Source organism: Hemiscyllium ocellatum, chromosome 6 (genome assembly GCF_020745735.1).
Source record: "Hemiscyllium ocellatum isolate sHemOce1 chromosome 6, sHemOce1.pat.X.cur, whole genome shotgun sequence".
NCBI classification, from domain to species: domain Eukaryota; kingdom Metazoa; phylum Chordata; class Chondrichthyes; order Orectolobiformes; family Hemiscylliidae; genus Hemiscyllium; species Hemiscyllium ocellatum.
In genome coordinates this window covers 69,258,138-69,330,226 of record NC_083406.1, presented here as the reverse complement: position 1 = coordinate 69,330,226, position 72,089 = coordinate 69,258,138, and the positions used below count along the sequence as shown (strand labels likewise).

Below are 72,089 nucleotides of genomic sequence, written 5' to 3'. Positions count from 1 at the left end.
GGTTAGGCAGCATCTCAGGAATAGAGAATTCGACGTTTCGAGCATAAGCCCTTCATCATCTGTAATAGCTATCAATAGCTGAAGGCACTGACCCCTCCAAAGGCTATGGGCCCTGATAATATTTCAGCAATAGTGCTGAAGACTTGTGCTCTTGCCATGCCTGTAGCCAAGCAGTTCCAGTAAAGGTAAAATGTTGACATCCAATTGGCAATGTGGAAAATTGCCCAGTAGTGTTAACAGTATGATGGAAGGTATCATCAACAGTGTAGTCAAGTGGCACTTACTCAATGGTAACCGATTCACTGATGCATATTTTGGGTTCTTCCAGGCCCACTCAGTTCCTGAGCTCATTACAGACTTGTTTCAAGCAAGGACAAAAGATCTAAATCCAAGTGGGGAGTGAGTATGACTGTAGCCGACATCAAGTCAATATTTAAAAGAGTGCAGTATGAAAGAGCACAAGCAAAACTGAAGTCAATCAGAATCCGAGGTAAATATCTCCATTGTTTGGACTTGTATCCAATAGAAAAGAAGATGGTTGTGGTTGTTGGAGCTCAAACATTTCAGCCACAGTCAACAAGCACGGCACTAGAAAAGCACAGCCGGTCAGGCAGCACTTGGCACCACACATTTTGACTCTGATGTCCAGCATCTGCAGTCCTCACTCTTTCCTAATTTCATCCTCAGAACATCACAGCAGGCATTCATCAGGATTGAGTCCAGAACCCAACTGTCTCAAAAAGGAGAGAATCCAAACCATTATCCTTTGACATTCAATGCTTTCCTATTCATGAATCCTCCATGATCAAGTCCAGGGGATTATCATTGACCAGAATTTGAACTGGATTGGCCACATAAATACAGTGGCTACAAGTGCAAGTCAGAGGTTAGGACCACTTTGGCAAGTAGTTACTCCCGAATCATCAAAGCCTATCTACCAAGAATATAAGGCATTGTAATGGAATATTCTGCATTTGTGCGGATGAGTGTAGTTGCAACAATACTCAAGAAGTGCAAAACCATTCAGGAAAACCCCTTCAACAGTCACTCCCTCTTATCTACTAAGCAGCAGAATATTTTTAAAGCTAAATTAAACTGTGAGATTGATAAGACCGCAAATACATTGCCAATTTTAAGAAGTGTTGTCAGGCTTAGCTAAATTGAAAACAGAATATCACATCAGCCAACAGGAGAATCAATCTGTTTATATGTGATGAGCAAAGTGGCTCACCCTCTCTTGAACAAAGTTAAGAAGAATTTAAGAAGATAAGGAAAGGAGTAATTTTATAGGTTACAATGGCAAGTAGATGGTGTTCAGATGCAGTTACAATTTGAGAAGAATCTCAAACCCGTGAATTAGGTCAGTCAACCAAATGTGGGTCAGGTTAAATTCACCCAATGGCCTCAGCAGATGAAAATCTAGCAAAACTAGCCAAGAGTGCCCTATTCACTAAGCTGCATCTTAATAATGGACCTGGGTACTTTCTTCCAGCTGAAAATTCAAAGATGTTAACTATTTTTAATACACCTTATCTTTCAGATTCCCGCATATTGGTAGGACTTAACAGGGCAATATGCCACATGGATTTTATTAATACTTGGATATACAAATGAAGAGCACGACCAAAGAGTCAGAACAGTGAGGAAAGTCTTACAGGATGCAAATCACTCAATAGAATCTGCTCAATGCTTAGTATTCTTGACTTCGCATTATCAGGTAACAGTTCACAGTTTACAAAAGGATAGTTTAAAACATTCACAGGTGAATATGTTCTCAATTAAGATACTGATTCATCTTTCTATACTCAAGGAAATAGAGAAGCTAAGCTACAAATTCAAACCATGAAAGCTTCATTGTAGAAAAATCTTTTGATTTTCCACTTTATGCTACTGACTTTCAATACAAAGAATGTATTATCAATATTAATCACTGACAACAGAACTTCTATCTTTCTTTTAAATGTTGAAACCTCACATTACTGAGAATGACCACAAGGGTGAAACAACTTCAGGAGGAGCAAAGGGTCAAACAGGTGTGACCATTTAGGAAAACATGTAAAACATAAGAGTTACCAGAGTTACAGCCTAGGTAGAGAATGTGTCAATAGAATTAGAATTAAATTTTATTGTCATGTGTACTCAAGCACGAAAATGCAGAAATTCAAAGCAAAACAACTTGTAACAGGATGATTTAAAATGGGGATTTATACTGCCTTTCTCAATTATTATCTGCTTCATAAATACTGCTATTCTGATGCTATTGCTCTTTTATATAGTAACCTTTTCTGAAGTCATCAGTTTACATGTACTAATGGGATTAAGGGAGGTAACTGTTAGGCTGATTGGTCGCACCAATTCTTCATTATTCAAAAACAAAAACAGAAATAGCTGGAGAACCAAGAAGGTCTGGTAGTTTCTATAGAACATAGAACATTTCAGCAAAGTACAGGCCCTTTGGACCTCAATAATGTGCCAACCTGTGGAACCAATCTGAAGCCCATCTATCCAACATTATTCCATTTTCATCCGTATGTTTATCCAATGACCATTTAAATGCCCTTAAAGTTGGCGAGTCTATTACTGTTACAGACAGTATGCTCCATATCCATATTACTCTCTGTGTAAAGAAAGTACCTCTAGCATCTGTCCTATATCTATCAATCTGTGGAGAGAAAGCAGAGGCAGTGGCCCCTTTGAAAACTCAGTATTCACATATTGTGGAATATGGTCAGGGCTGCATTACCAGATAGCTGATCTGCATCCTTACAATGTTGCCTAAAGGTATGTATTTTTCAGCTTTCTTATTTGATTCAAATCTGCCTTCTCTTTATCAAAACCTTTTTCAAATCTTTGCAATTAAAATAAATATTCCGTACGCATTTCCACAAATACCACCCACATTTTTTGCATATTAATTTGTTGTTTCTATATTAAAATGTTGTAGTTTACTTCCATCAATATCAATTAGATATATTTTTCAATATGTTTGGAATACTCAAAAAAAAGTTTAAAATTAATTTACAGGATGTCGGCATCAATAGCTTAAACATTTACTGCTTGTCTGTAATTGCCCTTGAGAAGATGTTGATGAGCGGCCCTTTTTAACCATTGTAGTCTATGTAATGCTACAATACTGTAAAGAAAGGAGTTTCAGAATTTTGTATCCATGGCAATGAAGAAACAGATATAGCTCCAAGTCAGGGTGACACATGGCTTGCAGAGGAACTTTCAGGTGTTGGTGCATCCATGCATCTGCTGTCCTTATCCTTCTAGAAGTTTTGGAAGGCACTGCCTTGGTGCTGTACGCCTTGTAGATTGTACCTATCGGTCTAACTATGTATTAGTAATGGAGAGAGTGAATATTTATGATGGTTGATGCTGTGTTAATCAAGTGGCCTGCTTTGTCCTCAAGACCATCTAAGGTCATATCCACGGTAACCTACATCTAAAATGAAACCACTGAAGAAAAAGACAGCTGGTACTGATAAAAAGAATGATATGCCGATTGTGACTTTAGATTTCAAATTTAAAAGCTGCATTATCAGCAACATGCTAGATGTATGATCAACAGCAAGATCATGAGATTAAATTTTTTTTAAGCAAATGTTTTGCAATTTTTTACATTAGTTGCAAAGATGATTGGTTTCTAGAGAAACTGAAGCTCTAGACAGATGTACGTATTTTGTGACATTGCTTCGTGGTAAGTTTTCTCTCTGTTTATATATAGCCCAGTTTACTGTCAATAATTAAAACTGAATGATGCAATATCTACTTTAATAACAAGTGTTTATAATAGTTCACGTCTGTCAATTACAGACACTTTTCTTCTACAACTGCCTTTTCTTTTGAGATTCCATGATAGTTCAAAGAAGCAAATACTTCCTTCTGTGGGTTGTTACAATGCATCTTATGGATGGTACACATTGCTGCGACTGTGTGTCTATGCTGAAAGGAAATCAATGTTAAGTGCAATGGGTGGGATGCAATCAAGTGGGATGACATCAATCAACGATGTCATCCGTTGTGATTGTTGTTGGAACTGCACTCATCATCACACGTGCCACAGTATTCCAATGCAGTTCTATCTTGTGCCTTATCAATGGTGGCTAGGTAATGGGGAGACAGATGAGTTGCTTGCCATAGAATTCCCAATCTGTATCCTGCTCTTATAACCCTAGTATTTGTATGGCTAGACTAGTTTAGTTTTACGTCAGTCGTGCCCCCCAGGTTGTAGATAGTGAGAGAATTCAGTATTGGTAATGCCATTGAATGTTCAAGAGGCAATTGTTGGATTCTGTCTTGTCACAGTTATTGTTTGCTATTTGCATGGTGTGAATGTTACCTTGCCATACCTTCATCAAATAAGCTTTTTTTCTGAGAATGTAGCTTGCCAGGCATCATTCTGATATTGTTCAAATCTTACTGCACATAGACATGGACTGTTTCAGTATCTTTGGAGTCCTGAATGATATTAAACATTGTGCAATCATCAGTGAAAGTCTCACTTCTGACCTTATGAAGGTTATTGTTGAAGCATCTGAAGGTGGTTGGCCTCGGACACTACCCTGAGGACCTCCTGCAGAGAGGTCCTAGAGCTAATATAGCAGACCTTCAATAACCACTCCCTTTGTGCTAGGTATGACACTAACCAACAAAGAACTTCTTCCCTTCAATTCTCACAGTAAACACACTCCATGTGTTTCAACCATACAACCCTCAACTGTCAGGGTCACGAATGCTCCCATAGATGACAGATTTCTATCACTGTGTCCCTGGACATTCTCAATCAGTGGCAGGAATGTGCCTCACTTTTCCGCAGGTCAAGAGACAATCCAATTACTACTTTGACATTCAATGGTGTTATCATCACTGAAGTTCCCTACTATCAATATCCCGGGGGATGCCATTGATCAGAAACTGATCTGAACTAGCCATAAAACTTCTGTTTTATAAATGCAAAATACTGGCTCCAAGGCACAAGATGAGTGCCTGTGCACAAATTGGCCAGGCAGCAGCAGTACACTGTAAAGTGAGTGAGTTGAGGGATATATGGACAGTATGGGAATAGTGAAGCAAGCTTATGGGGCTAAATGGCTTAGTCCAGCTACAATTATTTATGTCCCTAAATATTTAGAACTATGAAAGTTTTCTATGAAACTTTCTAAACACACTACCTGGGCAAACACCTTTCCTGTATCTACCCTGTTGACCCCTGTAAGAATATTCTAAGTTTGAAATGCCATCTTTTGTCAGGACAGCTGCAGAGGCCATGATTTAGGCATGGACAACAGCGAACACATAACACGCGAAGCTCCTGACAAGCACTCAGCACACAGTTTCTCAGGAGGTAAACCATTTTATTTCATGTGTTCCACATTTCAAGTAGAGGTCTACTTTGTACCTCTGCCTCCTCACTCACATGTAGTATCCATTTTCTGTTTGCTGTTAACTAATTATGATGGTGAATATTGATTAATTTAAATCTAATGTGATGCCCATGTCATATATTTTGAATGAAGAGTCACTTTGTAAGGTTTGTTTTCTTCTCTTCCTAGGGCAGTTTAAGGCAACTGCATTTGCTCATATGCAGCTTTAGCTGAGAGAGGTTTTCAATTTAGTACAATTAAGTACTGTATTCCCCATGATGTTAATCTTTATATCACATGTTCAGTAGATAACTTTTTTCCTGACTGAGTTACTACATTTTTTCACAGACTTAGTGGTTGTATACGTTACTTTTCAAGAAAGATACTTGGTTCTATTTGCACAATTTAATCCTTTTGATAAACTTCACATGACACCAAAATTAGAGCTGAAGAAGGATACCACAGAGAACAACAGGATCTTGATTAGATGGGCCAATGGTCCAAGGAACAACAGATAGAGTTTAATTTAGATACACGTGAGGTGCTGCATTTTGAAAAGGCAAATCCGGCAGGACTTACACATGTAATGGTACGGTCATAGGGAGTATTGCTGAACAAAGAAACTTCACAGCACAGTTCCTTGAAAGTTGAGTTTCAGGTAGATAGGATAGTGAAGAAAGCATTTGATATGCTTTCCTTGATTGGTCAGAGCATCAAGTATAGGAGTTAGGAGGTCATGTTGCAGCTGTACAGGACATTGATTAGGCCACTTTTGGAATATTCTGTGCAATTCTGGTCTCCCTCCTATAGAAAGGATGTTGTGAAACTTGAAAGGGTTCAAAAAGAATTTACAAGGATGCCTCCAGGGTAGGAGGATTTGAGCTATAGACAGTGGCTAAATAGGCTGGGGCTATTTTCCCTGGAGCATGGGAGGCTGAGGGGTGGTCTTATAGAGGTTTACGAAATCATGAGGGGCATGGATAGGATAAATGGACAAGGTCTTTTCTCTGGGGTGGAGGAGTCCTGAACTAGAGGGCATAAGTTTAGGATGAGCGGAAAAAAAATTAAAAGGAATCTAAAGGCAACTTTTTCACACAGACTGTGGTGCGCGTATGGAATGAGCTGCCGGAGGAAGTGGTAGAGGCTAGTACAATTACAGCATTTAAAAGGCATCTGGATGGGTATATGAATGGGAAGGTTTAGAAAGTTATGGGCCAAGTGCTGGCAAATGGGACTATATTAGGTTAGGATATCTGGTCGGCATGGACAGGTTGGACTGAAGGACTTGTTTCCATGCTGTTCATCTCTATGATCATTACAAAAGAATACAGCAAATAAAAGCAGCTCTTGGGCATTATGACTCTCTATTCAAAATGCATAAAAAGGGCATCGGATCATATCTGAATCAAGCTCAATTGTTAAGTTTCCAAACATTTAATTCCAATTAGTATCTACCTATCCTAGCAAAACTAACTTATTTATCTATATGTCCAACACTACCTTTCTTAAATGATAAAAGCTTATAAAATCACGAGGGGCATGGATAGGGTAAATAGCCAAGGTCTTTTTTCCCCTGGGTAGGGGACTGAAATCTGATTTTACTCACAATAATCTTCCAGCCTTTTGGTAATCTAGAATTTATCTACCTCTGTCTTACAAACTATTTAGAGGCTCTGCATCCACTATGTGTTCAGAAAGAGAATTCCAAAGCATCCTAAACCCCAGGAGAAAAAGAAAGTTTCCCATTTGTTTTAAATGGATACCTCCTTATTTTTAAATGGTGGCCACTAATTCTAGATTCTCCCACGACGATATTTCTTTGAATATCCCACCAGGTCAAGTCCCCTTGGATTATATGTATCAGTTTAATCATTCTGGACTCTTCTAAACTCCTGAGGATGCAGGTCAAGCCTACTTCGCCTTTCTTCACAAGGTAATCCATGCATTCCTGGTACTGGTTTATAAACCTTCTCTGCACATTTTCCCAATACATTAACATTCTTCTGTAAGTATGGTGACCAGTACTGCACATAGCACGCTGATACCGGACGGTGGTTCTACAGTGGATATTAAAGTATAAACTCAACACTGTTTACATAAAAATACAAGTTTATTTTACATGCATAGAGGAAATACGTGTATTCTAGTCAGCCCCTGCTGAGCTCTCCATCTTCATTCTTCACAAATAACAAGTTTGTACAGCTTTAATACAATTACTTAGCCCATTTTGGCTAGACATTTCTTGCATCATACTGCTATAAAGTCGGAAGGTCTTACTGTAATGTTCAAGGTCCTGGTGAGACCACATCTGGAGAACTGAGACTAATTTTGGTCAGGTAGGATTCTTAAGGGGCTTGATTGGGCAAATGTTGAAACATTTCTCCTCTTAGGAGAGTGTAGGACCAGAAGGCATAGTCTCAGAATAAAGGGGTGTCAATTTAATGAATTTCATCTTTCAAGAGGTTTGAGAATCTTTGGAGCTCCTTGCCACAGAGAGCTGTGGGGGCAGAGTCCTCATGTATATCTAAGGAGGAGATAGATTCCTAATCAATAGGGGAATCAAAGGTTATGGGGAAAGGGCAGGAAAGTGAATGCGAGGAATGTTGGATCAGCGATGAACCTACTGAATGATGGAACAGGCTCAAGGGGCGAACGGCCTAATTCTGTTCCTGTTTGCTACTGTCTTACACAATTTATTTTTGGTGGACACACTCCCCAACATGTCCCAGATCACATACGTGCACATATCAGATCATATTCCTTTAATTGCTGAGTACTGCGATTTCTAGCAGAAGTGTTGCAATATTCCCCCAACAGTCCTTCTACCAATGCTCATTCTAACTACAGCCTTGAAAATGTGACCTTTCATGTTTACTCTAGCGAACAAATAGTTTATTAACCCAAACACACTAATGCTATCCTTTAACCTTTACATTCTGAATTTGTAGTTTGGCACATTTGCCCCACTTCACCCTGATCAACATATTTATTTTTACAAGCTCACCTGTACCACTAGCAGCAACACATTTGCAGCTGTGATCTCCAGCATCTGCAGACCTCATTTTTTACTCGGATAATACAACATTACAAGGAAACTAATCTACATTCTGAAGTCTTTTACTTAGAGAAATACATGGTATGAATAGACAATATGCATGTGATATCAGAGAGAGTCTGACTGATTGACTATGTACACCAAATGAATACTATCTTCATAACAAATTAACTTGGAGGGCATAAGTAAAAATAATTTTGTTTTATTACTGTCACATGTACCAAGGTACAGTGAAAATGCTGTCTTACATGCTTTACAGGCAGATCATACTATACAAGTGCATCGGGGTAACAGAACAGAGACTAGATACAATGTTACAGCTACTGAGAAGATGCAGAGAGACCAACATGAATATTGAAGATATCCAATCAAATGTCTGTTAACAGTGGGGAAGAAGTTCTTGAATCTGTTTGCACTTGTACACAAACTTTTATATCTTCTGTGGAAGATAGAGTATAACTGGAATGGAAGGGATATTTGATTAGGTTTGTTGCTTTCCAAATGTACCAGGAAGCATAGATGGAGTCAATGGATGGGTTTGCATTATGGACTGGTACTGTTAAATTAGATGGTAAATGGAAAATATCTCCACTTGAAAAATGAAGAACTGCTATAGTACTGTTTTATTTGAAGTACTACATATATAGTAGTTAATTTGTATTAAAACACCAAGTATTGTAATCAAGAATGCAATTCCACATTATAAAGCTGCCATAGACCCAGAGGATTGCTCTCTCACCAGAGAGACAACTGGTGGTAATCAGAGGGTCATCACACCTCAGACAAAGGGCAGGGTTAAGAAGGTGGGACCTTCATGCTAACCTCCGCTGTTGCACGAATTGCTCTGCACTACAAACCATTGTTCAGCCAATGACAGTTTGTATGTGTGTGTTTGGGGGGGGGGGTTACCTCAGTTGACTAGATGGCTGGTTTGTGATGCAGAGTGATGCCATCAACACAGATTCATTTCTCACACTGGCTGAGGTCACCATGAAGATCCCATCTTCTCAATCTTGCTCATCACATGAGATGCTGAAGAAAGTGAGGACTGCAGATGCTGGAGATCAGTGTCACAAAGTGTGGTGCTGGAAAAGCACAGCCAGTCACACAGTATCCAAGGAGCAGGAGAATTAATGTTTCAAGCATAAGCCCTTCATCAGGAATGAGATGTAGTGACCCTCAGGTTAAACCATCACCAGGTGTCTCACTCTAATGAGAGGGGAGCTCTATGGTCTTCTGGAACTTGAGATATTATTTTTACCTTCTACACTCTAACAGCTAAAAACTGAACAACGTTACCAAACTGCACATTACTAGTTTCAAATTGTTATTGTGTAATGAACAGTAAAGTTGCTGAGCTAAAATTCTGTGCATAGCCTGCCAGTTACATCCTAGTGTCACATCACTACGACTGAATCTTGGAATACCACTAGATATTTCAGTTGCAAGTGTTGTGTTGGCTGTCTAGTCAGGGTCAACTATTGGGACCATCCCTTAAATATGCTATGACAATGGTGAAATAGGCAGAGATCTAAAAAGAAATTCATATACATACTACGACTCAAAGTCAGGATCTCAAGATCAAAAGATGTCATATTGGATTCAAAAGATTAACTCAATTTTTCTTATCACAGATGTTGGCAGACTTGCTAAGTTTCTTCAATACTGCTTTTATTCATCAGACGGACAGCTTTCTAACCTCTACAACAGTCAAGTTTATCTCTTTTTAATGGGTACACCATGCTCTATATCTGGGAAACTACAACCACACATGAGTAATGATCCTGTTTAGATACCACTTCAGCACTTTACTTCCGCTGAATTCAGAAGTCAGTGAATCATCATGTAATGGTTCTGACATAATTCCTAAGAGACAAACAGAAGCGTATCAGAAGGATGGCACATAGGAATCCGCTTATTCTAGTTCCTACTTATGCTAGAACAATTTAATAAAAAAAATAATAAAAGGAGCCACAAAATAAGTGCAGAGGTATCTAGAAGACATGATGTACAGTTATTAACAACAGTTTCATCCCATTACATCATCCAGATTCACTTTCAAGGCTTTGATACATTTTAAAAACATTTTTATTAAGCACTTTTACTTTAGATTTATATTAAATAGGGATCCATTCAAATAAAAGCAGAGTAATCATCAAAACAATTAAATCTCCTGGAAACCTTTCTTAATCCATAAGTCATCATCTTATTTCACATAAATTGTCACTACATTGTGCTTTGTCATAGTTAACTTTTAACAGTTAAGCTGAGCATTTTTAGGATTTGGGTAAGATTTTAATTCCATAATAATGTCTCAAAAACATAAAATAATCAAGGGAAAAGGGGGAGATGATATAAATACAATAACGCACTGTAGCAAAAACGTACTAGAGAAGCTAACAGGACTGAAAGCCAATAAGTCCTCTGGACCTGATGAGATGCATCCTAGGATATTAAAGTAGCTATAGAGACAGTGGATGCATGGTAGCAATCTTCCAAGAATTCATAACACCCTTAGTTAAAAAGCAGGCCTGTTGTTGGGACAATATCAGGGTCTATTATAAACGATGTAACAGTACAGCATTTAAAAATGCATGAGTTAATCAAGCACAGTCAGCATGGCTTCACAAAGGAGAAATCAAATCTGGAAATTTTCTGGAATTTTCAAAGAGGTAATAAGCAAAATAGATGATAGAACCAGTAGTTGTAATATGTTTTGATTTCCAGAAGACATTTGAAAAGATACCACGCATTATGCTACTTAAGAAGAACCCATGTTGTTTCACATAATACACTGGCACAAATAGAGGATTGGCTAACTAATAGAAGAAGAGTGCTGGGATTGGGGGGGAGAGGGGGGGCGCATTTTCAAGGTGCCAACCTGTAACTTGCGGAGTACCACAATAATCATTGCTGAAGTCGCATTTATTTACTGTGTATGTTAAATAACTTGTAGGAGGAAAATGAAAGCACTGTATTTAAATTTGCAGATGACAATAAGAGGTAGGTAGACAACTTCTTAAAATTACAGCATCTGCCCACAGATATACTCAGTTAAATGAGTAGCAGAAACTTGGCAGATGGAATATAATGTCACAACATGTAAGGTTTTGCACTTTGGCAGGAAGAATGGAGGAACTTAATATTAGCTAAATGGAGAAAGACTGCAGCACAGCATTATTTAGGAGTCTTCATGCATAAACCATAAAAAGCTCGCATACAGGTTCAGCTAATGTTAACTTTATTCAAAAGGGAATGGAGTATAAAAGTAGGGATATTTTGTTAAAACTGTACAAGGCACTTGTCAGACCACACTTAGAATACGGTGTGCAGTTCTGCACTCCTTTTCTGAGGAAAGCTATACTGGCATTGGAGGTAATGCAGAGAAAGTTCACTCAGTTATGGTGTCCTGGGTATGGAGAGATTGCTTTCTGAGAGGTTGAGTCAGTTGGTGCTATACTCACTGAAATTTAGAAGAATGAGAGGCGACCTGACTGAAACATAAGATTCTCAAGGATGTTGACAAGGTAGACGCTGAGAGGTTGTTTCTCCTTGTCAGAAAATTTAAGACCAGATGACATAATCTCAAAGTTAGGGGTTGCCAGTTATAACAGAGAAGGAATTTCTTCTCCTGGAGTGTAGTGAAATTGTGAAATTCCTTACCATTGACAACTGCCAAGGCAGGGTCATTAAGTATATTCAAGGCTGAGATTGAAAGTTTTTTAATCAGCAAGGGTATCAAGGGTTACAGGGAAAAGATACGTGAGTGGATTTGAGGACTATCTAATCAGCCATGATCTCATTGAATGGCAGAGCAGACTCAACAGCCTGAATTGTCTACCTCTGCTATTACATTTTATGGTCCTGAAGTTCTTCATATTATAAATAATTGCGCAGAACAAATAAAACTTCCAACAGAGGGATTATTTACTTCAACTTCACTTAAAATAAATTCAACATTGTATTATGTTTTAATAAATCTATTTTTGGAATGCAATACTTACAAAATTGTATTACCTTTATGTTTATATGTGTTTACGAATCATTTGTGGATAATCCTGTATGCATTACACAGTTGTAAACTAGCATAAGGAAGCACCAATTTAAAATAAACCACTTTTAAATCTACATTGCAAATAATTAAAAGAAAGACTTTGGCTTTGTTAACAGGTTAACGGGGTTGGTTACCTTGAGGCTATTAAGACTGCAAACAGATTTCCATGAGCTTTCAAAGTTACAATAGGAAAGGACCTAAAGAAATTTGTCCAGTGTTCAAAAACACCCACTGCTGCAGTTTACACTATTACCCAATGTACGATATCCAAATATCTGCACTTTCTTGAAAGATGAAATGCTATTTAATGCATTTCTAACGTCTGGTAATACTCAGTTTTACAACAAGATCACGAAGACCTTAGTGGCATTTTGTATCGCACTTGTTTCCAGAATTTTGAGTTTAATGATGGTGATTCTTTTTCCCATTCACTGCTTGTCCATTTAATAGTTCCTTTCTTTTGTATAATATGTCTAAGTGATTCTGGAAGGTCACTGTAATTATCGTGATAATCCAACTCAATCAGAATAACTTCTATTTGATTAGATATCAATGCATCATGCAATCCAACTTGCTGTTCAAACATGGTGCATAGTTGTTTATCAACGGATTTTGCCATCAAAATAATCAGTCTTCTACTGTCTTTGATGTTTGATTTTACTTTTTCAATGTAATCTAAAAAGAACAAAAAAATGGAGAAAACATAAAATGAACAAATCAAGACAGCTGAAAAAGTGCATTCTGGGATGCCAATGCTACACCTAGCTTTTTGCCTCCCACAATAATGGTGATCAGATTGCATAGGTTGGGAAGACATTAATTGCAAGGGCTAAGCGGACACCACTGCATTGCAGATAAAATATAGGCAGTCACCAGACTATAGAAAGAAATCCATTGATCTTTCCCTTGCTGCATTCCCCTTCACACACTATTCCATAACCAAATTTAAAATCTCATCCTTAAAGACTTGCAGGTAACCATTATCCATCTTATAAATACGATGGCTACAAGAGGAGGTCAGATACTGGTTATTCTGCAGTGAGTGAATCACATTCCGCCTTACCAAAGTCATTCTGCACCCTGCAAGATACAAGTCATGGAATACACTCCATTAGCCTGAATGACTGCCAATCCAACAACACAAAATATCCAATACCATCTAAGAAGAAGCAACCTCTCTGATAAGCGTGCCACCTTATACATTTGTTCCTTTTCCATTAGGTGCATGGCAGGAGCAGTGCTACAAGATTCATCACAATATCTCAACATTAATTTCTTTGGTGATACCTTCCAAACCTGAATTTGTTATGACTTAGAAGCACCAGGGTAGCTGGCACTTGCCAATCACCTCCAAGCCCACCTCTGAAATGACACATTATCCTGATATGCAAGTATTCTGTGATCACGAGCTCAAATTCCTGGAGTTCCTTACCAAACAGCTGTTCAGGCCAGCCTAAACCAAACAGGTCACAGCAAGTAAAAATGCAAGGTCCACATGACTCTTCACAAGGCCAACTGGGGATTGATGATTAATTACTCACCTTATTAGCAATGCCTATACTCAACAGAGCAACTTAGTTCTAAGTCTGGATGCTGTATGGGTGAGCGTGTGTCTCATGGATGAGACAAGTTTGAAGTGTCAGCAGGTGAGTTACTTGTCACTGAGATCCCAGCCTCTGACATAACCTAAAAAAAAATGCTCTCTCATATTTTATTTTCATCTAAAAGAAAGTGAGCACTGCAGATGCTGGAAATCAGAGTAGGACTAATAAATTAAAGAGCATTTATTTCAATGCAAGGGGCCTAACCGGGAAGGCAGATGAACTCAGGGCATGGTTAGGAACATGGGACTGGGATATCATAGCAATTATGGAAACATGGCTCAGGGATGGGCAGGACTGGCAGCTTAATGTTCCAGGATACAAATGCTACAGGAAGGATAGAAAGGGAGGTGAGAGAGGAGGGGGAGTAGCATTACAGCTGTGCTGAGGGAGGATATTCCCGGAAATACATCCAGGGAAGTTATTTGGGTGGAACTGAGAAATAAGAAAGGGATGATCATCTTATTGGGATTGTATTATAGACCCCCAAATAGTCAGAGGGAAATTGAGAAACAAACTTGTAAGGAGATCTCAGTTATCTGTAAGAATAATAGGGTAGTTATGGTATGGGATTTTAACTTTCCAAACATCGACTGGGACTGTCATAGTGTGAAAGGTTTAGATGGAGAGGCACTTGTTAAGTGTATACAAGACAATTTTCTGATTCAGTATATGGATGTATCTACTAGAGAAAAACTTGACCTACTCTTGGGGAATAAGGCAGGGCAGGTGAGTGAGGTGTCAGTGGGGGAGCACTTTGGGGCCAGCGACCATAATTCTATACGTTTCAAAATAGTGATAGAAAAGGATAGACCAGATCTGAAAGTTGAGTTCTAAATTGGAGAAAGGCCAATTTTGACAGTATTAGGCAAGAACTTTCGAAAGCTGATTGGAAGCAGATATTCGCAGATAAAGGGATGGCTGGAAAATGGGAAGCCTTCAGAAATGAGATAACAAGAATCCAGAGAAAGTATATTCCTGTCAGGGTGAAAGGGAAGGCTGTTAGGTAGCACGAATGCTGAATGACTAAAGAAATAGAGGGTTTGGTTAAGAAAATGAAGGAAGCATATGTCAGGTATAGACGGGATAGATCAAGTGAATCCTTAGAAGAGTATAAAGGAAGTAGGAGTATACTTAAGAGGGAAATCAGGAGGGCAAAATGGGGACATGAGAGCGCTTTGGCAAATAGAATTTAGGGGCATTCAAAGGGTTTTTACAAATAAAGGACAAAAGGGTAATTAGGGAGAGAATAGGGCTACTGAAAGACGGACTGTGTGTGGAGCAACAGAAAATGGGGGCGATACTAAATGAATATTTTGCATCAGTATTTACTGTGGAAAAGGATATGGAAGATATAGACTGTAGGGAAATAGATGGTGACATCTTGCAAAATGTCCAGATTACAGAGGAGGAAGTGCTGGATGTCTTGAAATGGTTAAAGATGGATAAATCCCCAGGACCTGATCAGGTGTACCCGAGAACTCTGTGGAAAGCTAAAGAAGTGATTGCTGGCCTCTTGCCAAGATATGTGCATCATCGATAGTCACAGGTGAGGTGCAGGAAGACTGGAGGTTGGCAAACGTGGTGCCACTGTTTAAGAAGGGCGAGAAAGACAAGCCAGGGAACTATAGACCAGTGAGCCTGACCTCAGTGGTGGGCAAATTGTTGGAGGGAATCCTGAGGGACAGGATATACTTGTATTTGGAAAGGCAAGGACTGATTAGGGATAGTCAACATGGCTTTGTGCACAGGAAATCATGTCTCACAAACTTGATTGAGTTTTTTGAAGAAGTAACAAAGAAGATTGTTGAGGGCAGAGCAGTAGATGTGATCTATATGGACTTCAGTAAGGCGTTCGATAAGGTTCCCCTGGGAGACTGATTAGCAAGGTTAGATCTCATGGAATTCAGGGAGAACTAGCCATTTGAATACAGAACTGGCTCAAAGGTAGAAGACAGAGGGGGTAGTGGAGGGTTGTTTTTCAGACTGGAGGCCTGTGACCAGTGGAGTGCCACAAGGATCAGTGCAGGGTCGTCTACTTTTTGTCATTTACATAAATGATTTGGATGCGAGCATGAGGTACAGTTAGTAAGGTTGCAGATGACACCAAAATTGGAGGTGTAGTGGACAGCAAAGAGGGTTACCTCAGATTACAACAGGATCTGGACCAGATGGGCCAATGGGCTGAAAAGTGGTAGATGGAGTTTAATTCAGATAAATGTGAGGTGCTGCATCTTGGGAAAACAAATCTTAGCAGGACTTATACACTTAATGGTAAGGTCTTGGGGAGTGTTGCTGAACAAAGAGACCTTGTAGTGCAGGTTCATAGCTCCTTGAAAGAGAAGTTCACAGGTAAATAGGATAGTGAAGAAAGCGTTTGGTATGCTTTCCTTTATTGGGGTTAGAGTATTGAGTACGGGAGTTGGGAGGTCATGTTGCGGCTATACAGGACATTTGTTAGCCCACTATTGGAATACTGCGTGCAATTCTGGTCTCCTTCCTATCGGAAAGATGTTGTGAAACTTGAAAGGGTTCAGAAAAGATTTACAAGGATGTTGCCAGGGTTGGAGGATTTGAGCTACAGGGAGAGGTTGAACAGGCTGGGGCTGTTTTCCCTGTAGCATCGGAGGCTGTGGGGTGACCTTATAGAGGTTTACAAAATTATGAGGGGCATGGATAGGATAAATAGGCAAAGTCTTTTCCCTGTGGTCGGGGAGTCCAGAACTAGAGGGCATAGGTTTAGGGTGAGAGGGGAAAGATATAGAAGAAACCTAAGGGGCAACATTTTCATGCAGAGGGTAGTACTGTATGGAATGAGCTGCCATAGGAAATGGTGGAGGCTGGTACAATTGCAACATTCAAGAGGCATTTGGATGGGTATATGAATAGGAAGGGTTTGGAGGGATATGGTCCGAGTGCTGGCAGATGGGACTAGATTGGGTTGGGATATCTGGTCGGCATGGATGGGTTGGACCGAAGGGTCTGTTTCCATGCAGTACATCTCTATGACTCTACAACTGGTCATCCCCCAGAATAGAAGTACAGCTAATGTTAACAATATTGTTTCTTTTTTACCCCCAAACATGTGTCTGGTATTGGTTCATCAAAGTAATTGTAGCTCAACCTACATTGCTGCTGCCTTCCACCTGTTGCAGGTACTTTGACCGAAGGAAGTGGACGATTTTGACTCAGCAGTAATAAGGGAAGAGCAACTTAGTTCTAAGTCTGGATACTGTGTGGGTGAACGTGTGTCTCATGGATGAGACAGGTTTGAAGTGTCACTTGTCACCAGGATCTCAGCCTCTGACATACCCTTGTTGTCACAGTGTTGAAATTGCTTGTCCAGGTTAGTTATGAGTCATTGATAATTCTGAGTGTGTTGATAGTGAAAGCATTCAGTGATTGTCATTGAATATCAAAAAGGAGATGGTTGGATGTTCTCTTAGCGGAGATGATTATTGATTAGCACTTCAGTGACAAATAATATTTATGCTGATGTTGTCCAGATCTTGCTGCATATGAATATCGAATGCTTCCATTTCTAAGCAAATAAAAATGGCACTGAACAATCATTAGTGACCATGCGAAATTCTGACCTCTTGACGGAAGTGAGGTTATTGACAAAGCCGCTGAAGATGGTTAGGCCTAGGACACTAACCTAAGCATTGCCCGCAGTAATACCCTGGGACTGTGATGACTGAACTCCAAAAACCAAAGTCATCTTTTGTGTTCGGCATGACTCTAAATAGTGGGGAATTTCCCCCAATTTCTATTGAATTCAGTTTGACTAGGACACTTGATTTAATATACCTGGTTAAATATTATGTTAATGGCAATGGCTCTGACTCTGACTCTCACTCCACTCTGGAGTTAAGCTCTGCTGTCAATGTTTGGACCAAAGTTATAATGAGATTAGGAGCTGAATGTCTTGGCCAAATAGAAGTTGAGTTTGTTTCTTGACAGTGTCGTTGACTACCCCTTTCCATCATTTTGAAGATGTTCAAGAGTAGACTCATAGGGTATTAAATTGGCTAAGTTGGTTTTCTTGTGGCCAGAACATAACTGGACAATTTCCACTATTGCTGGACGGTGTCAATGTTATGGCTGAAATGAAACAGCTTGGCTAGTGGCATGGCTGGTTCTGGAACAGAAGTCTTCAGTACCATATAGTTCTGAAGAAATCATATTAGACTCAAAACGTTAACTCTGTTTTTCTCTCTACAGAGGTCTTGCTGAGTTTCTCCAGCAGTCTGCAAGTTTGTTTCAGTACTATTGCTGGAATTATGTCAGAACCTATGACCTTTGTTGCAACTAGTGCCAGCCATTTTTTGATCTCATACGGAGTGATTGGAATTAGCTGAAAGAGTCCTATATATTTCCTTTCTTTGCAAATGTGAGAATTGAGGACCACTGAGCCTTATGAGTCACACTTCATCACTCTCACCTTCTCCAGGTAGATCATCTCTTCCAGGTATAAACAATTTATATCCACACTGGCATTCCAAAACTTGAGGAAGTAAATCCATAACAAAGACAAGGATATTGGTACAGTATGATGAACACGAGCTTTGTGGATAGATGATATAAGCATCGTAACTCTTACCATCTGCAAAAGAACAAAGCATTAGTATAATTTAACAGAATGTAACATTCATTTGGAAAATGTTTCACTCAATTTTCTCAAAGCTTTAATTAATTTGAATGTGCACCTACCATGTTGAGAGTATTTTGCAGGAAAGGTATCACGGTACCAGAGCACAATAGTAATCTTGAAAAACTTGTAAATGCATCCGCTGATGAATAAAACAGAGGCAAAGATGCCAAATACAACTACTATCTCCTTTGTGAAATCTGGAGCTGAACATACACAAAACATACTTTTATTTAGAAATTCCTAATAAGGATATGCATTTGCACCATTCTAGGAGTATTATTACAAAAAAAATTAATTAATTAATTTCACCCCATCATCATGCAAAGTGCAGAGAAAAACAACAATTGTGCCAATTTAATAGGCCAACAAACTTATATCTTTGCTGTGACATTTGAAGATTTATTCAATGCTTTTTAATCCATCAGAAATAGATATTGTAAAGCTGTTTCATTTCCAGTCATGACTAAAACAGAATTTTCACTGTAAGATATACAGGATTGGTATATTATTACAAGGAGAATTAAGTATAAAAGAAAGGATATAATGTTTCAATTATACAGGGTACTGCAGCTGCAGTAGTAGGTACAGTATTGGTCAACCTATTAAAGGAAGGATGTGAACATATGGGAAGTAGTTCAGGGAAGGTTTACCAGACTAATGCCGAGATTGACAGAGTTGTTTAATCGAGGAAAGTTGAAGAGGCTGGGCTTCTCCTGCTGGAGTTTCGAAGAGTAAAAGATTTTTGGCAGGGTACATGTGAAGAGGATGTTTCCTCTTATGATGGGAGAAACCTAGAACTAGAGGTCTATGTTAAAAATAAGGAGGCACTCATTTAAAATTAGAGATGAGGCAATTTTGTTTTGCCCCAGAGGGTCATGAGTCTTTGAAGCCATCTTCCTGAAATGGCAGTGAAAGCACAGTCTTTGAATACTTTAAAGGCAGAACTGGACAAACATTAGTACAGCATGGAAACAGGCTTTTTGGTTCAACTTGTCCATGCTGAACAGAAATCCTAAATTAATCTAGTCCCATTTGCCAGCATTTGGCCCATATCCCTCTTAACCTTTCATTTTCATGAACCCATTCTGATGCCTTTTCAATGTTGGAATTGTACCATCCTCCACCACTTCCTCTGGCAGCTCATTCTATACACCCACAATCCTTTGCATGAAAAAGTTGCCACTTAGGTCCCTTTTAAGTCTTTCCCCTCTCACACTAAATCTCTGCTCTCTGATTTTGGTCTCCCATACCCTGAGAAAGAGACCGTAGCTATTTACCCTATCTATGCCTCAGGATTTTATAAACTCTAAAGGTCACTTCTCAGCCTCCAACGTTCCAGGAAAAATAGCCCCAGCCTATTCAGCCTCTCCCTATAGTTCAAACTCTCCAACCCCAGCAGCATCCTATGAATCTTTTCTGCACCCTTTCAAAGTTTAACAATATCTTTCCTAGAGCAGGGAGACCAGAATTAGAAACAGTATTCCAAAAGTGGCCTAACCAATTTCCTGTATAGATGTAACATGACATCACAATTCCTATACTCAATGCACTGACCAATAAAGGCAAGTGTACCAAACACCACCTTCACTACCCTGTGTGGGATCGTGTTCAAAATTGGTCAGTGACGAAAATAGCCTCTTTTATTCAGCAATCACAGGACAAGTTTGAGGCAGCAACACAGTTCTTACAAGCACCCCTTTATACTGTACACCGTTCTTATTAAAATTCCATTACTATGGTGTTACATTTTTATCTATAGTATAAAAAGGTTTGAAGAACTTCTGTCCTGGGAGACAGGAGATGAGTTAAAACATTTGCTAAGTGCTGGCTGTCACCTATGATGAGATTAAGGGTGCCTATCCGGTCTGCTTTCATAATTAAGAGGCGTTTAAGTTAGTAAATGTTTGCTAAAAATACTAGACCTATATGCTCTAAATAAGTTATAAAATTTACCTGTACCTAATAAAAGAATAAAGGACATTAAACTAATTACCTCAGCTGTGTTGTGAGATTTATTTACTATTTGCTGGTGTGAGTTTCATTCATTCACGCAATTTTACATAAGCATTGCTTTGACAGTTTATTAAAGGGATAACAGCCCAGTTAAAAAGGTATTTAACAAGTACATATCAGATTAACTCAATATGCTTCAAGACGTAATCAGTGATTTTAATGCTAATAATGAAAACAGAATTTCAGGGTACAACAGGGTTAGGCAGAAATGCATTTAAATTATGCCTTTAACAATCTAGGGCATGTCATGGAAGCATCAGGAGAAAGAAATAACAGACACTGTGCCAGAGCAATCCGGAGGTCCAAATAAAGATTTAATCAAAGTGGTGTTTTTATCAAAGATTTTAAAGATGATATAATGATTGAGGGCAGGAATTTCAGTAAGAGGAGCCAAGACATTTAAAATACAAACACTAATTGTAGCAATAAGCAATCCAGAGGAATGGAGATATTAAGTGGCTTGGTCACCTTTGGAGCATGTTACACGTCCCTTTCAGTGGCATCAGATAAACACACACAATCAGTTTATATCCCACAGTTGTTAAGGCCTTTTTCTTCGAAAATGTTCGCTGAGTAACTCACTTGCACTAGTCCAACATTATCAAAAAAGTGATAATCACAAATAATTTTACAGTTAGGGTAGCTGACAGACAAATCTGATTATTGTATCATGGTTGCCAACTATAAATCAATCTTCGATATTGATTAGTAAAAAAGCAAGGCAAGTTCATCAATAAAAAAATCATACATGCAAGTTACCAGAAGTCCTGTATCAGGAGCAGAAAGATCCCAAAGACTGAAGACAATTGCCATTTCTATAATGTTATAATGAATTACTTGCCTGATTTTCTAAATTGAACTGTTGCTATTTGATACCCCAAACCATTTCTGGCAACACATGTAAGTGCTTCATTATAATACTCTTCCTTGAAATTAGGAAGAACTATGTTTGAGATATGATAGTTGCCTTGGTCTTTGTTCTTGTGACTAGAAATAAAAAGTACATGCATTAGCCAAACAAAATAAGTTGTTGTTAGTATGTTTTCATGAAAATTATACGCTCATGTAAATCCTGATAAAATAACAACTGCATACCTATATTCAACTTGATAGTCACTGAAATAGTCTTCAATAAACGTATTATTTATTAGCCAATAAACTAATGTTATGGAAGGATCACAATATCCCGTATACGCTGTGCAAGATAAGTTCAATTTTGATCCTGCACAAACAAAACACAAAACATTCTTATTCACCACAATGAAAAGTTGGAACTGCATCAATGTCAAAAGCATCTTGACCTGAACAAAGTTAGACAAAATTATCTCAGAGAAAAATCTACATTCTATTAAAGAGAGGAAATTTCAACTCATGAATAGAATAAAGTTTGGAATTTTAATGAGGAAGAAATTGAAATATGGTTACAGGTTATAACACTAACATTTGCATACATCTCCTTTACATAAAATGTTGATCATCTGCTCCACAGAGTAGCTCAGGAAGATACATATACATACGATATACAAAGATGTATGCAGTTGGAGGCTTTCCAGAAATCAAATGAAATGTTATATTGTAATTGTGGACAAAGTAATCGCGCTCTTGCCTTCATAATTTGCTCTTAGCTATAGCTGTAAGCATGTTTGTTTTCAAGGTACCCATAAATCTCTTGACCGTAGTTGGTAAGCAAGGGCGTTTAATACTTTAATGAGTCCAGCCCAGGTTGTTTGCCCATTTACTGAATGTAGCACTGCTGAACGGGGATCCATCAATAGCTCTCACTTTATGAAGGATTCAAGCAAGTTAGAAACCTGGTGGAGCTACATATTTACTGCTTTCATTGAAACAGACATAACTATTTCCATCACATCTGCTCTAGTCATTTGTGACAACCGGCAGGTCTTCACTAGTGGGCAAATCTGCAGGTTCAATTCTAACTTCATAAGAACATAAGAACTAGGAGCAGAAATTGACAATTCGGCCCTTTGAGCCTGCTCTATCATTTAATACACTCATGGTTGATCTCATCTTCGCCTCAACATCACTTTCATATCTGATCTCCATAAGAGCATGGTGGCTCAGTGGTTAGCACTGCTGCCTCACAGCGCCAGAGACCCGGTTCAATTCCCGCCTCAAGCGATTGACTGTGTGGAGTTTGCACATTCTCCCGGGTGCTCTGGTTTCCTTCCACAGTCCAAAAAAAAATGTGCAGGTGAGGTGAATTAGCCATGCTAAATTGCCCGTAGTGTTAGGCGTAGGGGAATAGGTCTGGGTGGGTTGCATTTCGGCTGGTCAGTGTGGACTTGTTGGGCCGAAAGGCCTGTTTCCACACTAAGCAATCTAATCTAATCTAACCCCGTTGCTAATCTGTCTGTCTAAATTTATTCAGTGTCCCAGCTTCCACTGCATGGTGGGGTACGGAGTCTCACAAATTTATATCCCTTTGAGAGAATCAATTTCTCCTCATCTGTTTTAAATCTGCTCCTCCTTATCTTCAAACTATGACCTCTCATTTCCCCATATGTAAAAACATCCTTTCTACATCTACTTTGTCAATCCCTTTAACATCTTACATACCTCAATTAGATCTCTTCTCAATTTTCTAAACTCTAGACAGTATCGGCCTAAACTGCTCAATCTCTCTTCATAAAACATACCCCTTATCTCTGTAATATATGGACTGAACCTCACAACTTTAACCCATTCTCCTAGAAATAGCTCAGACTTTAGGAGATGATCACAAAGATTTGACATAGCGATTGTTTGACATCAAACACTTGATTTTGTACCATTGGTTTTGATATTTCCTGGTGATCTCTATGTGCTAAATCAACAACCTGTCCCCTCAAACAGACAATAGACAATAGATGCAGGAGTAGGCCATTCAGCCCTTCAAGCCTGCACCGCCATTCAATATGATCATGGCTGATCATTCCTAATTAGTATCCGCTTCCTGCCTTATCTCCATAACCCTTGATTCCACGATCTTTGAGAGCTCTATCCAACTCTTTCTTAAATGAATCCAGAGACTGGGCCTCCACTGCCCTCTGGGGCAGAGCATTCCACACAGCCACCAGTCTCTGGGTGAAGAAGTTTCTCCTCATCTCTGTCCTAAATGGTCTACCCCGTATTTTAAGCTGTGTCCTCTGGTTTGGCACTCACCCATCAGCGGAAACATGTTTCCTGCTGCCAGAGTGTCCAATCCTTTCATAATCTTATATGTCTCAATCAGATCCCCTCTCAGTCTTCTAAACTCAAGGGTATACAAGCCCAGTCGCTTCAGTCTTTCAGTGTAAGGTAATCCCTCCATTCCAGGAATTGACCTTGTGAACCTACGCTGCACTCCCTCAATAGCCAGAATGTCTTTCCTCAAATTTGGAGACCAGAACTGCACACAGTACTCCAGGTGTGGTCTCAGTTTTATGATTTCACAGCTGTCTTACACAGTTGTAACATTAAGTCTTATTTTCTTGATTGGATATCAGCCAGTGTTGCAGCTTGGGCACCACATTTAGAGTTAGATTGTTAAGATGTTGTTTGGCAACCTTTTCCTCATGGCTACTAAAACTGGCTATTGGCAACAGATGTCGAAAAGACAATTTCACTGAGTTCATGATTTGGAGATGCTGGTGTTGGACTCAGGTATACAAAGTTAAAAATCACACAACATCAGTATGCTTCCAATTAAACCTGTTGGACTGTAACCTGGTGTGTGATTTTTCACTGAGTTCAGTTTGCCTAGCCAATATTCAGCATACAGCAGGCACAGCCGACTCCCTCTGCTGCCTGCGTGTGGTAGTCTGAGGCAAAGAAGTACAATGCAATTTTTAAAAAAATACAGTTGCAGTTGGTAATGTTTGTAATCAACTGGGGTGGGGTGCTGGAGAATGTGCCTTCACAAGGAGGAAGAGCTGTCATCAATTTGTAGGGTATAAGCTGTGTTATATGCTGCTTTAAAGGATTTCAGACCAATATGTGGTTTTTTTTTGTTCGAAGTCTGGTTTCAATGCGAGTGCTTCATTTACTGTCAGTTGGTGGTACTCTTTGAGAGGGCTGCTTCCCCAAAGGAAATTCAACATGTTATAGCACGGCATGCAATTTGACTTACATTGGTCTCAACATCCCAGAAACAATCCTCATGGCATTTGTTCATTGTATCAACTATATGTTAATCATGGAAGAATACAATAACTTCATATGAACTCCTGTTAAAGTAAATTTTCCACCTTAAAAACATGCAATCCAATGCTGCGAATAAAGTGATGGAATGCAAAAACCATGTTCCTGATCCAAACAGAAGAACACAAAAAAATGCAATGTATCTTGAATCCCAGACATTTAATTCACGAGGGTCTGAGACATGATATGTGGCTGTGATAACTGAGGTATTCACCAATTTTTTTTAGTGAACAATTTCCTGACATTCTAGAAAATAGTTGTGATTACAATGATGGAAATAAAAAAGCCAAGTTTTTAGGTACTCAACAATTAGCATCATCTCACAAATATTCACCCCCTCCATCAGCACCGCTAGTAAGTGTGTACCATCTACAAGATGCACTGTAGAAATTCAATAAAGCTCCTCAGATAGCATCTTCCAAATACACAACCACTACCATTTATAATAACACACTATCCTGACTTTGATATGTATTGCCATTTCTTTGATTATGCTGGGTCAAAATTCTGCAACTCTCTCAGTAACAGCATTGTTGGTCTATCTACAGCAAATGAATTGCAGCAATTCAATAAGGCGACTCATAGCCACCTTCTCAACAGTGACTAGAGATGGGCAATGAATAATCAACCAGACAGCAATGCCCACACCCCATGCATGAATAGAAAAACATCAATTCAAGCTACCTGGCAAAGTTATTGGAAGAGATGTTGCACAGCACCTCCAAACATTACCTTAAAAAACATTAATTTCTTCAACTCTGATCAATCAGGGTACAGGACACCAACATGCACCTAAAACACTTTGCTCTATCAAACTAAAAGAATGAACATCTACTGTTTTGCCAGTCATGGGAAAATCTTTTGACAAGTCATCCCCAGAGTTTTCCTGATAATCATCCACTCCTGGACTATGGTCATGATCAGCAGGAATTTTAAGTTATAGACTATTATAAGAATAAGTATTCAATCCATGCTTTCTCTAGGAGTAGGAGAAAGGCATGAGGAAGAAGTTAGATGAGGAGTAGATAGCCATGATGTGTGACAAAAAAGTAGCTTTGTCTATTTCTCAAAAAGTACTTACCAGGTTCAAGCTCAATTGTACCATTTTTTGGTTGTATAATATTTGGGCCAATACCAGCTTTACAGCCTGTAGAAACAACAACATCCTTTTAGCAAAACGATCAAGGAAAATTTGGTACAACTATGCTCGATTGGTAATCAGCATATATAAGCAGCAGCAAAAAGCTTTATTTTACACTTTGTGGACATAAATGAAAAATACATCTTTCAATATTCCACTATGCTATAACAAGAATATCAGAAAGGTATGAACTGGTGATAAATAGCTAATCTATTGCACTAGATGGTGTTATTGTTTTTGTTAAACAAATAGTCTGGAGTCCATCATTTGTCATCCAATGATTAACTTCCTTTTTAACAGGTTTCAAAAGCATTTGTGATCCATTAAATTGTTTGGGCTTTCTAGAATTTTAAATATTTGTGAAAGAGATCAGACAGCTTTTCTCACATAAGAACATGCACGTTTTTGTTCTGATTTAGCAATCATTTGTGACCTTCAATAAAGAACAAATGAAACGCTGAAGTATCTAGTCTTGGGAGGAAAAAAAATGTAGTTGTTAGTGTTGCCATCTTTGCAATTTCCTAGCAGAGCAACTTTTAGAGGCATACCAAAGGTATGTGTAGGATTTGAAGGGTGCCGTCATGCTGATGTAGTTGGCAGTCATGCAAAAATGCTGTTGTGTGCAACTGATGCTTAGTCTGTTAATGCTTATAATTTGCTTTGCAAGTAATCAAGATTAATTCTAAAAGAATGAGAAGCTAAAAATATTTGAAAGTTTACAGCCAATATACCATCAAATCATAACAACATAATACTTTCACTCAGAAATTCCACATGACTTATCCAAGACAAGCAGATATTGCCTTGGAACACAAACTTACCTTTAATATCAAAATCAATGGTTCTTGCTGTTCTGTACTGTAAACCATCATGCACAAACTGCAGTTCACAGACGTAGATTCCTCCATCCGATGGCTGCACATTTGTTATAGTGAGGTACTGGTCATTTTTATAGAACTTATATTTTTCTCCATTTGAAAGAGGTTTACAATCCTAAAAATAAAGTCATTCACAATTACAATGATACAGTCAAAGCTCACAAATCCAGATGCCCTGGGGGTGACAGACACACTGTGTGGACAAACGGCAGGCCAAAATGTGTGCCTCCCTTTTGTTAATCTCGAATTGATCTGAAATCCTAGTCATTAAGTGATTGTTCTTGTTAGGGTGGATATTGTTTCCCTTTAAAAATAACACAGCAGGAATTGTAAAATGCACTTGCACTGAGAAAGGCTTAGCAGAAGTCATCTGAACAATTTATATAAACAACTCATATTTGTAAAGTATCTTTAAAGCAATGAAACATTCCGAGTGCTTCACAAGCCTATTAAGTATGTGACTGAGTTACGTAAGCAGTTATTAGGTCAGATGATCAAAAGCTTAAACAAAGTGCTCGGTTTTCAGGGATTCATTGAAGTAGGACAGAGAGGCAGAGAGTTGAAGGGAGGCAAGTCCCAGAACTCGGGGCTCTCACATCTGAAGGCTCAGCCACCCAAAATTTAAGAAATTATAAAGAAGCCAAAATCTGAGGAGTGCAGAAGTTTCAGAGGACTGCAGATCAAGAGTAGATCACAGAGAGTGGGCGGCTAAAAGCTATGAATGGATTTGAGAAGCAGGATGAGAATTTTCAACTTAAGATGTGTTTGACCGGTAGCTAATGCACAGATGAAATAGGAGAATGGAAATGTGACCCGCTGAGAGTTAAAATGCAATAGCAGATTTTTTGATGACTACATGTTTGATTTAAGCCTAGATCTAAGAAAGGCTTGAATAAAGGTTTCAATAGCAGATGAACTCAGAAGAGTGAAGTCAGGCAATATTCAGGTGCTAGAAATTTAAGGCAAAACAACACCCACAAGCAAAGGTGTGACAATGAAACGTTTTTTGTTAATGCAAGCAGAGGGGGAAATCAATACTTTGGCACAACGAAGTTGCACAGACAGCAACACAGCAAGCAGGCAGGCCAGTTCCAATTCTATAGCAACAACTGTGCCACAATAAATTCCATGACCTCACCAGCTCTCATAAGATGAAAAAGGGACCAAGCATGTCTTTCAAGTAGACGGTGAACTTCTTTTTCCCATTGTTGTGTATACATGTTTTACAGTTCACCACAATGGTCCACAGGCTGAAATTGTTTTTGTAACTTCCAATAATCCACCCAACGCCTCCGTCATTTCTTTTTCTGCGTTCACGCCACTAATACTCTCGTGTAATATGGAATGGTTTAGTTCATTCTCCCTTTATTATATGGTGTTCATGTCATTACCTAGGCTTGACTGCTATCCACATCAACCAAAGTCAATATCAACAGAGAAAGATTGGCCACAAAGAAATGATGCCCCAAACCTCAACCCACTCACGCAGAAGGAGCCTTGGAGTTCTTGGGTGGAGAAACTATAAAAGATGGGGAAGAAAGAACCATTACATCAGCTGAAGGTCAGTTAGAATAGTCTTCACCTCACTCGCATCCAGTTGAGACCCCAAAAGTCCACAAAACATTCAGTGGCATGTACTTACAACACAGGCCCTTGGCTATTTATGGATTTTAAATTTTAGACTAGATGGACTTTGGAAATTGTGCTGTCTATTCTTTAACAATAACTGAACTGCAGGATGGTCAATCAGTGATTGCACCAACACAAAGCTCAAATGGCTGGTCCTTGCTGGAATACTTCAGAGGAATGGTTGAGAAGGTGCTGCCACACAGCACACATCATGGCTTGTATTGTGATATAGTGGTGAGTACTGCTGCCTTGCAGCACTAAGGATGCAGGTTCGATTTCAGCCTTGGGCAACTGTACGGAGTTTGCACATTCTTCCTGTACAAAGACTGCTCCAGTTTCCTCCCACAACCACTGCACTGAAAGAGGGGTGAAGAGATAAAGGGAAGCTGAAGGAGAAGACAATGCAGATGAACTAGCAATATGAAAAGAACATTTTGCAGCACTAGGAGCTGCTTTTAATGCTTTCCCTATTGTACAAAAATCATTCCTGCAAAGTTTTCCAAGTACTCCTCTGCAGACATTAATAAATAGGCCTCACATTCCGCCTAATGGAAGTGGCTGCAAAGGGAACTAAGAGATGTAGGCTACCATTGAAGGATGAAGCAAAGGGGTTTAACTCAGGGGCTCCTATTACTTCAGCTTTTCTTCTGTGAAACACATCTCATTGCGTAACGACCCCCTTTTTGGATATTTATGTGGTCTCTCACCTTTCTTAGATTAGATTACTAACAGTGTAGAAACAGATCCTTCGGCCCAACAAGTCCACACCGACCCGCCGAAACGTAACCCACCCAGACCCATTCCCCTACATTTACCCCTTCACCTAACACTATGGGTAATTTAGCCTGGCCAATTCACCTAACTGCACATTTTTGGATTGTGGAAAGAAACTGGAGCACCCGGAGGAACATGCAAACTCCACACAGAGAGTCGCCTGAGGCAGGAATTGAACTCAGGTCTCTGGCGCTGTGAGGTAGCAGTGCTAACCACTGTGCCACCGTGCCGCCCATAAACCTTTGATTGGGATTACTGCTCACTTGTTTCAGTCCTCATTTAAAATTGTGGCTGTAACAGGCTGCTCCTTTTTGAGGTATTTTAGGTGTTGGATGTAATTTCCTCAAATTCGAGGAGCAACAATTACTATTTTATATGCTTTTGCATTTTTTTCTCCCAAGTTCCAAAACAGTCAAAAAACAGCACTTTAAAAAGGGAGAAGGACAGACAAAAGGCAGCACACGGTCAGTGAGAGAGAAGGAGAAAGAGATAAACCCACACTGCTAACTGACACAGCAGTGAATCTGCGCAGGTATTGACTTTGGTGTTTGAATTCATGCATCTCTGGACATCTGACTGCGTCTAGGAAATATTTAAAAATTCACAGCTGACCTTGGAGGAACCTGTATGGAAGAGGTCACAGTACAGAAACAGATAAATGCATAGTCTTTAAGTGTAGCCTTGTTGTAAATCTACAATAGTGTGTAGAGTGGGTTCTTTCTTGATTACATGTTTTATTGAGATCTGTCTCTTGATTAAATTTTTAAAAATATAAGCCATAAGTATAAAGTTAGCCTGGAGCAGTGTTTTAACACGGCACTATTTTCTGAGTCTGTAGGTTGTGAAGGAGTAAAAATGGCCTTCAATAGAGTGATATGCTCTTCTTGTTGGGATGTGGGAGTTTAGACTTGTCTGCAATAAAAGTCTTTCATATCCTATCAGATTGAATGGATCTGTTGAGTGACATTTAGAGGCAATGAGTGATTTACAAGAGCAAGGGAATGTGATTGATGGAAGTTACAGGATGGGAGAAAAGCTGCAGATACAGTCAGGCAGATGGGTTAATTCCAGGAAAAGTAGGAGAGGTAGGCAGGTACTGCAGGAGTTTTCTGTGTCTAGATTAGAGTGGTGCTGGAAAAGCACAGCAGGTCAGGCAGCAATGAGGAGCAGGAAAATTGATGTTTTGGGCAAAAGCCCTTCATCAGGGATGAAGGCAGGGAGCCTCCAGGTTGGAGAGATAAATGGGAGGTGGGTGGGGCTGGGGAGAAAGTAGCAAAGAGCACAATAGGTGGATGGGGTTGGGGATGAAGGTGATAGGTCAGAGAGGAGGGTGGAACGGATATGTGGGAAGGAAGATTGGCAGGTAGGATAGGTCATGAGGATGGTATTGAGCTGGAAGGTTGGAAATGGGGTAAGGTGGGGGGGGTGGGGGGGGGGAGAGGAATTGAGGGAACTGGTGAAGTTCACATTGATGCCCTGGGGTTGAAGTGCTCCGAGGTGGAAGATAAGGCATTCTTCCTCCAGGCGTCGAGTGGTGAGGGAGCAGTGGTGGAGGAGGCCCAGGACTTGCCGTCCTCGGCAGAGTGGGATTGGGAGTTGAAATATTGGGCCACGGGGCGGTGGGGAAATTTCAGTTATCTGTAAGAATAATACGGTGGTTATTGGAAGGGATTTTAATTTTCCAAATACAGACTAGGACTACCATAGTATTAGTGGTTTAGTTAGAGAGCAACCATAAATCTATTAGTATCAAAACAGTGACAGAAAAGGATTGACCAGATCTAAAAATTGAAGTTCTAAATTGGAGAAAGGCTAATTTTGATGGAATTAGGTAAAAACTTTCAAGAGCTGATTGGGGGCAGATGTTCACAGGTCAAGGGATGGCTGAAAAATGGAAAGCCTTCAGAAGTGAAATAACGAGAGTCCAGAGACAGTATATTCCTGTTAGGGTGAAAGAAAAGGCTGGTAGGTGTAAGGAACGCTGGATGATGAGAGAAATTGAGGTTTTGGTTAAAAATAAGAAGGAAGCATATGTCAGGTATAGACAGCAGAGATTGAGTGAATCCTTAGAAGAGTATAAAGACAGTTGGAGTATACTTAAGAGGGAAATCAGGAGGGCAAAAAAGGGACAGGTCAGAGTTTGCCAAACAGGGTTAAGGAAAAAGCAAAGGGATTCTACAAATACATTAAGGATGATAGGATAACTCGAGAGAGAGAATAGGGTCTCTTAAAGATCAGCAAGGCCACCTATGTGTGGAAGGGAAGATACTAAGCTAGTATTTTGCATCAGTGTTTACTGTGGAGAAGGATATGGAAGATAGAGAACATGAGGAAATAAATAGTGATATCTTGGAAAATGTCCATATTACAGCAGAGGTGGTGCTGGATGTCTTGAAATGCATAAAGGTAGATAAATCCCCAGGACCTAGTCAGGTGTATCCTAAAACTCTGTGGCAAGTTAGGGAAATGATCGCTGGGCCCCCTGCTGAGATATTTGTATCATCAATTGTCACAAGTGAGGTACCAGAAGACTGGAGGTTGGCTAATGTGGTAACATTATCTAAGAAAGGTGGTAAGGAAAAGTCAGGGAACTACAGACTAGTGAGTCTGACACTGGTGATAGGCACTTTTCTGGAGGGAATCCGGAGGGACAGGATTTACATGTATTTGGAAAGGCAAGAACTGATTAGGGATAGTCAGCATGGCTTTGTGCATGGGAAATCAAGTTTCACAAACTTGGTTGAGTTTTTCGAAGAAGTAACAAAGAAGATTGTTGAGGGCAGAGCAGTAGTTGAGATCTATTCATTCGACAAGTTTAGATCTCATGGAATACAGGGAGAACTAACCATTTAGATACAGAACTGGTTCAATGTTGGAAGATAAAGGGTGGTGGCGGAGGGTTGCTTTTCAGACTGTGACCAGTGGAGTGCCACAAGGATCGGTAATGGGACCATTGCTTTTTGTCATTTATATAAATGGTTTAGATGTGAGTTTAAGAGGTGTAGTTAACAAGTTTGCAGATGACATCAAAATTGGAGGCGTTGTGGACAGCGAAGAAGGTTACCTCAAATTACAAAGGGATCTTGATCAGACAGGCCAATGAGCTGAGGAGTGGCAGATGGAGCTTAATTTAGATAAATGCAAGATGCTGCATTTTGACAAAGCAAATCAGAGCAGGACTTATACACTGAATAGTAAGGCCCTGGGGGTATTGCTGAATAAAAAGTGACCTTGGAGTGCAGGTTCATAGTTCCTTGGAAGTGGAGTTGCAGCTAGATAGGATAGTGAAGGCGGCGTTTGGTATGTTTCCCTTTGAGTATAGGAGTTGGTAGGTCATGTTGCAACTGCACAGGACATTGGTTCGGCCACTTTTGGAATACTGCATGCAATTCTGGTTTTCCTCCTATTGGAAGGATGTTGTGAAACTCGAAAGGGTTCAGAAAAAATTTACAAGGATGTTGCCAGAGTTGGAAGATTTGAGCTATAGGGAGAGGTTGAATAGACTGAGGCCGTTTTTCCTGGATCATCAGAGGCTGAGGGGTGACCTTATAGAGGTTTACAAAATCATGAGGGGCATGGATAGGATCAACAGACAAAGTCTTTTCACTGGGGTGGGGGTGTCCAGAACTAGAGGGCACAGGTTTCGGATGAGAGAGGAAAGATATAAAACGGACCTAAGGGGCAAAGTTTCATTCAAAGGGTGGTACGTGTATGGAACGAGCTGACAAAGCAAGTGGTGGGGGCTGGTACAATTGCAGCATCATAAGGCATCTAGATAGGTATATGAATAAGAAGGGTTAAGGGATAGTACATAGAAAAGTACAGCACAGAACAGGCCCTTGGCCCACAATGTTGTGTCGAGATTTAATCCTAATGTAAAATATAATAACTTGACCTACACACCCCTCAACTCACTGCTATCCCGGTGCATGTCCAGCAGTCGCTTAAATGTCCCCAATCACTCTGCTTCCACTGCCACTGCTGGCAACACATTCCATGCATTCACAACTCTCTGCGTAAAGAACCTACCTCTGATGTCTCCTTTATACCTTTCCCCTAATATCTTAAAACTATGACCCCTCGTACCTGTCAATCCTGCCCGGGGGAAGAGTCTCTGGCTATTGACTCTATCCATTCCTCTCACTAACTTGTATACCTCGATCAGGTCTCCTCACTTCCTCCTTCTCTCCAGAGAGAAAAGTCTGAGCTTTTTCAACCTTTCTTCATAAGGCAAGCCCTCCAGTCCAGGCAGCATCCTGGTAAACCTTCTTTGCACCCCTCTCCAAAGCCTCTGTACCTTTCCTATAATAGGGCGACTAGAACTGGACACAATATTCCAAGTGTGGTCTCAGCAGGGACTTGTAGAGCTGTAGCAAAACCTCACGGCTCTTAAACTCAATTCCCCCTGTTAACGAAAGCCAAAACACCGTATGCTTTCTTAACAACCCTATCCACTTGGGTAGCAACTTTGAGGGATATATGTACTTGTACACCCAGATCCCTCTGTTCCTCCACACTTTCAAGAATCCTGTCTTTTAATCCTATATTCATCATTCAAGTTCGACCTTCCGAAATGCATCACTTCACATTTATCCAGATTGAACTCCATCTGCCATTTCTCAGCCCAGCTCTGCATCCTGTGTATGTCACGCTGCAGCCTGCAATAGCCCTCGATACTATCGACGGCACCTCCAATCTTTGTCTCATCTGCAAATTTACTAACCTAACCCTCCATCTCCTCATCCAAGTCATTTACAAAAACTACAAAGAGCAGAGGCCCAAGAATAGGGTATGGGCCAAGTGCTGGCAGGCTGACAAGTGGCAGATGGAGTTTAATTTAAATCAATGTGAAGTGCTGCATTTTGGGAAAGCAAATCTTAGTAGGACTTATACACTTAATGGTAAGATCCTCGGGAGTGTTGCTGAACAAAGAGACGTGGGACTTCAGGTTCATAGCTCCTTGAAAGTGGAATCGCAGGTTGATAGGATAGTGAAGGAGGCATTTGGTATGCTTTCCTTCATTGGTCACAGGATTGAGTACAGGAGTGGGAAGTCATGTAGTGGTTGCACAGGACATTAGTTAGGCCACTGTTGGAATATTGTGCGCAATTCTGGTCTCCTTCCTACTGGAAAGATGTTGTGAAACTTGAAAGGATTCAGAAAAGATTTACAAGGATGTTGCCAGGGTTGGAGGATTTGAGCCATAGGGAGACATTGAATAGGCTAGGACTGTTTTCCCTGGAGCGTTGAAGGATGACAGGTGACCTTATAGAGGTTTACAAAATCATGAGGGGCATGGATAGGGTAAATGGGCAAGGTCTTTTCCCTGGGGTGGGGGAGACCATAACTAGAAGGCATAGGTTTAGAGTGAGAGGGGAAAGATATAAAAGAGACCTAAGGGGCAACTTTTTCACACAGAGGGTGGTACGTGTATGGAATGAGCTGCCAGCGCAAGTAGTGGAGGCTGGTACAATTGCAACATTTAAAAGGCATCTGGATGGGTATATGAATAGGAAGGGTTTGGAGGGCTATGGGCTGTGTGCTGACAGGTGAGACTGGATTGGATTGGAAATATCCGGTTGGTACAGAGGAGTTGGACACACATACCAATTATCACAATCGGTTCAGAGTTTGACTAACAGCTTTAAGGGTTATTAAAAAGTTAGCAATCTTTTATACGGGTTATGAATCCAAATGCTTATTTTTTTTTAAGCAGATTAAGTACTTCAGGGGATCAAAATGCATTGAAGAAGATTTTCTAATGAAAAGTTATTTTTAAAAAAAATACTGATGTCTGTAATAAATATGTAGAGCTTTATTGCATTTCAGCATAGCTCCTGAGATCTGCCACATTAGATTCTGGGTGACTTAGCATGACAGACATGTGGTGGTGCACAGGATACAAGAAAGAGAGGTGTTTTATTATTCTTTATTACTTCATGACTCATGTGTGTCACCAAGACAGCACATTGCTAACTATCCTTGAGGTGAATGACTTGAAGGGCCAGTTCTGTTTCTGTGCTGTACAGCTCTATGACTTTAAAGTGGACACAGAATGCTTCCAGAGTCATTTTTCTTCGCATCATCCTTTTGGTCCTCTATTTTGAATGCCAGAGTTTAATGTTGCTGTCTGATTATTTTTTAAATCAGACTAAATGACAAGAAACACAATAAAGACCATTTTCTCACACATGTTATGTACTTCCTTGTGCCAGTTCAAACAGGGACTTTCCACATGCGAAAACGGGAACATGTCCATTGTAAGTCTAATTAGTGTACTTGTCAGAGTTCTGTTTCAGTGTATTCTCAGCACAGCTATAAAGGTATGCTTCCTTTTTGAGAAAAAATATAGGCTTGAACATTTTTAGTGTAACTGGCATTTATTGCCCACTCCCAACTGCCTTTCAGAAGTTCATGATAAGCTGCCTTGTGAACCACCACAATCAATTCTGACAACCTGAGGAGAGTTAGGGATGGAGATGCTTGGAGTTTGACTCAGCAATAGTGACAGAAGAAATACAAGCCTTTTTGGTTTTTTTTAAATGAATTTTTTGTGGAGATTTCAGGAGCGATTTAAAATGGCAGACAGGACCCAGACTTGGAAGTCGTACCACCAGGTCAGACAGCTCCTAGTAATGGGAAGGGGGCAGTCAGAGCAGACAAATGCAAGAAACCCAAACTCAGCAGGTCTATTTCACAGCAGTGTGGAGTTGAAACAGAACTAACATTTGCTGTAGTAGAGGTCTTATCTCATGATGTGCATGTTACTTTCTTTTACAGCAGAGATCAATGCTCATAAATGGCAGATATAGGCTGTAGAACAGCCAAGCTTGATACGCTTTTTTTTAAATTAAAAGATACTCTGCCTGAGTCTGATTTGTAAAGAAATCTGTGCTTTTGGTTTCAATAGCTGTACGTTTATATAACTCTTTGAATAAGATTATAGTATTATTGCTACATGAGAGATTTCCACACATACCAATTATCACAATGGGTTCAGAGTTTGATTAACAGCTTTAAGGGTTATTAAAAAGTTAGCAATCTTTTATGCGGGTTATGAATCCAAATGCTTATTTTTTTTAAGCAGATTAAGTACTTCAGGGGATCAAAATGCATTGAAGATGATTTTCTAATGAAAAGTTATTTTTAAAAAAATATACTGATGTCTGTAATAAATATGTAGAGCTTTATTGCATTTCAGCATAGCTCCTGAGATCTGCCACATTAGATTCTGGGTGACTTAGCATGACGGACATGTGGTGGTGCACAGGATACAAGAAAGAGAGGTGTTTTATTATTCTTTATTACTTCATGACTTGTGTGTGTCACCAAGACAGCACATTGCTAACTACCCTTGAGGTGAATGACTTGAAGGGCCATTTCAGAGGGTCATCAAGAGCCAACTACATCACTACAAGCAGCTTTAGAGTCATACGTAGATCAGGTCAGACAAGGATGATAGATTTCCTGCCCTGTAAGGCATTGGTAACCCAAGAGCATGTTTATGATAATCAAAGAGAGATTCACTGAAACAACTGAAATGAATAATTGATTCAATACCTTAATTAAATTCAAGTTCTACCAGCTGCCGTGGTCAGATTTGAACCTACGTCCCCATAGCTGTTCCAGTGACATCACCACAATGCCATGATGTGGGGCTGTGAATCAATGTGAGGACTGAGGCCTACAGGACCAAGTATTTAACAAAATAACTTAGGCAATGTCCCCGAGAACTGAGCTAGACTTTTTAAAGCAATCTGCCTCATCATGTGGCAGATTTTGTGGCCACCACCAATCTGCAGCCAGGAATGACAAGCCTGACCCCAACCTGCTCTCCCCTCCCTAGGACAGAGCTCCTGCCGAGATTTTCTAGCTCTGAGGAGCTGCCTCAGTAGCAGAGACCCAGGCCTTAGTTTAAAAGCAGGACTGTATGCAGTTTGGAGGAGACCTTGTGAGCAGCGACATTCTCAGTCACCTGAGGCCCTTCCTCTTCTTGATGAGAGACATCCAATTTGCAAGGTTTTGTTGGAAGAGTGTTGGTGCATCTTGTAGACTGGCACACACTGCGAGCATCATTCAATGGTGGTGGAGGGAGTGAAAAGTTAAAGAGGGTGATCAAGCAGGTTGCTAGCTCCCGGAAGGGTGAGCTGCACTCATCCAGGCAAGTGGTGAATAATCCAGCCCACCTAAATTGCTTTAGGTGATGCAGCACCTTACATCAGTAAACTAGAGAATATAAAGTATAAAGGTACTATGATATAGTTTCTTTACCTTATACCAAGTTAGTTCAAATCCATCTGAGGTTATATAATTGCTGATCTCTGGACAAGGAAGTCTTCTAGAAATCCTCGAAAATGAAGTCCTTGCGTAGGAAAATCTATTCTGGAAGCACGATGCACTGGTAGAGTTAGTGACTGTTAATGAAACAGCTATTTTGACACAAGATGTTGGATACCTGCAAGTAAAGTGAATGAAATGTTAGAATGGTTTTAATACATGAAATCATTAACGTTTTGGTGGGTTGTTTATACTAAAGACAAAGGCAAAGTTGCTATAGTCTCAGAGGACCATAGAGCTACTCCCTCACTAGACAACAAGACTGGTGGTGAGTTAACCAGAGGGTTACCATGCCTCAGATGAGGGGTGAGGTCAAGAACATGGGAGTTTATTGGTAATCTCAGCCAGTACAGAAATTAACCACACCTTGTCACCATTAATCTGCATTGCAAACCAGCCATGCAGCCAACTGGGCTAACTAGCCCCTTTTCAACACAAAATATTTTACTTGAATTGCTAAAGGAGAAAGTATGTAAAACATGCACTTATTTTTCAACAATACGTTCCGGAAAGAAGTGATAAAACACAATCATATTTTACAGCAGTTGAAGGGCTCTAATTCTAAGCATCAACTTTGCACGATAGCAAGGATCGTAGTACCTTTGCCTGGGAACGGGACCCAAGTAATGATTTTGTGCCTGCCTGGCAATTCCAGGCGGGAGCTGGAGATTTTGTAACATTTCGCTGTCCAGTGTTGCATAAGATAGATCACTGAGACACTCCATTCAACAGACAGCAGACCAGATTTCACTCTTTCACCAGAAGCAAGCAGGGGTGCATGATTCCAGGCCTCTACTTGGGGAAACTCACTGTATACATATCACTTTGCAACATCATAGGACAAGTTTTCCAGTTAATGGAACAAAAAGGGACTTCCATTGTTCGTTCATGGGTGTGGCACGGCTGGTTAAGCAAGCATTTATTGCTCATCCCTGATTGCCCTTGATGAGGTGAACTGTTGGAGTCTTTGCAGCATGAGGACACACTCAGTACCTTTAGAGAGGGAGTTCAAGGATTTAAACCCAGCAAACAATTAATCAGTGATATTGTGCCAGGTTAGGATTGTGAGTTTGGGTTGGCACGGTGGCTCAGTGGTTAGCACTGCTGCCTCACAGCACCAGGGACCCGGATACTCTGAAAGTCGATGTGGACTTGTTGGGCCAAAGGACCTGTCCCCACACTGTAGAGGTTCCCATAGATCAACAGCCATACGGAACTGGCATACAGAAGCTGACCCTTCAGTCCCTCTCGTTCATGCTGACCAGGTTTCCCAAATAAACCATGCCCACTTACCCACGTTTGGCCCATTTCCCTCTAAACCTCTCCTATCCTTGTATGTGTCCAAGTATCTTTTAAATGTTGTAACTGTACCTTCATCTACCCCTTCCTCTGGCAATTAATTCCATGTATAAACTACCCCATGTAAAATAGGTGCCCCTCAGGTCCCTTTTAAATTCTTCTCCTTTCACTTTCAAACCTAGGGGCTATAATTTTAACTTACCCACCTTTACTATTCACCTTATCTATGCCCCACATCGTGGCATATAAACGTTCATAAGGCAATCCTTCAGCTTCTTATGCGCCAGAGTCACCTCATAACACAACCCCTTCCACACCCCACCCCAATCCAAACAATTTCCTGGTAAATCTTATAAATCCTCTCCAATTTAATAATATCCTTCCTATAGCATGACGATCAGAACTATCACAATACTCCAGAAGTGCCCTCACCAATGTCATTTACAACTTCAACATGGCATCCCAACTCTTATACTCAATGTAATGAAGGCAAGCGTGCTAAACATCTTCTTAACAACCTTGACTACCTATGACACAACTTTCAAAGAATTATATACCTGAACCGCAAGTCTCTCTGTTCAACATACTACTCAGGGCCCTTCCATTAACTGTGTAAGTTCTGCTCTTGTTTGTTTTACCAAAATGCAATATCTTGTATTTACTCAAATTAAACTTCAACTGCCACTCCCCAATCCATTGGTCCAATTAATCAAGATCCCTTTGCAATCTTAGATTACCTTCTTCAATATCAATTATACCACCAAGTTTGGAGTCATCCACAAACTTACTAACAATGCCTCCTAAATTCTCATCCAAATCATTCATATAAATAACAAACAAGTGAACACAACACTCATCCCTATGATACACCACTGGACACAGTCAGAAAAACAACTCTCCACCATCACCCTCTGTCTCCTAACATCAAGCTAAATTTGTGTCCAATTGATGTGCTCTCCCTGAATCCCATGTGACCAAATTTTACTCATCACACTACATGTGGAATCTTGTCAAAGGCTTTAATGAAGTCCATGTAGATAATGTCTACCACTCTGCCCTCAGTCTTTTTTGTTACGTCCTCGAAGAATCTGCCCTCACCTATCTAGGAGGTGAAGGTTGTGGGTTTGGAAGGTGCTTGTAAGAAACCTCGTTGAGTTTCTGCAGTAGACTTTGTACACAATACAGACTGTATGTCAATCGTAGAAGTATTGAACATTAGGGGCAGTAGCAATCATGCAGCTTGCTTTGTCCTGGATGGTGTCAAGCTTCCTCAGTTTTTTGGAGATGTATTCATCTAGGCAAATGCAGAGTATTCTATCACACTCAGAGTCATAGAGATGTACAGCATGGAAAAAGATCCTTCGGTCCAACTTGTCCATGCCGACCAGATATCCCAACCCAATCTAGTCCCATCTGCCAGCACCCAGCCTATATTCCTCCAAACCCTTCCTGTTCATATACCCATCCAAATGCCTCTTAAATGTTGCAATTGTACCAGCCTCTATCACTTCCTATGGCAGCTCATTCCATACACATACCACCCTCTGCGTGAAAAAGTTGCCCCTTAGGTCTCTTTAATATCTTTCCCCTCTTACCCGAAACCTATGCCCTCTAGTTCTGGACTCCCCGACCCCAGGGAAAATACTTTGTCTATTTATCCTATCCATGCCCCTCATAATTTTGTAAACCTCTATAAGGTCACCCCACAGCCTCCGACGCTCCAGGGAAAACAGCCCCAGCTATTTCAGCCTCTCCCTATAGCTCAGATCTTCCAACCCTGGCAACATCCTTGTAAATCTTTTCTGAACCCTTTCAAGTTTCACAACATCTTTTCGATAGGAAGGAGACCAGAATTGCACACAATATTCTAAAATTGCCCTAACCACTGTCCTTTACAGCTGCAACATGACCTCCCAACTCCTGTACTCAATACTCTGACCAATAAAGGAAAGCATGCCAAATGCCTTCTTCACTATCCTATCTACCTGCGACTCCACTTTCAGGGAGCTATGAACCTGCACTCCGAGGTCCCTTTGTTCAGCAACACTCCCTAGGACCTTACCATTAAGTGTGTAAGTCCTGCTAAGATTTGCTTTCCCAAAATGCAGCACCTCACATTTATCTGAATTAAATTCCATCTGCCACTTCTCAGCCCATTGGCCCATCTGGTCCAGATCCTGTTGTAATCTGAGGTAACCCTCTTCGCTGTCCACTGCACCTCCAATTTTGGTGTCTTCTGCAAACCTAACTGTATCTCTTATGCTCGCATCCAAATCATTTATGTAAATGACAAAAAGTAGAGGACCCAGCACCGATCCTTGTGGCAGTCCACTGGTCACAGGCCTCCAGTCTGAAAAACAACCCTCCACCACCACCCTCTGTCTTCTACCTTTGAGCCAGTTCTGTATCCAAATGGCTAGTTCTCTCTGCATTCCATGAGATCTAACCTTGCTAATCAGTCTCCCATGACTCCTGACTATATCTTGTTGATAGTGGATAGACACTGGGAAGATAAAAGGAGAGTTACTGCAGAATTCTGAGTGTCTGGCCTCCTTTTCTGGCCACAGTACTCACATGGCCAATTGGGTTCATTTTCTACTCAGTGGTAACTCCCAGGACGTTGGCAGTGGGACATTCACCAATGGGATATGATTAGATTCTCTATTATTAGAGATGGTCACTTGACTAATGCAAATGTGACTTGCCATTTATCAGACCCGAGCCTGAATTTTGTCTGGGTCTTGATGCATATGGACACAAACTGCAAAAGTATACGTGGGGCTTCGTATGTTGCTGTACGTGGTGCAATCATGTGTGAACATCCCAACTTCTGAGCTAATGATGAACACCATTAATGAAACAGTGGTAGATCACGGTGCCTAGAATTATCCTCAGTCCTGCCTGAGAGCTCTTGTGGTACTGTGGTAGTGCCCCTACCTCTCAACGAGGAGGGCCTAGTTCAAGCCCCATTTGTTCTTGTGGCGTGTAATACTACTATCTCTGAACAGGATGATCAGAACAATTCTCTGGGATGCGTGCTAGCTTCTGTGTTGGAGTAGCAGTGTCCCTAGCTCAGAGCCAGGAAGCCTGGGTTCAAATCCAAACTGTTCCAGTGGTGAGCATGATACTCCTGGACAAGTTGATTAAAAAAATGTCCTCAGGACCTCCTGCAGAGATGTAAGGCATGACTCCAACCAGGAGAAAGTGAGGACTGGAGATCAGAGTCAATGAGTGTGGTGCTGGAAAAGCACAGCCGATCAGGCAGCATCCAAGAAGCAGGAGAATTGTCATTTCGAGCATAAACCTTACATCAGGAATGAGTTCCAACCAGCAGAAAGTTTTCCCCCCGATTTACAGTGATTCCTGTTTTGCTAGAACTCCATAATGTCATACTCAGTCAAATGCTGCGTTGATGTCTCAAGTGTCACTCTTACATTTGGAGTTTGGCTCTTTTGTTCACATTTGGACCAAGGCTGCAATAAAGGTAGGGCTGTAGAATCACAGAATCCCTATCATGTTAAGAGAGGCCATTCAATGCATCGAATCTGCATTACCCTTCCCTAGCTCCGTAACCTCACACTTCCTATGGCTAATCTGCCTAACCTGCACATCCTTGGACACTATGGACAATTTAGCACGACCAATCCACCTAACCTACATGGAGTCATACAGCATGGAAACAGATCTTTGTTCAACTAGTCCATGTTGAACATAATCCCAAACTAAACAAGTCCCACCTGCCTGCACCTGGCCCATTTCAAAACCAAATCTTTCCTATTCACATATTTATCCAAATGTCTTTTGAACTTTGAATTGTACCCACATCCATCACTTTCTCAGGAAGTTCATTCCAATAGTGAAGCACCTTCTATGTAAAAAATTTGTCCCCCATGTCTTTTTTTTAAATCTCTCTCCTCTCACCTAGTCTTGAAATCCCCCATCCTAGGGAAAACTCAACTACCATCTATATCTCTCATTATTTTATAAACTTCTATCAGATTGCCTCTCAACCTCCTACGCTCCAGTGAAAAATGTCCCAGCCTTTCTTTATAACTCAAACTTCCTATACCTGGCAACATCCTGGTAAATCTCTTCTGAACCCTTGCCAGCTTGACTGAGGGGGGAAACTGGAGCCCAGGATAGCAATCCATGCAAACTCCACACAGATAGTCATCCAATGCTGGAATTCGAACCCAGATCCCAGGTGCTGTGAGGCAGCAGTGGGGAGCTAATAGCCTCGTGGTATTATGACTGAACTGTAATCCAGGGACCCAAGTAAGGTTCAGAGTACCTGGGATTAAATCCCGCCATGATAGATGGTGGAATTTTAATTTCATAAAAATCTGGAATTAAGAGTCTGATGATGACCATGAAACCATTGTCGATTGTTGGAAAAATCCATCTGATTCATTAATGTCCTATAGGGAGGAAAACTGCAATCTTTATCTGGTTTGGCCTAAATGTGACTCTAGCAATGTGGCTGACTCTTAGCCTTCCGGGCAACTAGGGATGAGCCATAAATGCTGTCCTAACCAGTGACGCTCTCATCCTTTGAATGAATAAAAAAAAGTGCTAACCACTGAGCCATCATGCCACCCAACAGCCAAGAATCTTGGCAGAACCCATCATGAGGATCTCAAAATAGGCTATTCCTTTGCAAATGCCACTTGTCATTGACCCTTTCCATCATTTTGGCTCTGCTCCAGAGTAGACAGATAGGGGCGGCACAGTGGTTAGCACTGCTGCCTCACAGCGCCAGAGACCCGGGTTCAATTCCCAGCTCAGGCATCTGCCTGTGTGGAGTTTGCACATTCTCCCCGTGTCTGCGTGGGTTTCTTCCCACAGTCCAAAAATGTGCAGGTTAGGTGAATTGGTCATGCTAAATTGCCCGTAGTGTTAGGTGAAGGGGTAATGTAGGGGAAAGGGTCTGATTGGGTTGCTCTTCGGAGGGTCGGTGTGGACTTGTTGGGCCGAAGGGCCTGTTTCCACACTGTAAGTAATCTAAACAACTATTCCTACCAGACCAATTATTGCCCTAGATTTGGGTACAGGATATAACTAGCCATTTTTCACGTTATCAGATTAGATTTTTTTTCAGGAAAGAGATAGACACAGCTCCTAGGGCTAAAAAGATTAAGGAACATGGGGCAGAGCGGGATTAGGGTACTGAGCTCAATGATCAACCATGACATAATGAATGGGTTGAATGGCCTTTGCCTGCTCCTATGTTTCTATGTCAGAGTTATAGCTGTACTGGAACCATCTCACCATTGCCAAAAGTTTGACAAGACCCATAGCCTTAGCAGCATCCAATATCTTGAGCCGTTTCTTGATATCCCATGGTATGAATTGAAATGGCTGAAGCCTGGCATCTATGATGCTGGGGATCCCCATAGAAGCTGAGATGGATCATCCACTCCACACGTGTGGTTGAAAATTGATGCGAATCTCCTTAATATTGATGTGCTGGATTCTCCTATCATTGGGGGATGGAGGTAGTTGTTGTGCCTCCACCTCTGGTTTGTTGCTTAATTGTCTATCACCATTCACAACGGCTGAGCTGAGATCTCATTCATTGGTTGAGAGATTACTTAGCTTTATCTACAGTATGCGCTTCTCCCATTTGGCATACAAGTCACCCTGTGTTATAGCTTTATCAGATTGTCATCTCAACTTTACCTAGGCCTGATGCAGCTCCGAGCATACCTTCCTCCAGCCTCTGTCAAACCAAGGTGATCACGCAGGTTGATAGAGTGGGAAACATGCTGAGTCATGAGGGTACAGATTGTGGTTGAATTTAATTCTACTGCTGCTGATGGACCACACTGCCTGTGGATGTCAGTTTTGAATTTCTAATTCAAGTTGAAGCCTATCCCATTTAAGAGTATGACGACTGAGGTGGCCTCAATTTAAAAATTAGACTTTAGCTCCACAACCTGCAGTGGTTACTCCTACTCATGCTGTCATAGATGCCTTCACACAATAGGCACACTGGTAAGGACAGGGTAAAGTGGATTTTTTTCCCTCCTGTTAGTTTCCTCACCACCTGCTGCTGACCCAGTGGAGCAGCTATGTCATTTCAGATTAAGCCAACTTGGTCAGTTGTGGAATTACCAAGCCAGTGTTCCTACTGGACATTGAAATGCTCCACCCAGAGAACATTCTGCATCTACTTGTCAGCCTCAGTGCCATTGCCAAGTGGTTGTCAACATGGAGGAGAGTGATTCATCAACAGATGGCGGCAGTAACTAGGTAATCAGCAGGAGGTTTCCTTATCCTTGCTAGACCTGATGCCATGAGACTTCATGAGGTCCAGAGTCAACATTGAGGACTTCAAGGCAACTCCTCCACAACTGTATACCAGATCTGCTTTCAATCCAGACCAAGTAAGGTTGGCAGATTTTGGTTCCTAAAGAATGTTAGTGAACCAGAAAAAACAATAGATGACAGCAATTACATGTTCACTTTTAGGCCCAGTTTTTAATTCCAGGTTTTAAAGCATTCAAATTTCACCATCTACCATGGTGAGAATCAAACCCTTGCCACCAAAACATTAGTCTAGGTTGGTGGTTTACTATTGCTATGACACTATCTTCCACTCTGTGTTCAGCTGGTATGTAACCATAGCCAGTGACTAATGTAGTTCAATGCTCAGTATCCTGGCAACAGTCTGAATGGCAGCAGATAATGCTGCAATTGCATTTGAATCAACATAACAAACCTGAAAGGGGCTACAGAGCAGCTAGGACTACCTGCTGACCATGTAGTGGAGGGTTTCAGGGCAAAACATGCATGGGTATGGCGCAACAAATGCTAGAAAAAAAATGGGAGTCCATGAGAATCAGAAGAAAAATCTTCCAATGGTAGGAGTCAATTCTGGCACATCAGAAAATGGTTGTGACTGTTGCAGACTGATCAACTTATCCTCAGGACATCTCTGCAGGAGTTCGTCAGAATAGTGTCCTAGGCACAACCACCTTCGGCAGTTTCAACAATTACCTTCCCTCCATCATAAGGTCAGATGTGGGGATATTCTCCAACAATTACAAAGTCCAGCACTATTCACGATTTCTCTGATACTGAGGCAGTATGTGTCCACGTGCAGGAAGACTGAGATGATATCTAGTCCTGGGCTAATAAGTGGTAAGCAATAGTCATGCTACACAAGTGTCAGACAATGACCGTTTCCAACAAAAGAGATTCCAAAAGATATCCCTTGACATTCAAAGGCATTTCCATTGCTAAATCCCCCACTATCAATATCCTGGAGGTTACCCTTGACCAGAAAGGGAAATCGACTGACTGCATAAATACAGTTGTTACAAAAGCAGACTAGATGCTCACAATTGTACGTCAAGTAACTCATGTCCCAAAGTCTTCTCAACTCAGGACTGTGATGGAATACTCTCCACTAGCTTGGGTGAGTACAGCTTCAACAACACAGGATGCTTGGCACCATTTGGAGAATGCAGTCTGCTGATTAGCACCACATCTAATGCCTTTCATTTTCACTCTCTCCATCACCAATGCACAGTGGAAGCAGAGTGTGCAATCTCCGAGACGCACAGTAGAAATTCACCAAAGATCTTTAGTCAGCATCTTCCAAACCCACGAATATTTCCATCTAGCATATCAAGGGCTGCACCGCCTGCAAGTTCCCCTCTACGTCAATCAGCATCCTGACTTAGAACTATATCAACATGTCAAAATACAAACTCCCCACCGGAACAGATGAAACAATACCATCTGGGTGACAATGGTTCAAGATGGCAGTTAACCAGGTTAGGAGTAGGACATAATTGCTGCCCTACAACAATACCACATCCCATGAATGAATTAAATAGAAATATTGCCATAAACAATGTGACTAAGCAGATTGCTGGAATGCTGAAAGATTAGTTTCACTATACTTGCAGGTATGTTACAGTACTTGGCAGAGTAGATGTCAAGGCTTGTGGTGGTCTGTTCCATACTGCACAATCATACCATCATAAGAACAGTTTCTTCAGTATAAGTATGGGCGGCACGGTGGCACAGTGGTTAGCACTGCTGCCTCACAGCACCTGAGACCCGGGTTCAGTTCCCGACTCAGGTGACTGACTGTGTGGAGTTTGCACGTTCTCCCCGTGTCTGCGTGGGTTTCCTCCGGGTGCTCCGGTTTCCTCCCACAGTCCAAAGGTGTGCGTGTCAGGTGAATTGGCCATGCTAAATTGCCCGTAGTGTTAGGTAAGGGGTAAATGTAGGGGTATGGGTGGGTTTCGCTTCGGCGGGTCGGTGTGGACTTGTTGGGCCGAAGGGCCTGTTTCCACACTGTAAGTCTAATCTAATCTAAAAAAAAAGCTCTACAGTGTGTACATGGCCACAAAGACAATTTAGAAAAACTTTTCTCTAACACAAAACATTTAAAGCCAAAAGTGTAAGGTAAATACTGTCTTTAGCTTACAAGAGCACTAAATCATTCCTGAGCACTCCCTTGCTGCTCTTACCTGCCTTAATGCTCCTTCACAATGCTATCCGAATGGCTGGCAAATAGAGATGGTCTTAGAGGATAAGCCAGAGAAAGAAAATTGGCCAAGAAGGCACAGCTTTACCATCGCGGCACATAAAAGAGAATGATGGAAGCTTACCTCACAACACAGACATAGAAGCCATTTTCTTCCAATGATACTGGGAGGAACCAAAGCAAACCATCCTCTACATGTATCCTTTCCTTTCTGTTTGCTGTAATTACTTCAAATGTTTTGTTATTGTACCACGTCACACTGTAGTTCTGTGGTGTAGTCTCGGATATGTCCAACTCCAATTCTGGGCAGTTAATGACAACTCCTTCTGTTTCCAGAACAAACTGGCGATTTAAATCAATACCCTTGTCTAAGCATGGTTCTACAAACAAAAATAAAGATGGTGCAACAAGAGTCAAATGTACTGGAAAACAGACGTATTATTTATTGTAAGACAAAGTGCTTAATCACTTTTTGTATGTATCTAAAAACAAAAAGAAAATAATCTCTTCAAGTCAGTAAAGCTCTGAAAAAAGAAATTGAAAGTAAACTGAAACAAACTGCATGAATTGCAAAACTACATGTAGTGCTAATGAGGAGGGAGAACTGTACACGTACAATTCCCACTGGCAAAATTCTGATGGAATTTTCCCCAGCAATTTATGTCAATCAGAGATCCATTTCAGCATTGTGCCATCAAATGTTGGCCACTCACTTTCTTGAAGTTTCTCTTCATTGTTAAATGTAAGTAAAATCAACTGAAATTAATTTACCAAAAGAAGGCAAGAAACTTGAAAGGGTTCAGAAAAGAGTAACATGCATGTTGCCAGGGTTAGAGGATTTGAGCTACAGGGAGAGGCTACATAGGCCGGGGTTATTTTCCTTGGAGCATTGGAGGCTGAGGGGTGACCTTATAGAGGTTTATAAAATCATGAGGGGCATGGATAGGATAAATAGACAAAGTCTTTTCTCTGGTGTGGGGGAGTCCAGAACTAAAGGGCATAGATTTAGGGTGAGAAAGAAAAGATATAAAAGGGACCTATAGGGCAACTTTTTGATGCAGAGTATGGTGCGTGCATGGAACAAGCTGCCAGAGGAAGAGGTGGAAGCTGTTACAATTGCAGCATTTAAAAGGCATGTGGATGACTATAAGAATAGGAAGGGTTTAGAGGGATATGGGCCAACAGCTGTCAAATGGGACTAGATTGGGTTGTGATACTTGGTTGGCATGGACGAGTTGGACCAAAGGATCTGTTTCCATGCTGTACATCTGTATGATTCTAAGTAGAGAACTACCTAACAAACACATCCATTTTCTGAAGTTCTTAGAATAAAATGGAAGCTTTCCTATACAACAGTTTTGATACAAAGAGTGGCAGACAGCAAGGCATACAAAGACAGATTTACACCTCAAACGTGATGGATCCACTTGGCACTTCTGACTGAAGATAACTGCAAATGCTTCAGCCTAGTCTTTCATACTGGAATGCTAAGCTCCCCAATTGTTGAGGATGGTGATATTTGTGAAGCCTCTGCCTCCTGTTAGTTGTTTAATTGTGCACCACCATTCATGATTAGATGTAGCAGAGCTGCAAAACTTAGATATGATCTGTTGTTTGTGGGTTTGCTTAGCTGTCATTCAAATGCTGCTTCTACTAGGTGGCATCCAAGTCGTCCTGTGTTGTCACTTCACCAGGATGACATCTCAGTTTTAGATGTGACTGATCTGTACCTGTAATGCTGTCCTACACTCTTCATTGAACAAGAGTGGTTCTCCCAGCTTGATGGTAGAGTTGGGAATATGCTGGGCCATGAGGTTACAGATTAAGATTGAAAGAAATGCTACTGCTAGCTGCAGGAATATCTAGTCTTGTGTTCTTGGGTCTATTTCAAATCTATTTAGCATTTTGGCAGTGCCACATGAAACAATAGCAGATATCCTCAAAGTGAATATCAGTTTTTGGACTCTAAGTACAGGACTCCAACTCTACAATCATCCCTCGCAATGATACAGAGATCAACAGATGCATCCACAACAAGCAGATTGGTAAGTCTATACCTCTTTTTGGCTCTCTCATCATCTGCCACAGCTTCAGTCTCTAAGTTATATCCTTTGGGAATTGACCAGTTCGATCAGCAGCGGTATTGCCAAATCATTCCTGATGGTAGACTTTGAAATTCACTACATGTGTGATGTGACAAAATGTTCAAACAGCAACTTAGTTGAATGGGTGAGTGGGGAGAAAGAGAGAAGGGTGTGGCACTAGATATTGCATGGATGCCATTGCGACAATCCAACAACAGTGGTCAGACTGGAAGCCATGCACAACAGGGACATTTGCTAGCTCAAATAAAAGCACAATACTGAAGATGTTAGAAATCAGCAACAAAATGCGTAAAATGTTTGAAACAATATAAATAGCCCAATAAGGAAAGAAGCTATACTAGGCCACGTATTTGGGAAAAAGCCTGGCCAGGTGATTGAAGTTTTCAGGAGGGAACATTTTGGGAAAATGATCATAATTCTCTAAGTTTTAAGACAGTTATGAACAAGGATAAGACTGCTCTTCCACTGCAAGTGCTAAATTAGGGCAAGGCTAATTACAACATTACTAGGCAAGAACTGGAGAAATTAGATCAGGGCAACCATCTGACATGTGGAGTTTTTTTAAAAGGCCAGCTGATCAGAATTCAGGGCCTGTTCCTGTGAGGACAAAAGAAGGATGGCAAAATTTGGAAATCCTGGATGACAAGAGCTATTGAAAGTTTAATCAAAAAGAAAAAGGAAGCATATGTAAGGTCTAGGAAACGGAAGCCAGGCAAGGCCCTTGAGGAATATAAACGAAGCAGGAAATAAGACAAACAAGGAAATAGGAGACAAGAAGGGGCCATGAAATGTCCTTGATGAGTAGGATTAATGAGAATCTCAGGGTATTTTATATGTACATAAAGAACAAGAGGGTAACTATGGGAAGCGTAGGTCCACTCAGGCAAAAGAGGGAATTTATAAGTGGAGCCAAAGAAAGTGGATAAAGTCCTTAAAAAGTACTTCGCTTCAGTATTCACCAAGGAGAAAGACATGGATGCTGGTAAGATTAAACAGTGGCATGTTGGACACTCTGGGGCATGTTGGTAATAAGGAGCTAATGATGTTAGGCGTTTTGCAAAACATTAAGGTAGATAAATCCCCCGGTCCTGATGTGATCCATCCCAGGATACTGAGAGAGGTAAATTTCAGAGTAGCATGATCCCATTTTCATGATCCCCAGTGATGGTAATACTGTACCACCGGTTGAATAGCCAAGCATTGTTCTCAGATTTTAAAAGGAACTCTTCAGCACCTCCATTAACCACAATGGTTTGCTCCACATTCCCACCAAATACATCCATGGTTATCAGAAACATTGCAGTCTCCCATGACTGGTGATTGAAATTTGAAGTTGGCCCACCAAGCTAACAAACACACCAGCACTTACCGAGAGGCACTCCGATTGCTAACTCCTTCAGACCTTGAACTGAAAACTAAATTGTGGGATCCAAGGCTGACATCCAGGAAATCAATTTTCAAATCGTGCCTGTGCCTAATTCCTGCCTCCAGTGGGAACTGGAAATCCAGCCCAAAACTGCTCATGGAGCTAATACTGTTAAGTTTGGATCTCAAGCATGCAAGAGTTCTCTCATCAAAAAGCCAACATGTTCAATAATGGAGCACATCTTAAATACCGAAGATCATGCGCTCAGATTATGGTAAATGTTCAATCTAATGCTTCAAAGACATCAATGCTACTAACTAAACAACTAAAATTTGATTCAAAACATCAGGCAGGATTTCATGGATCCCCTTGAAAATCCAAAAGCATACTATGAATAAAACAGCATAACAAATTTTAATTTGAACTCCGCAGATGTTTTTCTCAATTAACAGAAATGGATAGATCTCAGAGACAAGAAACATCACATTTACTCCATTAGACAAATTGTCTTCTTTTATGCTTTCAGATCAGTAATACAGAAGAAAGGACATGTCGAGATGTGAAAATAAATCTTAAGGCCTGGTAATTTATGTACTTGCATCTAAAGATGAATGATGAAAGCTGCTGCATTGCACAAAACTAAATTAGTTTCCTATTTTGCTAGTCTGGTCGACATGATTCTGGTCCCACGCATAATGCCTTTTGAAGTGAGCAAGCTATTTAGTGGGGAGCAATTATTAATGAAAGTCTCCACCAGTTTCTCTGGGCATCTAAAATAAATTAAACCTTGCCAGAAATGTTCGCATCCCAACAATAAATTTGAAAAGATAACTCCTTGTGATCCAACTTTAATTTAATGAGCATAGATATGTGGAATATGTAGTCTTGGTGAAATAATAAAACATTCATTATATGTAGAATTGGAATTCGTGCCTACATTAATCAGCCGCAGAAATAATATTATTCAGGCCCACAAAACTTTGGTTATTTTCAACATGCCACTGTTGAAATCCTTGGAAATGAAAACCAGGTGATTTCTGCAACCAGCAGTCCATTGGCAATGTCAATTTTGGAACTGGGCAGAAAGTTGAAAATCTACTTCAAAGTCTTATACAGAAACAGACAATACAGCTTGCTCACAAATCTGCAAGAAAGTAAGTCTGAATCCATCTACAAAACATTAAGCAAAACCAATAACTACATTTCTTGAAATAGCATGTTTTAAATATTTAAATAATACAAAGCTGCCATTTGTCAATAATGTGATTTGATTTGATTTATTTATTTACTGTCTCATATATTTTGTCACAAAATACAATGAAAAGTGTAGCAAAGTGTCGCCACTCTCCAGCACCATCTTAAAACACAGAAAAACAAACCAAAATATAGAATGTAATGGCAGAACAATAAAGATATAAAGAAACATAATGTTAGAGTAACAACTTAGATCTACACTTTTTTTTAATACAAGTGGAGTTTGCAAACTACACTTTGAGCTCTTGTGATTGAACCAACACAGACAAGGGACTCAAATCTCCAATTATCAGAATATTATCTAAACTTTCATAATTAAATTTACATTAAAATAAATTGCAGATTTTTTGCTCAAATGTTCAGTTTATGATTCTGTTTGCTGAGCTAGGAGTTTTTGTTGCAAACGTTTCGTCCCCTTTCTAGGTGACATCTTCAGTGCTTGGGAGCCTCCTGTGAAGAGCTTCTGTGCTGATTCCTCCGGCATTTATACTGGTTTGAATCTGCTGCTCCTGGTTGTCAGTTGCTGTCCGCTGCAGTGGTCGGTATATAGGGTCTAGGTCGATGTGTCTGTTGATAGAATTTGTGGATGAGTGCCATGCCTCTAGGAATTCCCTGGCTGTTCTCGGTTTGGTCTGCCCTATAATAGTGGTGTTGTCCCAATCGAATGTGTGTTGTTTGTCATCTGAGTGTATGGCTACTAGAGATAGCTGGTCATGACGTTTCGTGGCTAGTTGGTGTTCATGGATGCGGGTTGTTAGCTGTCTTCCTGTTTGTCCTATGTAGTGTTTTGTGCAGTCCTTGCATGGGATTTTGCACACTACGTTGGTTTTGCTCCTGCTGGGTATCGGGTCCTTTGCCCTGGTGAGTTGTTGTCTGAGAGTGGCTGTTGGTTTGTGTGCTGTTATGAGTCCTAGTGGTCGCAGCAGTCTGGCTGTCAGTTCAGAAATGCTCCTGATGTATGGGAGTGTGGCCAGTCCTTTGGGTTGTGGCATGTCCTCATTTCATTGTCTTTCCCTAAGGCATCTGTTGATGAAATTGCACGGATATCCGTTTTTGGTAAATACCTTGTATAGGTGTTCTTCTTCCTCTTTTTGTAGTTCAAGTGTGCTGCAGTGTGTTGTGGCCCTTTTGAATAGGGCATTTCTGAACTGACAGCCAGACTGCTGCGACCACTAGGACTCATAACAGCACACAAACCAACATCCACTCTCAGACAACAACTCACCAGGACAAAGGACCCGATACCCAGCAGGAGCAAAACCAACGTAGTGTACAAAATCCCATGCAAGGACTGCACCAAACACTACATAGGACAAACAGGAAGACAGCTAACAACCCGCATCCATGAACACCAACTAGCCACGAAACGTCACGACCAGCTATCCCTAGTAGCCATACACTCAGATGACAAACAACACACATTCGATTGGGACAACACCACTATTATAGGGCAGACCAAACAGAGAACAGCCAGGGAATTCCTAGAGGCATGGCACTCATCCACAAATTCTATCAACAGACACATCGACCTAGACCCTATATACCGACCACTGCAGCGGACAGCAACTGACAACCGGAAGCGGCAGATTCAAACCAGTATAAATGCCGGAGGAATCAGCACAGAAGCGCTTCACAGGAGGCTCCCAAGCACTGAAGATGTCACCTAGAAAGGGGGCGAAACGTTTGCAACAAAAACTCCCAGCTCGGCGAACAGAACCACAACAACGAACACCCGAGCTACAAATCTTCTCACAAACTTTGTTCAGTTTATGAGTTGTGCACCATAGCTACTATATGACCAAAATTGTCAAGCTTGGAACAGACAACCTACTTTGGTCTGAAATCAATCAATCTAAAGAAAACTTCTTAATATGATGTGCAAGTAAATTTGTGTTGAACATGTTGCAATGATTCAGGAATCCATTGCTTTAACTTATACATTTTGTCTAACGGTGAATGACAGCTTTTGATTTCTTATATTCTACACTGAATTAAGTGAGTAAGAGGAGTAGATCTGAGGCAACACACTCCCATCTCCTCTATGTTTTAATGTTAATCCATACAGAGACAGTGTAATGATTGGGACCAGGTTGACCTTGTTAACTCGCACATTTTTGATCACTCAACATTGCCCTTTGTCAGAAGGGAACTGCTTGTCACTGATCGCTCCGGTGTTTCCTTCCTTCCTGGTGGTGGAATATAAATAAAGATTTATGCACATCTTGTTCTTCACTGTGTCCTGCATCTGTACACACAATACACAGGGTGGGGGGGGGGAAGAAGATATATAATATATATATATATATATATATATATATATATATATATATCTCTCCTCAGTTGACGACTGACTGTGAATTGGTTGGCCACATCCAGTATACTGTGCACTGATACATAAAGGGTCAGCCTTGGAAATGGTCACAATGACAAAAAGTAGCTTTCAGGGAAATGAAAAAGCAGCTATCATAATTTTAGGCATTGGCTCACTATGATCCCGAAGCAAAAGGTTGTGCTGACATTTAATGCCTCCCCTTACAGTATCAGGGCAGCATTGGCTCACCGGTGGAACAACAGAGAGGAATGTTTGATAGCACACGCTTCCTGGACTTTGGCTGATGCTAAACACAGTATGCCCAGACAGAGAAGGAAGGTTGGGGGGGAGCATTTTTGGTATGAGGAACTTCCACAAATTGCTGTCTGTAACAGTATTGGTCACAGTTACAGATCACAAACCCCTGCTGGGGTTACTGAAGGAAGACAAGGTGGTGCCACCCATAGCTCCCAGTAGAATTCACTTTTGGGCTCCTATTCTTTGTGTGTACAAGTTAGAATGCCATCACGAAAGCCAAGTAGCTAATATCAATACCTTGAGCTACCTCCCACTGGCAGATACTCCATTGGTGGTGTTTTCCCTGGAAAAATCCATTTTGGTTGTAAACTTTCTGGACACCCTTCCAATCACCCCAGACAGTATTTGAGCATGGGCACAAAAAGATCCTATCCTAGCAAAACGGAAGCAGCTGGTGATAACAAGCGAAACAGAGGGGCCATCGCAACCCAGATTAAAGGCTTTTCGGACCCAGCGGTACCAGATCACCATAGAGGGCAGCATACTACTGTGTACAACAAAGGTAATTGTCCCAAGTAAAGGTCACTGCCACATACTGGCTGAACTCCATCAGGGTATTCTAGGGGTTTCTAAGATGAAGATGCTGGCAACAAGTTATGTCTGGTGGCCAGGACTGGATGCCAACACAGCTGCATTGGTGAGACGGTGCCTAGAGTGCCAACAAGGACAAATATTGCCACCAGCAACTCTCCACAATTCAGGGGAATGGCCAGGTAAATCCTAGACTCAGTTGCACATCGACTACATCAATCCTTTCACTGGCTCAATGGTCCTGGTCAAGTGGTTGGACATGTATAAGATTCATTCAACAAACTCCGGGATGATGACTAAGAAGCTACAAGCATCGCTCATGATGCACAGACTCCTGGAAGTATTGGTCACAGGCAATGGAATGTCATTTGGCATTTGGTCCAAAAGTCAAAAGGCATTCAGCGCATAAAGACAGTTCTATACCATCCGTCATGCAATAGTCTTGTGGAAAGAGCAGTCCAAACATTAAAGGAGCAGCAGCCTGCAGCACCAATTGAGACCAAATTGTCCTGGTTCCTGTTCGACTACAGAACCACCCCGCACACAACTACAGGGATAATTCTGGTTAGTTCCAATGGAGTTGCTGTTGGGGAGAAGACTTTGCATCAGGTTAAAAATGATATTTCCAGACCTGGGGTGTGTGTGTGTTGGGAGGACGCATGAAACGGCAGCTGGAATACCTCCTCTGAGCAAGACAGACAATTTAATTCAGGGGATGAAATTTGTGCTGGAACCGTGGAAATGGCCCTTTATGGGTACAAGGCAAGATTTGATGTGAGGTCAGGTTCCATGTCTTACAAAGTTCAGGTAAGTCCAGAACAAACATGTGGACCACCTGAAAGCTGTTACCTCAGAAACAGGGCAGAAGCAAAATGTACCTGGCCTCTCAGAACAGCCCACTGGCCCAACAGGAACCACTGGTGCTCCCCTCCATCCAGTGTCAAGGAAACCAGGTTGACCTCATTAACTAAGAAATTCTTGATTGGGGTCGATAACCTGGGCCAATCGGGAAAGCTTTAGCTGTGCAGTGTTAGTGTCCCTGCCCCTGGACCGGGAGGTCTGGATTCAGAGGTGTGCAATAACATCTCTGAATGGTTGATTAGGAAAATAGGTTAATAAAAACAAAAAATACAGAATCTGATTAGAATCTCCTCAGTTATGGACTAACTCCGAGCTGGCTGGCCACAGTCAGTGTACTGTATACTAGTAAATAAAGGGTGACATGCTGATAGGACCCGGCCTCTGTGCAGTTATTTCAAACAGACAGCTAAATATCTGTATCTGCCTGCTGATTTCCATGCATAGTAGCTTGATTTTTTTTGTGTAGGTACTCGTGCATCCAGCATATTAAATGAAACAACTTGTGAACTGCCTTCAGAGTACCATCCAACTTACTGCACAGTTATGCATATGTATAATTTAGAGGAAATTTTGATCAGACGTTACCTCATCCATGGATCTGCATTAGGAATACCAGTCCAAATTTGATCATATTAAGACAGTTAAACAAGGCGTGTTATTGTTATAAGTTGCAAATTTAAAAATAGAGCATCAATTGAAATTTGCTATATTCATGAGCTGGTAGTTGAAATGTAATAAATCTCAATATATTTTATTCACCGAGTCACACAATCTAACTAAATGTTATTTCCTCTACAATCCAAAGGCAAAGATAGGAAAACACACATGAATTCCATGAAGACTATGCTGTAACTTCAGTTCAATCCTGATAGAAACCACAAAACTGGGCACTTTACATATACAAGCACAAAGTTACTTCCTGAATCAAACACGCTCAGAGGAAGAACGCTGACTGAGATTTTTTTTAAAAACCAGCGAAGTCCAGAATCATAAGTCATTTTTTGTGAACTTTATAACCATCCCACGACTATATTCTGGGTTTAAAGATTCAGCACTAAGATTACAAATTACACTATTTCTTTTAAATTACACAATGGAAAATCTTATCTTTCAATTAACATCTCACACATAAAAGACTGTAGGTGTACAAACCTTTCTTCTAGATATAGACAATGACTAATCCACTCACTGTAACTTGACTGTGACAGGAAAGTTTAGACCTAGGTATTTCTGTGATTACTCTCTACAACATTGAAATTAAACGGAATAATATTTTAATAGATTTCTTACAACATTTTACTTACTTTCAGTGAGACTGAATTGTTGAGGTAGGGCTGAGACCAATGCAAAGAATCCAAAGAAGGTAACAAAAAATGAATGAGCCATTTTCCTGCAGTTAAAAGACAAAATGAATAGAAACGTGCATCAATTAAAAATGTGTATCAATTAAAAATGTGCAGATACACAAACATACATCAACTTCCCACAGCTCCCCTACAATGTCGCTGAGGTTTGGTTCAATTACAAGTTTTCAAATGGCCCCTGAATCATTTTGATGCAATGACAGGCTTACAAACACTTCTAAAACATTTGATTGCTTCCCAACAAAACAGAAAACTAACTACAGTATTCCCAATCTATTTAACAAAAAAATTTCTTTCTATTTTAAAAAAATCATTTTCTTATTTGAAATGATGTTATTCACAGTGGCTTTTTCCACTAACACCAATATTTGCCTAAATGCAGACTGTAGGCGTACAGAAGGAAAGCAGCAATGTCAACAAAGTATGAGGTTGTACTGTGAAAGTGAATCTCAACAATCTCTAAAATGTTGATGTCACGGATACAAATTAACTTTATACGAAATAAATCCCCAGGATCTAGTTAGGCATACCCTAGATTTCTGTGGGAAGCTAGGTAAGTGATGGCTGAGCTCCTTGCTGAGATATTTGGATCACCAATAGTCACAGGTGAGGTGCCAAAACACTGGAGGTTGGCTAACGTGGTGCCACTATTTAAGAAAGGTGGTTAGGAAAAGCCAGGGAACTATTAACCGGTGAGCCTGACATCAGTGGTGGGCAAGTTGTTGAAGAGGATCTTGAGGGACAGGAGTTCTATGTATTTGGATAGGTAAGGACAGTGATTAGGAATAGTCAACATGGGAAATAATGTCTCAGCAATTTGATTGAGATTTTTGAAGAAGTAACCAAGAGGATTGAAGAGGGCAGAGCGGTGGAAGTGATCTATTGGACTTCAATAAAGTGTTCAACAAGGTTCTTCAAGGACTGTTTAGCAAGGTTAGCTCACATGGAATACAGGGAGAACTAGCTATTTGGATACAGAACTGGCTCGAAGGTAGAAGACAGAGGGTGGTGGAGGAGGGTTGCTTTTCAGACTGGGAGCCTGTGACCAGTGGACTGCCAGAAAGGTCCACTGCTTATATTTTTATGATTTAGATGTGAACGTGGTTTGCAGATGACACCAAAATTGGAGCGTAGTGGACAGTGAAGAAGGTTACCTCAGAGTACAACAGCATCTTGATCAGATGAATCAATGAGCCGAGGAATGTAGATAGAGTTTAATTTAAATAAATGTGAGGTGCTGCATTTTGGAAATGCAAATCAGGGCAGGACTTATACACTTTATGTTCAGGCCCTGGAAAATGTTGCTGAACAAAGGGACCTTGGAGTGCAGGTTCAGAGTTCCTTGAAAGTGGAGTTGCAGGTAGATGGGATACTGAAGGTGGTGTTTGGTATGCTTTCCTTTATTGGTCAGAGCATTGAGTACATGAGTTGGGGGGTCATGTTGTGGCTGTACAGGACATTGGTTCGGCCACTGTTGGAATATTTTGCATAATTCTGGTCTCTCTCCTATAGGAAAGATGTGGTAAAACCTGAAAAGGTTTAGAAAAGATTTGCAAGAATGTTGCCTGGTTTGGAGGGTTTGAGCTATAGCGAGACGCTGAATAGGCTGGGGCTATTTTCGCTGGAGCAGCAGAAGCTGAGGGGTGACCCTGTAGACATTTATAAAATCTTGAGGGGCACAGATAGAGTAAATCAACAAGGTCTTTTCCCTGGGATGGGTGAGTCCAGAACCGGACAGCATAGGGTGAGAGGGGAAAGATTTAAAAGGGACCGAAGGCGAAACTTTTTCATGCAAATGGTGGAATTTATATGGAAGAAATTGCCACATGAAGTGGTAGAGACTGGTAAAATTACAACATTTAAAAAGCATCTGGATGGGTATACGAATGGAAGGGTTTAGAGGAATATGGGCCAAGTGCTGGCAAATGGGACTAGATTAGGTTGGGACATATGGTCTGCCTGGACGAGTTGAATCAAAGGGTCCGTTTCCGTACCGTATATCTCTATGACTCTAATTGCTAAAATACAATATACATAACACACCAGGTTATAAATTTACATTTCAGGTCACTTGAGTAATTTTCCTAGATTTTGCTAACTTAAGTTTATCTCTGTCCAGTTATGCGTTATGTTTACCAATATACAGAGATATGTGTATAATGTTGATACAAGTTTAGCAATGACAGGAGTGGGTGAGAGCAGGACTAAGGAATAGAGTCAACTCAGTGAGCTTGAATTCCACCAGAGTTGTTGCATGTTGTACTCTTTCCCACCCATTCCCCTAGTACTGTAACTCACCAGTTACAATCTTCAGTACAATAAGCTGGACAGATAGGAGTGAGTACAGAAGGTATTATGCAGTGATTTACCTGTTAATTGTTACAATTGAACACAAGCCAGGATGCATTTGTAATCCAATGTACTCTTCAGACCAAATACAGTTGTGGTCCTATGGGTCAGACAAGCTGGAACATCTTGGAATAGGCAACCCTGCCACTGCTGCCATATTTAAAATGCGTGTGCACACCTGGATAGATGTCTGCAGTCCAGAGCTGCGCTGCACAGTTTGTGATATTTGTTTTGGACATGGCAGAGAAGCCAAAATTGCTGCCATGCTTTGGGTACAGCAACCTGGTGGTCCTACTGGATGGTGTACTTCCTGCAGACTCAGGGACAGTAAATATTCTTGAAAACTCTTACACCCAGAAAGGAAATACTTAACGCTGCATTGCTAAACATCAGCCAACGCAGTATAATCTGATGGGAATAAGAATACCATTCTGAACTTACAACCTTTATCTTACTGTGAAACTATTATGCAATTTCTACTTAACAGGGAAGTGAAAACATCCCTACACCCAAGACTGAGAGACGCCTTGACTGCAAACAAGAAAAAGATCGAAGTTGCCCAAAGGTGACATGCAGACAATGAAATACTCAAACTAAACTAATGATAACAATGTTCAAGCATAACACCCAACTGATGACATAGAATCCAGTGGAAATAACTGCCATATTCCCAGAGCCGAGATGATATCAAGCACAAACACCGAATGGCATGACAATGCAATGAAACACATGACAAATCAGACCAAAACCAAACCACAGATACCAAAATAACCATATTTTTAGATAACATGACCTAAGACACAACTTGAACATAACAGCCAACTGACAAACACCATCATAATATATAGCAATATCAAACCAAGTTCAACGTAACCAAGGCACAGTGTGCAAGTTAACTGCCAGTATATTCTAGAGAATTATAAATTAATTGTTTTGTTTGATAATATGTTCAAAACTGGTTTTTGATGTATTGGAAAGAGATTTACTACTGTAAGGATAAATATTTTCATATAAAGAAGAGGGTTGTTGTGATATTCCTTTAAGGGATACATCCAAAATGGCTGTCCATCACCATCACCACAAGACAAGATGTGATGTATATTCCCATGTACTCTACAGGCAGAACTAAGCAGCAATCCTACAGGCCAGACATGTCTACTATTTACCAGCACACCTAGGTAGTCTTGCTTTCAAATACATAACCCAAATTATCGTTTTACCATTCCTTGCAAGTAAATTTGCAACAAACAGGAAAATACAAACCTTTATTGAACATATGAGAAGTAAATTGTTAAGGAACAACTCAAATGTAGAATTTTGTAGAAATTCAATCAAAGAAACTTCTCAAAAACAAGCACAATTTACACCTAGATCCTCAGCTGCACTCAAAGCAGAACCTCTGCCTTAATGCATGTTGCTCTTTATTAAAAAAAGCCACACTGACTGGTAATTTTTAATCATCAGTGCCTAGATGGAAATCTGGCAGCTAGGGGAGACAATGATCTGGAAAACAAAATCTAAATCAACCAAGTTTTTAACCATGAATGCTATCCAAAAGAAAATTTGAATAATTTGAAATAGGCAAGATCTGGCAGTTTCTGGCTTGTCACGAAACAAGGACAAGTGAACAAGCATCAAGAGAGTTCATGAGCCACATTTACCACGGATTGGTAATCTCACACAAACTGGCACTCTACTGCTTCTTTATGAAACAAGAGAATTCCGTCTATCTGACAGCATTTCTTCAGAAAGCAGAGCTGCACATGTCCCTCATATTGTGGAGCAGTCGGGGGGAAGGCAAATCACATCCTCTTCTTCAAAACAATCAGTTTTCCACAAATACAGACAGCCAGTTTGACAGCTCTTATGAAAAAGTAAATGACTAAATAATGATTATGGTGCTAGAAGGGTAGCATGAGAGGTGGCTAGGGGTTAAAGCATCAAAGGGTGATTGATAGGATGTAAGGTGACAAGGTGACAAGGGGACAGTGAAGATGGATTTCAAGGGGCAGGGGAGGTCAGGTCCAACAGTGCGGCAGGAGTTTCTGTACCGAAATGTGGGAAATAGGCTTGGGTGGCAACGAAGGAAGAGGGTCTCAGGGGAGTGGTGTCAGGTCTCGGGGGGAGGGGGTGGTGCCTGCAAGGGATAGAGGGAGTGCTCGGAGAGGGTAGTTGAGGCCAGTGGCTAAATGGTATGGTCAGCTGAATACTCAGTTGGGAGTTAGGCTAAGTCTTTAATAGTCTAACTTCGGTTGAGCAACAACTGAACAGCAGCAAAACCTTCCAAATTCTCAATTTGAATGGTTACTTTTAAGGAGGTGTATGCTCATGGGAACTACCCAGCAGAATCTTCAATTTCCGAGGTAATTCCTTTGTTGGCTGCTACATTGGGGACTCTGCAGAGTCCCCAGGTACAACTCCCATCTATTCTTCAGAAACTATTATTATCAGGCCATTGAAAAAATCCAGGCTCATATTTTGACATAAGTTTCAGACTTCAGTAGAGGAACCAAGGGGAGCGAAAGGAACTTGCGCTACTTCCTACAACACATTCCTGTTTTTTTCCTATATTTGATTTGTTAAGCATTCCGAAGTAAGCAACTGACTATAAAATAAAGAACTGTGGATGCGGAAGATCAGAAACAAAAACAGAAATTGCTGGAGCATCTGTGAAGAGAAAGCAGACTTAAATATTTTGAGTTCTGAAGTTTAGATAGTTCTGAAGCGTTAAATTACAAATATTAAATTGTGACAAATCATTTTAGGAAGCCAACTGCTATTATTTTTAAATTACAGTGAACTGTAATTGGCCAAGAATACAAAGCACAAATGGGTCTTTCAGTTCTTGTAAACAAACATTATCATTTGGCAAAACCAGTACAGGCAAAGAGCCATATCCGGTGGGAAAGCAAATGGTTTCTGGTTTGCCTGAATAACTTATGAAACACATTCTTACATTAATTTAAATTTTTCCATCAAAATGAAAAATTAGTGTAAAATAAATATTGATGGTAGGATAGCAAATTATTATTCTGAAATGAAGTTGATTAATTAGTCTTCATATAATATGCTAAGGAAGCACTGCATCGATTGAAGAAAACCTCAGACTAAAATAATGTACACACACACACATTCAAAAATGTATCTTCACATTGACAGTACTTTTGTTTAACCATTTGTGAAGAATCTGGATTATACTGCCATGATCATCAGCCCTGTGCACGAAGCATTCTACACATGTTAAATGGGTCTCACTCTGCCATCTGAAGTAAATGATGCTCAACTAACAGAATCAAATTACAATACCAGTTATATTTTATGTAAAGTTAGCAAAATATAACTCTGTGCATGCGTGGACACATCAATAAATACAGTCCCGAGGAGGGAGAACACAAATATGTTTCTTTAGGGGAGCTTATGTAGAAGTGTCAGCCTTATAACAGAATTTTATTCATTCAGGAAATGTTTTCAAAAAGCCCAGCAGGTCTAGTGTAGTTATGCTCTGGATTGGAATGTACCATCTCACATGAACTATTAGTGCTGCAAGACTGACACTCAATCATTTCGATCTGAAGCAAAGAGCAGTTTATCATTTGTTGTCACACTTCACCATCTGAAAACACAATTCAATCTAAAACGTCCATTTCTGAGACTACAAGAGAACATCAGAGGACCCAATGCCCTTCTGACCAGACCAGCTGAGAATGATCTCACCTCTCAACAGCAAGCAAGAAATTCAACTCTGGCTGATAATTGCCCAATGAGACATTTCCTCTATGGGAAGAACAGTTCTCAAAGCAAATTTGTGCATGAAACACATGGGAGGCATGTCAACTGGAACAGACAAGGCAGAGATTCCGAAGACCAACATCCTTTCCTGGAATTCTGCTCCACTGAGGCACAACGCCCAGACCGTCCTCCAGAAAGGAATAAGCCAAATTAGGATCATACCAAATAAATGCAACAATCCAACTCTGAGATGCCTGTGAAGCAGGAACATTGAAACCTCCCCAATTTACTTGAACAACCAGGAAACCATTAAATTATCCTGACCTCCAACATATGATCAACCAAAACATAGACTTCTATCAGTCAGTGCACTGAGCTGTCAATACATTGATTTCTTTGTCTGTACCAAAGCAAAAAGAAAACTGCAACAAAATAGTGGACATGAGAATATTCTGAAATATGTATCACCCTATTTAACAAGGATCAAGTTAGAGTAACAAGATTACACAGCATCTTTAACAAGCCAAGGATCTTTGATCTACTAAAGGTAAGAGGATTATAATGGACAAACGATCTTTATTCAAACACATTAAGAAGTTCATTATTAATATAGTCCAATATAATTCAATGCCTATTCTTTAGCCAGGAGGGATGAAATGTTATTGCCTTTTTTTCACAACTTGCATAAGTAAAGTTTGGACACTCACTCAAGTTTCCAGTAAGTGCAATCCACAGCAAAAAAAAACATAAATTTTAGCAATAATTTGAAATACTCAGGCAATTGTAATGACAGCAATTAAAATAGCTAGAAAATGTTACAACTGCAGTGCTTTAATTAACTTTGCACTGCTTAGTGATCACAAAGGTAAAACTCATAGCTGTAACACAGATGAGAACAAGTCAAAATCAGTGTCAAGAGTTCAGTGGAAACAAGGCAAAGATTAAAACAAGATCAAAATTATATATATTCACTCCATTCTTTCCACCAAGCTTTTCACTTAGTAGAGAATATAACAGAAGAACATTAATATTGCAAAGTGTGCAATATTTACAATACATCCAAGTACATCAAATGGATGTTTTTTAAAAAAACAGCAATTAATACATCTACTAAATTGAAGTAATTTCCAACAACATCTCCTAACAAGTCAAAAAATTGATCAAATCTCAACTGTTTGGTTTCCTTCTTTACTCGTGAACTGTACTTTGGTTATTTATTTTTGACATATCAGTGCCCTTTTGTGATTATTCAACTTTGTACAAATTAGTTAAAAACGAGATCATGAAGAATAGTCTAAAACTTCAATGCAAGTATACAATAGATCATTAAACTCTTCAAGGAAGATAAATGCTAATTGGGTAGCACTGTGAAAACATAATAAACTGACAATAACTCAGCAAATCATACTCCAGAGTTAGCAATAGTTGAAGTAGATCTGGGAGTGGGGAAAGAAAGCAAAATCAGGGAAAGAGAAATAAGATTAAATTGACATGGTCTGTGTGTGTAGGGGACAGGTACTTGAGGGGAGTAGGAGAAGCAGATTAAAGCTGGGGAGTAACTTTAGTGGGTTTTTTTTATTAACTCATATACTTTTGAGCTATAATTGAATACTATATCTAAATTGTTCATGTATAATTATTGAGGTTCCTGTGGTAAAAGTGCAAAACATCCCAAATTAGATGATGCTTATAATCTTACAGCATTTATTGTAACCCCATTTTCCCCAAAATGCTTTTTTCAAAATAGTCTCACCCAATTAGAAAGTTTAAAATCTTTGTTACTATTGAAGAATGCCGGTAAAAATATCTGTTATCCAAATATTGTCACTGTCCCCATTAAGCACGGAGTTGAATAAATAGCTGAAGCAGATCATAAAATAATTACTGAAGGTGATCATTTCGATCATACTGCAATTTAAATAAACCAAATAGTATGCAAAGCTCATCAAAAATCAAATGGTTCATTATCTGGCCTATTATTACCACTGCATAACTTTCAAAGTTATACGTGATGTGGATTTGGTGGGAAAAAGATAAAACATCAGATTTAAATTTATGGTTTTAATATAAGCTTTGGGCATTACTACTGTCAGCGTAGTTTAAGAAATACAAAACAAGTTGAAAACATTCTCAAAACAACATAATTAATTAACATCCTTCATTTGAGGGCATAGCCTTTCTTGTTGGCAAGGTCTGATTTTGACAAGTTAAATCATGAACTTGCATATGAAATTGCACAAAATGTGTGCTTTTTTTTAAAAAAGCAGAGCTCACACATGATTTAAACATCCTGATCTTATCTGATGGTACAGCGCAGCTTGGTCGGCTTCTGATGTAACAAGCAGTAACTCGACCTCTTAATTTACAGATAGGAGGGTGTGAATGAAATTAGCGAGCAGCTTCGCCAGATGAACCTGAAGAAGCAGTACTAGCAACTGCTTCAGCTATACCTCCTGGGTTTTTAGTGAAAGATCAGGAGAAAGCTTTTGAAAATCCACGCAACATGATTGGCAATTTAACCTAAATTTCCTTGGCTGATGATTCCAAAATATGGGGTCACACTTTCAGAAGAAAGGGACATGATGAACAGACATTCCTTTATTCCCAAGGGTCGTAAATTATGAAATGCTCTCCGTCAGAGAACAGTGGATTCTCAGCCAGCGAACATTCAAGATAGTGGGCAATAAGATTTTTGTTTAAAATTCGACGTGAATAAAGACGCACATAGATCAGCCAGGAAAACAGAGTTGGGGTAGAAGATTGATTAAAAGGTGGGTCTTACTCCTGCTCTTAGTTTTTATGTTTTTATATTCTTAAAACATAAGAATGTAGCATTGTGTTCAATTGGCTACAGATGGAGAAATGAAAGTAATGCTAGAGGTTTGACCTGATGACAAGTATATATCAGGATTACCCTCTAGATAGGTGGACAGGCAAACAGGAACAGAAAATATAGTTTAAATCAGAATTTGGCTCAAACAATAGACACTGCTTGAATAGTTACAAATATAGGAAAGGATAACAAATTAAATGTTTACTTTTAACAGAGCAGACTTTCAAGGATTAGATTAAATGTTAAAATATCAAGACAGGGTGCAGGAAGGTGTGATGGATGTTCATACTATGTTATTATTCTTCTTTGGAAACATGGTTTGAAGAAAATGAAAAAAACATTACGCTGTTACCTCGCAGCAAGGCATCCTAAGGCAGAGAAACAATTGCTTTAGGAAGGTGAGATTTTGAGAAGCGTTGGAGGCTGAGGGGTGACCTTATAGAGGTTTACAAAATTATGAGGGGTATGGATAGAATAAATAGGAAAAGTCTTTTCCCGGAGGTCAGGGAGTCCAGAACTAGAGGGCAGAGGTTTAGGGTTAGAGGGGAAAGATATAAAAGGAACCTACGGGGAAACTTTTTCACACAGAGGGTGATGTGTGTATGGAATGAGTTGTCAGAGGAAATGATGGAAGCTGGTACAATTGCAACATTTAAAAGGCATCTGGATGGCTATATGAATAGGAAGGGTTTGGAGGAATATGGGCCGGGTGCTGACAGGCGGGACTAGATTGGGTTGGGATATCTGGTCAGCATGGATGAGTTGGACCGAAGGGTCTGTTTCCATGTTATATATCTCTATGACTCTAAGTCATTCATAGAGCAGAAAATGTGTTGCTGGAAAAGCGCAGCAGGTCAGGCAGCATCCAAGGAACAGGAGATGCGACGTTTCGGGCATAAGCCCTTCTTCAGGAATGAGGAAAGTGTGTCCAGCAGGACTTCTTCCTTTCCTGCCATACCAACCAGTACCCTTCCACTGACACCCTCCTTCAACTGACAACTCAACACTAATTCCCCCTCCCACTCCACCAAGGACATGCAGGTCCTTGGACTCCTCCATCGCCAGACCATAACAACACGACGGTTGGAGGAAGAGCGCCTCATCTTCCGCCTAGGAACCCTCCAACCACAAGGGATGAACTCAGATTTCTCCAGTTTCCTCATTTCCCCTCCCCCCACCTTGTCTCAGTCAAATCCCTCGAACTCAGCACCACCTTCCTAACCTGCAATCTTCTTCCTGACCTCTCCGCCCCCACCCCACTCCGGCCTATCACCCTCACCTTGACCTCCTTCTACCTATCGCATCTCCATCGCCCCTCCCCCAAGTCCCTCCTCCCTACCTTTTATCTTAGCCTGCTGGACACACTTTCCTCATTCCTGATGAAGGGCTTATGCCCGAAACATTGAATCTCCTGTTCCTTGGATGCTGCCTGACCTGCTGCGCTTTTCCAGCAACATATTTTCAATCTGGAAAACTAAGCTGACTAACATGCACAGCTTACTCTCAGAAAAAAACGTCTATTCACATATAGTGTCTTTAACAACGCATCCTAAAGTGCCTCATGGATCTGAATAAGACAGCAGTTAACCAAGTAAAGGAAGAATATACTGGAGAAACAAAATGATGGAGAAGCACAGCAGGTCTGTAATACGTACAGTGAGAAACAGAGTTGGCATTTCAAGTTCAACGTGACTCTTCAGGACAGATGTTTCAAAGGGTCACATTAGACTTAAAACAAACACATTTTCTCCCCCCTCGCCACATATGTTGCCAGGAACAAAAAAACAACTACAGATGCTAGAATCCAAAGTGGGCTAACAAGAGCCTAGAAGAACACAGCAAGCCAGGTAGCATCAGGAAGTGAAGAGGTCAACGTTTCGGTTCAAGACCTTTTATCACGATTGAGATGTCAACTTCCCCACCTCCTGATGCTGCATGGCTTGCTGTGTTCCTCCTGTTGGTCTACATATGTTGCCAGACTTGCTGAATTTCTCCAACACTTTCAGCTTTTATTTCAGATCTCCAACAGCCACAATACTTTGTAGTTGCTTGACAGATAGCTTTTTAAAAATCATTTCTTCAAGGGATGTGGGCATTGATTACAGGTCCAGCATCATCCTCCATTCCTAACTGCCCTTAATCTGAGTTCCTTTCTAAGCCATTTCAGAGGCTAATTAGGGATGGAGCCACAGTATTGTGTGTCTAGTGTCACATGTATGCTTGACCATTTAGGGACAACAGATTTCCTTCCCTAACAGATATTTTTGAACATCTTCATGGTCACCAGCAATGGGACAAGCTTTATATTGCTTACTTAATAATTGAATTTAAATCCACCAACCACTATGGTGAGATTTGAACCCATGTTCCCAGATTATTTAACACTGGATTATTAGTCTAGTGGCATTAGTGCTACACCAACATCTCCCCAAAGGTACAGTCAAAGCAACAGTATTAAAGAAGGCAGAAAACTTTAAAGCTGGGAAAGAATCCCAAGGCTTGGCACTAAAATTTGAGGGCATAACTATAATTGTAGGGTGAAAACTTAGTGCAAATGCACTGGAATCCAGATTTATTTCAAAGACATTTATACAAGACAATTGACAAAAAGAAACATAAAATGACACTCGCCTTTTCAGAAGACCAGAAAAACCAGTTTCCAAAAAAATGGGTGCCCAAGCAATCACTTTCATCTCTCCCAACTCAGTCCCATCAGTTTACAGGGGCTCAGTGCCCCTTCCATTTCGAAGAAACTCTGGACTCAATCTAACTAACCAATCATTTTATGTAGATAGAATGCACCTAACAAACATCTCCCTGTTCAAACTGGCACATTGCTACCAAACAAACCACAATTCTAGTTTCCCTTTCATCTCCAGCATATGCTGAAAATTTCTTCCTTTCTCTTCCCTTCTGTTAGCACAGATACAACTGCCTTCCCGGTCTTAAATGGTGCAATCTACTTCTTTGACCCTGTAAATATGTCAAACCCAATTTCCTCCCTCTCTTCAGAGAGTATTGTAATGAGCTCCTGAGCTCCCGGAAAATAAATGTTCCCACTTTCTTCATACTGTCTCCTTCCACAGTTGTGTTTCCAGTTCCTCCCACAAACATATTGTTTACTTCCCTTCCTATCTTCAACCTTCCAACAGTGGTCTTCTACCCAACCCAAAAGGGAATGCTCCCAGCAACTCACCTCCAGCTTTGTGGTGGTCTTAGTTCTCTAAACTTTCTCAACATCCAAACCAGAGTTTCCTGCTCTTGCTGTGAAATAATGGCTATAAAGATGGGTCGTAAGATTCCCAGCCATGCAAGATCCACAGCATGCAATACCACCTTACTTACACCTGAAGGCAGAAACTCAAACAGCTGGAGAAATCATGTCTTCCAAGCTGATCTCCCTCTGTTAGCACAGATACGTGATGATGTCTTCAAAACAGTTGTAGTACATGTTGAATTATGAGTAAGAGATAGTGCTAAGATTGAAATTAGGAGGGACTTCTTTATTCAGAGGTTGGTGAATTTTTTCTGCACTCAAAAGGTTTAGGAAAATGCAATCACTGAGACTGTTCAAGACAAAAATTGACAGATTTTGTGACACTAAAAATATTAAGAGGGATGAGGAAAGTGAAGAAAAATAACGCAACAGATAAGTTATCAGCCCATGACCTGTTTAATTGGTGAAATACAATTGACAGGCTAAGTATTTCCTATGGTTTAAACAATAAAGACGATCAAACTGAAGTGATGTTATGCAAGAACAGTTATGCTTTAAAAATAGAAATAAAAATTCTTAATCAATTAAGAACTAATTAACCAATTAAACAGCCAACTGTAAAGGAATTTTCTGCTTATATGATTATTTTCTATTGAACCCAAAGGTACACATAGCTCAATAGTCCTCTAATGGCTCAATCAAATTGCCACATAAGCTATATACAAGTCACAACACGAATGCTCTGCCTGAAGGCAGGTCCTTGGCTCATTGCCTGTTCATGTTTCATCCTGAGCTGTTTTTTGGCACGCATTTTTTCCAGTGATGTCTTGCCATTGCGTTCTACTCTCAGGCCAGGGAAGCAGGCAGGTCTCAAGCAGGAAAGAGAACCAAACCCATGCTGTTGATGTTATTCTGAACCATGCGCTAGCCTCTAGCCAACAGAGCTAACCAGCCTTTTTAGAATATGCCATTACATCATTCTGCCTTGGAACAACTCAATCCTTTTCTGGCTCTACATTCGTATCTACATTTTGGGGCTAGATTCTAACATCCCATTCATGTGATAAGGCAATTCTGCACAGAATGGAATCAACATCAGTCTTTCTGCTCTCTATGGATGTTAAAATAATCTTGTCACTATAGGTTCTTCCTTACAATTGATGGAAATAATAGCTTCATTAATCACTGGAAAGTACCACACATTTACAGGAGTTATCATTTGTCTTAAATCCAAATGGACAATGGTAGGATCTGAATGTAAGCATTAAGCTGATTATAATGTGACCTGGATACTTATGCACATTCCATGTGTATTTCATTGTTCACTCTGAAATGAGTTATTGCTGGAAAAAACAAGGCTTGGCTGGAATCGTCAAGCTGCTTTATTCCACAGGAAGTCATGTGTATAGACAAGAGTTGTGACCAGACATACTCAATTCAATAGGCAAAGCTTCTATTCCACACCAAGTTCCCTATTCCACTTCCATATTCGACTTAAAGAAAGTTGATTCCCCTGCATTCTGTCCCACAAACCAGGAAAGAAACCCTAACCCCCGCAGTCATCTGCCTTTTTACTATCTCTCACCAGCTTGGTATCTGTGTTCAAAATCTCTCTCTGCATCAAACCAGCCTCGCTATCATCAAAGGATTCTCCATCACAACTACAAGAGATATCGGTTTGAATGCCCAGGCATCTTAACAAATCACTTTTCAGTTAAGCTTTGGGAGAAATAAGTTCCATTTAACTTGGTAACCAGTTATCAACATTATTTACAATGGTGGAAATATATTTTCATCTTAAAAGTACAGTAATAATTCTTCATCTGCATCTTTTCCTATTGAAAAATTGGCCAAAATAATCTCGAAACATGAGAATGGTTTACACAAAACGACATTTTTTTAAAATGGAGCTCAATCTTTTGGAATATTTGCATTGTAAACTGTGTGTGGAGGGGGGAGTGGGGCTTCAATTCACTGTACATTAATATGACATGTTAATCTGTGCGTGTAAAAGAAAAACTGTTTGTCTGAAGCTAAAATCATGCAGAAAATATACCTTAATTGCTGTCTCTGGCTTCTTTTCAGTCTCCGTGTTTATTTTCCTTCTGTGTCTCTCTATTCATAATGCGTCTTCATTTCCTTCCCCACCCTCTTTCTGTCTGCTTTCATTTCTTTTGGTCCCTAATAATTAGTAACAGAGTTGGGATTACACTACAAGCAGTAGCTGGTCCAAGATTCAAGCAAGGTCTAAAAAGGGCAGGTTAAAAACCCTCACTGCATCTGGGACACTGTGGGAAGGAACGTCAATGGCATTGTTTTACGCAGAAGATGGCATTAAATAGTACCTTGGCTGGCAGCCACGTAAAAA

At 40.4% G+C, this 72,089-nt stretch overlaps 1 protein-coding gene across 1 annotated transcript; it reads right to left on the bottom strand.

Moving 5' to 3' along the window:
- Nucleotides 1–12,444: 12,444 nt before the first annotated feature.
- On the bottom strand, nt 12,445–71,862 carry LOC132816934 (interleukin-1 receptor type 1-like). The gene is made up of 11 exons (XM_060826958.1): nt 71,778–71,862; nt 57,534–57,619; nt 47,608–47,863; nt 37,616–37,799; nt 26,885–27,056; nt 26,004–26,069; nt 21,839–21,965; nt 21,585–21,730; nt 18,790–18,933; nt 18,521–18,682; nt 12,445–13,150 (listed from the first exon to the last, which is right to left on the bottom strand). Exons 2-11 carry the CDS (start codon nt 57,613–57,615, stop codon nt 12,825–12,827), a joined length of 1,665 nt encoding a protein of 554 aa, XP_060682941.1. The 5' UTR covers nt 57,616–57,619; nt 71,778–71,862; the 3' UTR covers nt 12,445–12,824.
- Between the last annotated feature and the right edge of the window lie 227 nt (nt 71,863–72,089).

Coding starts and splice junctions, on each gene's coding strand:
- LOC132816934 (XM_060826958.1), bottom strand. CDS start 57,615: ATGGCTCATTCATTTTTTGTTACCTTCTTTGGATTCTTTGCATTGGTC. Junction 47,864..57,533: donor ACAATTCAGTCTCACTGAAA/GTAAGTAAAATG, acceptor TTTTGTTTGTAG/AACCATGCTTAGACAAGGGT. Junction 18,934..21,584: donor AGTTCAATTTAGAAAATCAG/GCAAGTAATTCA, acceptor GTGTATGTTCAG/CTCCAGATTTCACAAAGGAG.